Source organism: Cyrtonyx montezumae, unplaced genomic scaffold (assembly GCF_038088225.1).
Source record: "Cyrtonyx montezumae isolate F1298 unplaced genomic scaffold, pur_monq_1.0 scaffold_2, whole genome shotgun sequence".
In the NCBI taxonomy this organism is placed as follows: Eukaryota; Metazoa; Chordata; class Aves; order Galliformes; family Odontophoridae; genus Cyrtonyx; species Cyrtonyx montezumae.
This window is the reverse complement of record NW_027071936.1, coordinates 4,190,818-4,262,906: the sequence shown is the minus strand read 5'-3', so window position 1 is coordinate 4,262,906 and position 72,089 is coordinate 4,190,818. Positions and strand designations below refer to the sequence as shown.

The 72,089-nt window shown below is 38.8% G+C and overlaps 1 protein-coding gene across 4 annotated transcripts; it reads right to left on the bottom strand.

The window, feature by feature from the left end:
• Positions 1–34,512: 34,512 nt before the first annotated feature.
• Positions 34,513–44,867, bottom strand: MAP9 (microtubule associated protein 9). Of its 4 annotated transcripts, none has more exons than XM_065736256.1 (10): positions 44,831–44,867; positions 42,886–42,991; positions 42,031–42,269; positions 41,220–41,275; positions 40,542–40,707; positions 40,252–40,341; positions 39,424–39,588; positions 38,565–38,761; positions 37,311–37,443; positions 34,513–35,396 (listed from the first exon to the last, which is right to left on the bottom strand). In XM_065736256.1, exons 1-10 carry the CDS (start codon positions 44,855–44,857, stop codon positions 35,274–35,276), a joined length of 1,302 nt encoding a protein of 433 aa, XP_065592328.1. In that variant the 5' UTR covers positions 44,858–44,867; the 3' UTR covers positions 34,513–35,273. The 4 variants fall into 4 exon arrangements, with proteins under 4 accessions (XP_065592328.1, XP_065592329.1, XP_065592330.1 ...); XM_065736257.1 differs by having other exon boundaries at positions 38,616–38,761; XM_065736258.1 differs by having other exon boundaries at positions 38,619–38,761.
• Positions 44,868–72,089: the final 27,222 nt, after the last annotated feature.

The window sequence follows — 72,089 nt, the reverse complement described above, 5'->3', positions numbered from 1 at the left end:
CAAGGTGATAGGTCTCAAGTTCAGAAAGTATTAAGTAAGAGTTCAGGGTAGCTGTGATGTCACTGTACCATTTTCCCGTAGCCTCCTGTAATGTCTATTAATTTCCACTTCAACTTAGTAATGTGGAAATGCAGTCAAATTAAAACATTTTCCTTATAGCAATGAATATGATCTAGATAAATAGATTAACTCACATTAAAATTTGCTGAGAAGCACAGCAGTGCTGAAGGAGCAAAATATATCCCTCCTTTGAAGCGCTCTCGGCAGTACTAAATAGTTTCTTATATAGTGACCTTAATAAAGAGGACAGGAACAGCTGGAGCCTGAAGTGCAGACACAATGCAATTTTCCAAAAATGTTACCAGAGTGAGATATGAAAGATTCAGGAGAAGCACAGGTTTTGGGTTCCTTCTGCCTTCCAAATGCAAGAACATTCTATGATCTACAATGGCATCTTGAAAACATGAGTGAATAAAAGCCCCCAAATTCAGCACTGAATACATATCTGCATTCAAGCTTTAAGATGAGAGTAACAAAATAAAATGAAAACGCAAAGTTTAGTAAAAAAAAAAATAAAAATGAAATAAATATATAATACAGAAGTTGATTAAAGAAAAGTGCCAGTGCAGTATTTTATAGATGGCCTGCCAAATGTTTCAAAAAAATGCTAAGATGTCCTTTGAATTACACATGACTGACAAGCTGTGAAATCAAATGTGTTGAAAAAGGCATTAGCCCAGAGAGAAACAAAAACCAACCCTTGCTAAGGCAGAGACAGGAGGGTCTACTACCAACTCCGAAGTGGGGCAGGTAGACCCATGTGGGAGCTGGCTGCTGGCAGGAAGGGGAGCTGACAACAAACTTTAAACTGACATAGTAAACCAAATATTGGGTACTAGAGGCAGAGTGTCCCTTCTGCAGGCCACCCACTGAAGAAATAATGTATTGTATACAGTATATATGAAAAATGGGTTTAAGAACATCACTTATTAGTTTAAAGCAAAACTGAACACTAAAGAGAACTCTTCACAAATTGTATGAAGTATCAAAGAAAATGTCTGTGCTCTATTCATTCCTTATTGCCATCTGTCACCAGTTATCAAAGAGATGCTATTCTTGGAAGGATAAAAAAATGATAGAGAATAATTCTAATATGCTAAATGGTGTTTGTAAATTGCAGAGGTTAATTACTTTCCAGTCTCAAACTTGAAATTGCAAGCTGTAGGAATGCAATGAAGGCTTAACTTTTTCTGTGCAGAATATGTAAATTCCTCCAAAGCTATGCCTCTATTTTATGGATTTTACTGCACAAATATTCTGAAAAGGTGATTTATAAGAGGTATATTCTTACATCTTGAAAACTGCAATAAGTATACATTAGTGTTTGGATTCAAACAAGGTCAACATTTGTCATTAGTCATTTGTCACTAGGTCAAAGTTATGATGATGGCTGCTTTATGGAAAGAATCTGAAGTCACGATTCAGTTTGAAGTCTTTCAGAATTCAGAATAATGTTTGTGGGTATACATGCTGTGGTACAGTGGAAGGATTATGGGTGAAGAGAAAGATCTTAAGCATTACAGACCTTATTAGTACTAGAAAACATTCATAATTTTACAAAAAATGAAAGCATATCATTCAATTGCTAATGGTCTCTGAAAAGAAAACTCAGCAAAGGAATGAAAATGAGGTCAATTTAATTTGGTCTCTAAGCACAGAGTAGAAGGAGAAAGAAATCCCTGTAGCTTTTTAAGTACTGTAACTCAAAAGATCAAATCTAGAGCTTCCACAGTTTGCTCCCTATATTTGAAAAAAGAGTTGCAAGTGGAATAAAAATATATTTCAACAGAGATATACTTAGTTTTGAAATAAACACATATTCCAGGGTTAAAATAAAGCAGCTTAAAGGATTCAGGCAAACAACTTCAGTCCTTAATATCAATTGCCATTAGTTTTCCTGTTGTAGTTTGTCTTTAGTACAGCAGGGGTTGATGGCAAATAGAGAGGAGTTGTGTTTAGCTGTGATTGTAGCTTCCTGAACAGAAGGAATCGAAAAGTGGTCTCAGAAGAATCAACAGATATGACTGTAACAGTCAGGCAACTGATTTTCCACACTGGATACTATTCAGAATGTGATGTTAATAGCACAAGAACACACTTGTAATCTGTTCAGCAAATCAGTGAAAATAATTTCTGTAGACTTTTCCTTCCAGTATGGGAGCAAGAACGGAGTTCAGCCCTGAATCAGCGAAGACCCCTTCCCAACCACCTCCCAACAGCAGGTGCTTCAGAATGTCAATAAAATCTTGCTCTAATGCAAATGTTTAATTTTTGTAGAAAAACATGCTGGAAGCCCAGGCAGGATTCATCAGGATTCAACATTTGAACTGTTTTTTTTTTCCTTTTTAAATATCGTTTCTCAAAAGCTTTGCAGATCAGCTTCACACGTACAGAGAGTATCTCAGAGTTCTGTTGCTTTCAAAAGACATCTTTAAACTGGGATTTTCTTGTCTTACTGTTTTACTGCTTAGTGCTGCAGAAAATGCATACGCTGTCCCAAAAGCAAAAAGCAGGTCCCCAAATCCTATTACTACAGGCTCTGAGCATATTTGTGCTCTGACACGCATGGGAGTAACTGCACACTTCAGTTAAGAGAAAAATGTGTCATATACATCAGTGTGCTGCTACCTTCTGCCCAAAGAGAGAAGTGATCTGTCCTGGAACCAGTCAAGGATCAAAGCAGGCTGATGTATCTGTTTATCTTATCTCTGTGTGCAAGTAACACTGACAAGAGCAAACCTCCTTCAAGGCAGGGAAATCTTTCTGTTGCTGGGTGAGACAAAATATCGTGTCATTTCCTTACTTAGATGAGGAACAGAAGTCAAATGGGATTTCAACCACTGTGTTCACAGCTCTGCACATTTGTCAAATCACCCTGAAGTCTTTTGGAGGCAGGAGAGCCAGAGTGGCTGCGTAAATCTGAATAAACAGTACATCCAATGGAGGGTTTCTGGTGGCCCCAGCTATGTCTGCACTCTGTGAAGGTTCCCAAAGCTTCAGTTCAGCATGTTATATGTATTTCTTTATGTCTGTCCATTTGTCAAAGCCTTTTTCAACAACACAGTATTTTTCACAGAGAAACCCTTGGTGAAAAGCAGCAGCGCTTTCAGTTTCCTCACTCAAAAAACAGTGATGTGCTACAAGTAGAGGGGAGATGTAATTTCCATACACAACAAATTACGAAGAAACCTCTCATCAGAAAATACATTCTTTTGAATATCATATCTTACACTGCTTACTGGTCATGCTTCGACTACCTCAAAAATTTTACAAAAAATAAAAAATAGAGATGCTCTTTCAGAACTATCTCGTTGCCATCTTTCCCATAGTACTACTGTAGTAATTAGCAGAACTTGAACAACTTCTTTAGAAACTCTTTTTGGACCATTCTTGCCTTCAGAGAAAAGGGAGGCCATCTGGACTCGTTTCTTTGGTGTGGGCAGCATAGACATTTTCAAAGCACTTTTGGCAGCAACTCTGCTTCTGAGGGAAGTGGGCACTCAGTGCTTCCATGTAGCTTGGAAACTCTGTCTGGGTGGAATTAGGCTCTAGGAATACAGTTTTCACCCTCAGAAAAAGGAAAAACTCTAATTAAAATGAGGATGCAGAGCATTTAAAATCCTGTCACTCACAAAGAAGGTGCTTGGATGGCACAGTAAGTCTACTACATATCTGTAAAACATCCTTTAGAGTCTTAATGGTGAGGCCCAAGCACTTCCCTAGAAAGTCTGTGAAGTCTTTTCCCATTCTAATATCTAATTGCCTTTGGGGAAAAAAAATCACACTGCAGTAAAATATGCAATAAATGGAGTAAAAGGTAAGGGCAACATCCTGTCTATGATGAAAAATAAGCCTCATCAATTTCTCCTGATGCAAAATATTACCACCAAAAAAGGACTCAGCATTTTCATGACTAATTGGTTATGAATAAGACCTTCGATCTACAATACAGGACTGCTCAGTGCATAGTTTTAGGGGAGACTGGAGAGTGTTAAAAAGAAAAGCCTTTGATCCATAAGAAATAAGGAAGGTGAGTGAAGGAAGGCAACTTGAATTATAATTAGTGAAAACAATGGAAGAAAATGTGGGAAAAGGCAAAGTGGAGAGTGGAATTAAAGCAGTGCAGTAAGTGTTGATGCATGAAGAGTCAGCTCTGAGAGGCAGCTTTTTCTCATCCTGTGGAGGAGAACTGGGCCTTGGGATCTGCCTTTTTAGGCATGAGGCTGACTACACTCCTCATGCTTTTGTCTTGTTTTGGCAGAGGCTACCCAAGACACCAACACAACCCATCTGGGTATCTATAAGCCACAGAGATCCTTTGGAACGAAGCACAAATGTCACTGTAAAAAGAGAATCCCACTTGAAATGTGAAGATGGAGATAAGCAGTAACATGCATCATCAGCATGCTCATCAGCTGTGCAGGCTGCAGATAAAGTGGAAATCTTTCATCCCCAAGAGCAGCACCATGGCAGTAACATCAATGGGCTTGTCAGCAGCAGCAAGACCACAAGCCAAAGGCAGTGGACCAAGCATGTCTGTGGGAGGACAGGGAGAAGGGGAATGGGAGAAGGGGCACTGAATGGCACTCAGCTCAGCCAGCCTGCCAGCTTGGATAACTGCAGCCATAATGATCTCAACAAGATGGAGGTATGTAGGTTTATCAGAGAAGACGCACATGTAGGACGAGGAGAGCAAAAGCATGCTGCCCATAAACTCTCCTTTTTGATAGTGCATAGGTACCTCATCAAAGTGTGCCTGTGAATGACACTATAATTGCAGCAGAAAATGGGGGAAAAAATCTTTTTTCCTTTCTTTTTTATTTTTGTTTTGTTTGTTTGCTTCACGAATTTGATAGCATAAGCCCAGCAGAACAATCCACACGTAGCTGACAGGGACTTCTGTTCATGCCATTGTGGGTCAGTGTCAGTGTCACCCAATTATTGATCCAAACAAATTTCATTTATCCACATATATTTTTTCTCCACTCAAATTATTTCACTTCCATTGCTTGAAAATAAATAGATATGATACTGATACCTTATATCTGCTTTTCAGACACATATACCATTAAAGACTTATCCAAAATTAGTAAGATTCCAACTACTGAAGGAAATGCACAGCACGAACTCATACTGCCTTCACACAGCTAAAAACATATGCCTTCGCTGAACAGAAATAACTCTGAAGTCTATCAGCTTTATAATTTATATGTGATGCTAACATCTTCTGAAGCTATTCTCCTGAGGATTTTGTCTTCCTCTGATTATCTTCACACTGAGAAACCAACAGTTCCTGAATTATAGCACCCATAACACATCTGACAATTCCTCAACAATCTGACTTTTTTTTTTTTTGAATGAGTTTATTTAAAGTACTTGTACTTTATAGAAAGAGGTATTAGCATTGCAGTCCTATGCTCTAAATCACCCACATGTATTAGTGCTGCTAAATTGCCAGTTGCCTTCCTGGACTCCACCAAAACAGGAAATTGAACAAGAGATTAATGATTAAGTTAATGTAGGCAACTAAATGTAAGGGTCTCCTCAAAGGTTAAAGAGCTGCTCTTATGCTTTCATCTCTGTCTCAATGTCCAAATATACACAGTTTCCATACTAGCTAATTTACAGGGATTAATAACTGGAAGACTTTAAAATTCACTTCAATAGGACTAGGAAAACAGGTCAATAAATCAAGTCTTTTATCCATCCGCACAGGCTTGTTCTAAAGTCTGTTCCACATGTATGAATGATTAGCAGCAGGTGTAAAACAGCTCCCTGAAGGTTACTACTGGCAAGTCCTGTACACATGAGGATCTTCCTGACAACAGCTCATTAATTGCCACATATCTGAGACCTAAGCCCCTGATATCCAAATTAAGGGTACATTATATTTGTTCTCATTAAGAGACTTCAAATGATCTCAGGCAGTAGTTCAAATTGTTAACAGTTTTGCCAGCTATCCAGATGTTTTTTCCTTAAAAGATAGCTAAGGAAAAAAACAGGTGCTATTTCCCTTTTTTGCTTTAAACTTGTATACTTCTTTCAATATAAGTTCTCCTAGAGAATATTGAGGATTGGGTTGTTGCAGCATTTTGAGATCCTGTGGCTCAAAGGGCTAAATTGATATCACCAATGCAAGTTGTGTTCTGCTTTGCACACAAATGTCTGTACATCTTCTGGCACTATATTGGAAAAGTATATAATTATTAAGAAGATAACGTGCACCTCAAATACACTGAAAAATACAGGAAGTATGTCTGGTGAAAAAAGACAGAGGTGAAACAACATGGAAGGGAGGAAACTCCATCAGTATAATTCAGTGATTGCTTAGCCAGATCTGTTATTTAATTCAATAGTAAGCACGGGCTTGCTTCAATCAGTGACCAGTGTCCAAATCCTCCAGCTGTCACACTTGGAGCAAACCTTGGCAACCACTGTCTTTAGACACAGGAAGGCATTAGTAGCATACAGCAGAGGAGTATCTGAGCATCAGGGTGAACTGTACCATCTGAAACTGCTCTTACAGACAGTTTCACTTTATAGCCATTTCTAGAATAAGGAAAAAAAAAAGTTTTCTATGTAGGACTCTATACTGCTGGAACAAAGTATTAACAAGTTTTTCCTGTAAGCCAATCTTGTATTCTAGATCTATCAGGGAATTAAGGAAAAGCGCTGTACATTTATAACAAATGCAGATCACACATAGGAATCTTGAGACAAAAAGACAGTTAAGAGGCACATAAAGCAGCACACTGCATTGCAGTGCTGCTATTTGCTTTCATATAATCTGAATTGTTTATCAATATTCAGAAAGAGGTGGTGGTAAGAACAGACTTCAGCTGAGGAGCTCACACCTTTGCAAAGGTTATTTTAGCAATAATTATTGATACAGTACATAAATCAAACTGCTTCTTATCGTCAGATGCCAGAGTAGGTTATTAGTATTATCATAGCAATTATCATAGCATGTGTCAAGACGACTGCAGTAGTGAGCAAAAGGCTTTATGGAATGCTTCTAGCCTCCCTCCTATGCACGTGCTATGCCTTCCTAGGGATTCTAGATAATTCAGCTGCCAATAAGGATAATTGCCTGAAGCATCAGAGATGGGAAAAAAAACAGTAAAGTCTCATTTGCTAGGCATTTATTCAATATTTATGTCAAATAAGAGCTGCATCAGTAAGTGGCATAAATTCTACATTCCGTATTTCTATCTAAATTATACTAGCATTACCTTCCAATATGCCCATAAGAATAAAAACTGCTTTTATAAGTTTAGTTTATTGGTAATTGAGTAATTGAGTCCTTACTAGGAGCACTCCAGGTTTTAAGTCCTATTCAAATATTAAATCCAGAAAAAAAAAAAAAATCAGTCAGTTATCAAGCTTAACAAAATACAGACTGCAAAAATTCAACCCAGAATTTCTTCTATAAATACAAAACTGTACAAGGAGCCAGGAAGACAGAGAAACCTCCTACCATCAGTTATGGAGAAGTTGTTGATAAGAGTCAGCTTGAATCCTTCTCCTCTTTGAAGAGGGATATTACTTGTGCTGCGCAATATCTTATTTGTATCCATTTGTTTGGACAAGTAAGTAACCTGTCACATTCACTACAGTCTGCATGCAACTTTCTCTCCACTATCCTCTTTGTGGATAACCTGAAAGTACTGAAAAGGAAGATGATGTATAAAAATCTGACCTCTTATTTTCTGTTACTAAGAACACAGTATGACATATTTAAGAAAGCAGACTTGTTTGGGCTTCAACCCGATTGCAATAAGAAGTTTGTGGCATTTGTCATTCCAAATCCAGTGCTCCTTGAGAATTGAAAATAAATAATAATTCTAAAAACTCCAAGTATATTTTTCCTCCTACTTCAGCTATAAACAAAGTACTAGAGCAGAACCACGGTTTCCAAATAGCTTGATTATTGAGAACAGATATCTTGTCTCCAAGACAGCAGTGTCTGAGCATTTCTACTTGATGAAAAAGACTTAGTTATTAAGAAATAATAATCAGCATTGAGTACATACTGGCAATTAATGGCTAGCCCAAGATGTTCTTTGTTAATGCATTTCAGTTAGAGTATTGGCTGCTTTTACATAAGATTGGTGAGACAGGAAAAGACCTGTTCTCTTGCTTGAAAATGATCTGGAAGTCACTGTCCATCTAAGATGGCTTGTGCTACCACAGCAGGGATGGGTGGCCTATGGGAGTCCATTTCTGTCATTATCCAACATGTGAATGACCAGACAGCTTAACAGGCTAAATTCCAATCAGATCCATTGTTTGCACAACATCTTCTGAACCCCAGTTTCGACCTCACTGAATTCACCCTTCCACATCACTGTCCTTTCCTGTACTTCTTGTGGTTCTTCCATTAAGTACCATAACAGGTAATTTTCAAAAGAAAGTGGTGAATTTGCTAATAAGCCCCAAGTCCAGAATTCTATTTGCTTGAAATAAGGTACTTCTCATTCTTTGGGCTGACAAAAAAGATAAAGCACATTTTTGAAAGATTTTAGCTCTTGAAAAGCTGTAAGAGCAATTTGAAAGAGGAAGAACATAGTGAACATCATCTTGAGTTAAGCCTACATAGTTCAGAAAAATGAAGGATGACTGCATGAAATTCAGAATATTTTGGAGGTAAGTTTTTGCATAAATATGAAACTGTTGTTTAAAGTCAAGCATTGTGAATCCTGGCAGCATACCTTACAGCAACTCATTTTAAACAGTCAGGAAAGATAGTCAGAAGTTATGAAGTGACACCTCCAAAGCTTCCTATAAGGCTGTATACAACATTAATCAACTTTCTGCCACACGAAATGAGAAGTAAATTGATGTTCACTTCCTGGTCAGAAGATAGTTCAGAGTAGAGTGATGAGATACCAATAGAGAATAGAGCACATGAAATAGAAACATAGCCTTTAATGGCATGTGAATATGTTTGCAATTCCATGGGCTGTTCACATCTTTAACTTGGAAGGCTGTGAGCAAGGAACAGATTGCTGAAGTTTATACTGTTAGAATTTTGTAATGATTTGGAAACTCAGAAAAGGAAAAAACAAAACAAAACAAAATGCAGAACCATGGACAAAACTTCTGAACATTGGCAATCAAAAGATTTGTGGAAGTTATGGAGTTACTACAGCTACCAGCTTCCTCATTCAATGTAATTTAGAAGGTCAACATCATAAACACCTTCAGCAACAAGGCCACTTTACTGATGTCAGGTCTGATTTATAACATTAGGTTACCTGACATGCTGAGAGACCAGAAATATTTTCATACCCTGAAAAAACCTGCAGATTTCATAGATTCAGTAAGTGCTATTCAGTAAAAGTCACAGATATATTTGAAATGCTACAGGGGGATGCAACTTTTCATTTTCATGTTCTATTTCAGAAATCAGAAGCTTTTAATTTTCATCTCACTTTTAATGTCCTAGATACTCCATCACTGTCCAAAAATCTGTGATTTTCTAAGCTATATTTCTCCTAGAAGTGAATAGAACAGAATGCAGCAGTTCTTTTTAAGCCATGCTCTCCAGAAGATGAGAATTTCAGTACAAGAGAATAATAGTTGGAAGCAACAAACTGGAGCAACCTTTTTTCACTAGATATTGTGCCAAACCACAGAGAGAGAAGTTTGTTTTTTTGCATCACAGAAAGACACCTCCTTGTGTAAATTTGCAGCTTCAACCAGAACTCATTTAAAGGTAATTGCAGCCTGGCTGATCCCCAGCTCTGAGTTTCTCATATCTTCAGTACTTACTGATCAGGAACAAAACTTTACTTCTAAGTCAAAAAGCAATATATCTTCAAATGTGAAAAAAGATATTACCTATATGCTAGCAGAGAATTCAGCAGAATACCTAAGTCCTCAGGGAACAAATGCACATGCCTAAATCCATGATCCCTGCACTTTGTAACTACCAATCCCAGTGTGACTGTGATGCATAGGATGCATCTCTGAGCCTCACTCATTCCTCCCTGATACAAGCAGGAGGAATGGTTTTATATGTGGTCCTGTAGTTTTCACTCTTCTTCCTGTGTTCCTTGCACATGTATAGGCAATGCTGTGCCATCACTTCACATACATTTCAAAGGAGTGGAATGGAGGAATGGCTTTGTTCTTCTGCTATGGTACATTGACAAGATCCTGATCTTCCATATTTTAAGTACGGAGACGTGTGAGAGGAAAGTGTGAAAACTTTGTTTCTGACTGTAAATGAACTGCAATGTAATGCATTTGCTGTGTAGCATGACCTTTATTCTTCATGTTTTCTTGAAATTTATTTATTGCTACAGCACATATCCGAGATCTGTAAGCACTTCAATGAACCTCTTAATACTCCTGAGTTTCTATAAGCAACTGAAATCTTGTATTTCATTTTTAGTTTATGGAATCACTTCAGTGATCTCCTCTTCTTTGACTTTAATGTTTTCAGATATATTTCTTCGACTTGTCTTGCTAAAGGCTAAAGTAAAAGCCATTATGATCTACAGCATCTAATTTATGCTCCAACCAGTCAGCACCCTTGGGCAATACAAGATATCAGAGACAGCTGTTAACACTTAGTAGAAGTTCACATTAATCAAAATGTATACAGGTGTATATGCACTAGTTTTCATAATAGCTATTATGTCTCCATGTTTCCTTAGATGGAAAAAGACATTTAGGGAAAACACAAGAGTCCTTTGCATTCCTACCTGTGCATATCTAGTAAATACATTAGGCACGTTATCTAAGTACAAAATTTCTAAGCAACACAGATTATCCTGCACAAGACTTTCAAGGTAAAAAAAATCCCAAAATATTAACAGCTTTAATTTTATCTAGAAACAGCTTGAGACAACCCAGGGAACATCACTGTTGAGTAAATTAAAAAAAAAAAGTAAAATGTGCATTTCTTCACAGGGGATAGGTGACATGCTTCATCTCCGTCATTCTATGGTCTAACTGATAAACCATTGGCTTACCCAAAATAAATAAAAGTCAGTTATTTAAAGAAATGTCTCAGGCTTTCTAATGCAAAAAGTTCACCCAACATTTCTGGAATAGAAATTTTTACAGACCAACTTCTTCACCATTTTATGTTGAATTTTATATATATATATTTTTAACAGATACATTAAGATTAGGTTGAACTTTGCATTTTGTTGTTGTTATTTCTGTATTCTATCTTTTGCTTGGACATGAATGTCCAATTGTTTGTGAGTTAGATTATTGATTACTCCAGCAGATACTTCCTGGAAACAGATTTTTCTGTTCGATTTATAGTGCTAACTATGAATGAGCATATAGATTTTTTTTTTCATTCAGTGATCTAAGAAGTAAAGACTTCTAAAAAAAATAATTTAATATCAAGTCAAAAAATGACATCTTTAGAACTACTGACAAAGCAAAACAACTTACTGCATTGAACAACATTTCTCCTTAAACCTAAACAAGGTATTTAGTTTATTTGGGGACAGTGTAATACCAACAGTAAGCTGAAGTCTCAAGATGGAGACTGTGAGGATTATGGAACTGGTTGAATTCTTACATTTTTGACAGAAACTATTAGTAATGTTCTCCCATTAGTTGATGTAATGCAATGGAAAGCACAGCAAAGACAGCAGAGCAGCAAAGTCCTAGGCTACAGCAAGCAAGGATTTGCTCAAATGCCATGGACACAGAAATAAAAGAGAGAAACTTTTTACCTTCAGAAGGTCTTAAGTAGTCACGGATCTCCAGCAAGATACCCTTGTCTACACTACCAACTCTTAAATGAGGTCTGGGTCATACTACAAACAACAAATACATCTGAAGATAGAGCTATTTTGTAATGGAGTTGAGATGCACAGCTCTAAAGGCAGCAAAGCTAAATGAGTGAACAGTCTTATTTTAGCATTCATAAAACTATCTGCCAAGTTCATTGACTGTGCAGAAAAGTCTGGTATGAAAAGAACAAGATAAAATACGTAGGAAAAGGAAATATTTTATCAGAAACACTGATAAAATGAAGTTGAAGACATGTGGATGGGACTTCAGGGGCTCTTCTCTTGATTATAAATTAGAGTGGCACGTAGTGACAAGTCTGTCTTTTCTTTCCAGATGGAGAAGCTTGCCTATCATCCATCACAACCTCCACACCTAAAAAAAGATCAACTTAATTTTTTTTTCCATAATCTTGTGTGCATTTGTGAGTGGAACTCTCACAAAGTCACTCTATATTTCCATGCAGCTGTGACTATGTAACTATTAGTCCTCAGACTCCACTACATAGTCATTCATCAGGACTCCAGGCAATTCAATATTCATCAGTTTTTTGTGTGAGTAACCAAGGATTCTAGTCTAGATCAGGGTGCAGGTACTCTTTGCAGAGCCAGGACAACAATTAGATCGGAAATCATAGTGTGTCCTGTTGAAATTCACATATATATCAAATTAGACAGAGGCAGCAACAGGCATTAATCAGTGCTAATTTGCAGTGTCCTTTCATGGTTTACCCCTACATGGGTGATCATCAGCCATTACCAACTATCCACTGCTTCAGTGTGTATGTTACACTACACTATATATTACATGTACTCAGTAAACCTTATCAAGCATCTTCTCAGTTTACAAGAAATATCTTTATGTTATAGTAATAAAGTTATGCCTGGGGCCATCACAGCTGTGTTTGCCTGCAAGTATAAAACAGATTGCAGTGATAGAGCTCCAGCAATAGCACTGGACTGTTTCCGTGAATCTATGTAGACAGAAGTAGGGCACAGTGCAGCTCATCTGTGCACATATAGTTTACTAAACCAAAAACAGCCTCAGCGTTTCTCCAATGTCTGAATTTAGTCTCACTACAAAATATTTTTTGGGAAGTATTAAAGGCAAATAGCATCTGATTGAGGTTCAAGAACCATTCTTTGTCATCTTCAATCACTTCAACATATACAGTTTCCTGCTTTCTCACCTCTTAAGAGAGCTACAGAAGCCAAGTAATGATCGTACATTTCTGAAATATTGTGACTGTTCACTATTTGACCTCATAATTTCAAGTATTATAAACATGGTGACAAACAAAGTTGACTAGCCTGTACAGATGCATTGTTTGACATTATTTAAAGCATGGTGTGTGTAAGTACTTTATCTTCCATTGTTACAAATGGAATCCTAGAAGATTGAACAGGAAAGTGACTAGAGAATGGTGTTTAGATTCTTCTTTTTTTCCTGTTAGTTTACATAGTACACTGGACAGCAGCTTCTGTGCAGATTCCTCATGCTGAAAAAGGCAATTACTATGATAAAGCTTCAGTCACTAAGCTTTAGGCTCTGCATATAACTCCTGTTCTCTCTTTGACTGCCCAGCCCCTTAAAAAGTCCTAACAGCAAGTAGCCTGTGCTTACAGTAACTGGCTTACACTGCAGTCCTAGGTACTGAACTGAAGGATTTCCTGTAAATTGGTATGTACATGAAGTTAGAGTTCAACTGATTGTTCTCCAGACTCTCCCTTGGGCACTCCCTGTTAAAAACACGGCAAAAGAGGACTCCTCAAGCCAAAAACGTAACTGCTCCAAGACAAATAGTGCAACCAACCAGCTAACAATTATAAGAAAACTGAACAGAAAAAAAAAACAACAACTCAAGAAAAATCCTCAGAACTTGACCTCACCATACCGTGACCAGCTCTCTCAGGCTGCCCTACTGCCTGGTGGGTAACCTAAAACACTTTCAGCCCATTTTACTCTGCTTCATTCCCAGCCTGAATCATCTTAGGTGCATAAAAATTGCTTGTCTGAGCATATTCTGGTACTCTTCCAGGATCCAATTGTGTTGACAGCTGTATAACTCTTTGGTTGCTCTTTTTCTATTGTCTTTCCCAAAATAAGCTGTGTTTGGGAGATTTTGAACAGTTTCCTACACTTCACAGGCACCATTAGCAGTTATAGTTAACTAAAGCAGTTTTTCTATTACTTCAAGCTTACATTTCATCAAGATCAGACAAACTAAGACTATCTAGTGTAAACTATGACTAACCTACTCAAGATTTCACAACTTTTGCCCTTTTGCATACTTTAATGCAATGTTCTGCTACCTTTAGTTAATGAAATTTTCAGCCTCCCCTTCTTCCTCACAGTGCATACATTATACTAAATCCATATGCATAATCTAAGAACTAGTCTAGCAGATACACTGAATAACCTTCCCATGATAAGCACTGCTCCTTACTCCAGTCTTACTGATGTTCCCATCTCTGTTAAGCTTGCCACTCATTTGCACAGGTTAAACAGAAGACATCTGTACAGGAAGGTGTTCCAATCCAGTTTGGGAATAAGAGTTACAGTGAGTTCAATGTCTTTGGTGCCTACAATATATATATATATAAATATATATCTTTTAATAACAATATATTTTTTTTTAAAGAAGCACTGTCAGCTCTGACTGCTAGAATTATTTGAAACTAAAGAGTTTATTGTTTTGATGTACATATTCCAGGCTAAGAAAGCTGCAAAGCCTTAACAAGTTAAATATAGAGTTGTCACACATTGGAATTACTTGCACATCCTTGAATTCTTAGCTTTTTTTTTTTTCAGGTAATTCTATGTTTTCTGCATATGCCTCTCTGCCTGATGCCTTAATCATTCTATTGTTTGTGAATTCATTAATTTGACTGCATAGTTAGTTAAAGATATAGCTATGGCTGCTGTTTGTCAATATTTATTCACAAAAGGCTTCTGGTCTCATTATATGAAAGGACAAGATCATCAGAACCTGCTGCGTTGCATCCCTCTTCATGGCAGTTGACAGCTTCTCGGACAAATAATTTAGCACTGTGGCAACATAAGCAATGATTAACGAGATGAAGAAGTTGATCTGAAGAAAATTCATCTCTGTATCCCTCTTTCCTTTGGGGCAAATACATTTCTGCAGAAGGAAAGTAATAAGTACACAAGTAATTATGCTCCAATTGTCAGTCTTAGATGGATTTTTACTAACAACTTCCCACTGGTCAGCTTCACTATTTTTGTATCTACTAGGGCTGTCAACAACTTACCCACATTTTTTAATGTATGAAAATGTCGACAGAAGTTAGATATAAGTATATAGCTGAGACATTCTGCAGCAGAAGGTTCTGTCATACATACCAGAGCCATTTTACAGCTAACAAACACCTGTTTTCACAAATCCTCTCAACTTCCCTATTTAAATAGCTTCTCTTCTAAAAATCTAGATCCAAATTACAGGACACTGCAGTCTAACTCCACAGAAAATAAATCACTTCCATTTATTATCTGCTACAAATACATTGTCACACTCAGCCTCGAGGGAACTAGAGTCAAAAACAATGCAGTGCCTTCTTTAGCACAAAATTCAATTTATGGATTGCACATATCCTGTCACATTGTTTGCATTTTTTTGTTACTACCTCATCTAACACAGAAATGACGCAAAAACACATATCACATCTACCTTATTTGCCTAACTCTGGTTGAGTATTAGACAAAAGAATGTTCCAAACGTCCGACTGTTCCTCTGAAGCTCTGTTAGTCAGATCATCAGTCACTGTACATCTCTAGCAGTGAATGTAAAATTGGAATTTTAAATGTTTTTTCATGTACCAAAAGAAAACATTATGTTATCTGCTCCATGCAAAGCTCTAAAATCTCTTTTGGAAGAGTCAACAAATGTATTCTATTTAATTTCATGCCTCCTATGATCACACAGCTGTGTGATATGATACCACTGAAATAACTTCTCAAGAAATAGAGACACTCCACATTTTAAAACTCAGAAACCAGAAATCTTAAGGATTCAATTTGTTACAGGTGTTAGATATTACGCCAACACAGAGAACAGCTCTGAATACTGCAAGAAAAGCAGGACATGAGAAAAATGCAATTTCTAAACAGTTTGTGATGATCGTCTTTAAGAAAAGATCAAGCTACATGTGTCAGCTAAAGGCTTGTGTTTTATTTAATCTTAAATTGTCTCCCTAGTATCTTTCAACACTTTTTCCCTCCATTCTTCAGTATGCCTTACTGCTGTTATAAATCAAGCAAATAATTCAGAAGGTACATTATCCTCCTATTTTATTACATTTTACATTTCTCTGGCACATCACATACTAGTTGCTATTGAAAACAGGATACAGGACACTGGATTCAATCTACTACGATAGTTTCTAGTCTTGTTTAAATATTCTATGGCAATCCCTCGAAACTTACTTGAGCAACCAAGCAGTGCAACTGCACTCTTATCACAGAACATATGCTTACCTTCATTGACTGTCGTTATCAGCAGCCAGCAATGCCTCCCACTCATTATTCTTTTGCATTTCAGAAGGATGGTGTTAATTTTGTGTTTAAATAAAACTGCTAGACAACTGCAAAGAACTGGTGCAAACAAAAAATGAAGGCATAATACTTCAAAGCCAAACTATCAACTGAAGGAGAGCGTTTTACCTATATTAAGGTAACTACTTGTTTATAAACAGGTAATTATCAAAGCATTGAGCAAGCCCCATTTGCTTTCTTGAAAGAACATGGCTGTATTTACTTATGCCAAGAAAAAAAAACAACCACCAGCAACACAGAATTTCCTAAAACCATTTTGTTCAGTCAGGAGGAAGAGTTGATGTCAAAAGTGGTCAAATTATGAAAATCTTGGCTTAATAGTTGACAAAATGCGTGAGAAAGAGTTTAGGAGTCCAGATAGCCAACTCAAGATCCTCCTCAGATACAAGACAGCCAAACTCTAGATATTCCTCAGATAAAGTGCTACATAGGATAGGAATTCTGGCTAAGTACCAAATCTGTATCATGGTCTCTACAGATATACTGATAAATAGATACAGAGATTTCTTGCAAAAATATGATGTATAAACAGAGATACATGTTTTTCTTCCTGTAGGCCTAGAAACTGCATTGCTCTATGAGGCTTGCTGTAGAAGGCATTATTTTTACCCTCATCAGCTAACAGAAAGGTCATTTCCAGGAAGCAGGCGAATAGAACTGCTTCTGGTTTTGTGACCACTGTAACCCTTAAGCATGTGGGACTCAAGTGGTCACATGGTATTCAGGACCCAAAACAACCCCCACATGCCGGAGAAAGGAAGCACTTGAGACGCAGCTGAAAGTTGCAGCCCAGAAGTTGCTATGCTCAGAGGTCAGGGTGAAGGACACTGTTCTGTGTATTGGCTGTGATGGAGGTGTTGAGTCCAGAACCCACCATGCCTCTTGGCAAATATGTAAGCACCTATTCACGTGCATTCAGAAACATTACAGCGGCTATCTATGAAGAGTTTAGAATTGCAGGACTGAGATATGAGAAGTGATTACCCTCTGGTTTGCTCTCTTATGCTGTTTCACATTTTTGCCTCACTCAGACTAACTATGCACTACTACGCTTTTTTTCTGTAAGAGATAATGACTGGAAGACCATACCCATATCAAAGAAGATTCAGTTAAGATTCCAAAACTGTCTTTACGATACCTACAATCTGAATGTGCAGTCATAATAGAGAAATCAGCCAAGCTTGACGTATGACAAATTATTTTTACATTGTTACAGAAAAAAAAAAAAAGAATGGTGTGTATTTCAAGTAACTACTCTTGTTCACTCTAGTCTGTATCTAGATCACAAACACAGCTTTAAGTTTCTCATGACCACAGAGCTAAGCAAACCCTACTCACCAATGACATTACAGAAGATAATTTATTAGGATGGAGAAAGTTCGGTCTCTGCATAGTGTGAGTCACTAGTATCTAATGTCACTAATATCCAATGTTCAGCCTCATCATTAATGAAACATGATTTGAAATCAGTATTAGATTCATGATATCTGAAGGTAAACTAGTATCTCAGTCAGGGACACTCTACATGTATTGTGCTGAGCTAATTATTACCTACAGGTGACAAAATGCTGAGGATATATGTGATCATACCCCAAAACAACTCTCTTTCAAGCGCTTGGGACTAAGTTAATCATACCCATCCATTCAGAATCCCAAAACAACTCTCTTTCAAGCTCTTGGGACAAAGTTAATCATACCCATCCATTTAGAATCCATAGCCCGGAAGATCCAGGTTAGAAAAAATTGCATTGATGATGGGTGCTATCATCTACTTATTTCTATGTAAGAGATATAGGCATTCTAACAGATTTTAGTAATTATAGGTTTAGAATATCTAGAATCTCTCTCTAGACTATCAGTATGAGATGCTGTTTGGGAAAGCAAATGAGTCTGGCCTACCAATGACATGTAATGTAGTCTCATTATCTGCACAGTGAGCCATTTACCTACTCCCACACAATTCAGAGGCAAGTCAAATCATTGTGCAGATATCATTTAAATACTGAGAAGGGTACTAGGCCAGTATACCCTAATTCTCACAAATGACCTACAATTTCAAGTGTTTATTCAGAAGAGAAGTGTTTTGGAAGGTCAAAAAGGATCATTCATCAGAGGCTTGGAAATTGCTCCTCTGAGAGTTTTACATACAGTAAAAGGATACAGTGATTTTCAAAGACTCACATCAGATTTCATTATTTTTCTGATTTTCATTATTTTTTTATTCCACAGAAAAAAGCATTTCTTCTCTAAAGGATTGCTTAACTATGATACTGTTTCATAATGAATCTGCTATTCAGTAGAATTTTACACAATCATCCTAGGACTGTGAATAAGGATAATTGTTTATTTATCCTGATATTTAGAATTTGATTGCTCTTGTACTGCTACATTTTATCACAAAGCACAAAAAAATTCCCTCTCCCTCATCAAAATGAGGAAGAAGTTTGAACTCCACGAAGTTTTGAACACCCAGTAAATATCATATTATCATCCTGAACGTGAAGATATTTTTTTGTAGAGAATCCAGATTAATTCTAAGCAGGATAGAGATATTTCCTTAAAAATGACAAAGATGGGCTAGAACATTTCCCCTTTCCCTGTACATCATATGTGATGGCAAGGTACGTTCTCACAAGATACATTGGGGAGCATCACTGAAACTGACAGCCATGCCACCATTAGCTCAAGGTCCCTTGAAGAAAGATGTGGGGGGCAGCACTGTGACAACAGGAACACTTTCAGGTCTTCAACCTCCATTCCTCCTCTAACATCTCAATGACAGATCTGCAAAGCCCTGAGAAGAACATGAACATCTTGCCATGCTGCAGAGGGGCAGGAGGAAGGCACGTGAAGATAGAAGGCCAAGCACCACAGGGCACCATACCCCTTCACTATTCACAGCAGAAACTTAGACTCTGCTACAGCCTAGCAGAGGACAAGTTTTGCCCAAAGGCTTCCTTTGTGTAACTGATGGAATTGATTTTAACTTCATGATTCATTTACTGTGGCTCTCTTAGTAACTGAACGATGCACTGAAAATGACTGCAGTCTGCTCAGCAGCCAACTGCAGAGAGGTTGTGTCCTGGAAGGCTCCTACAAGAAAAAGCTTCTTGACTTGGAGCAGATGTTTTGAGATTGCCTCTACCCTAGGAAATGTTTCTGACTTGCTCAACAAAGACAAGTGCAATTGAAAGCCTTTGTAAAGACAAAATTCTAGACATGGCTCAGTTATAACATATACCTCTGCTTTCCTACAAATAGCTTGAAAAATGACTTGGGGGCTGAAACCTTCCTTGCTCATCAAAAAATGTTTATAAGCCCAAAAAAGTATTAGTGTAAGCATTAAATGTCCAGATACCCACTGCTTTAGTTGCTGATAAGTGGGGAAAATATAAATAATATGAACTGCTGACAATAAAAAACTCCAGAAAACATGCAATGAAAGGAACAACAAAACAAACAAATGGGTGTAGCAGAATCAGAACAAAAGCAACTGGGGTTCTTTGCTGAAGTCATTGTCATCCTGTACAGCCTAAGTTGTGATGAAGTTGTGAAGAATTAGCAGTGATGCAGAGCAAGGCTCTGCCCTGGGAGATATCACCTGTAGATATCTCACTGCTCTCAGTCTAAATCTGAACAGAGCAGTTTATACTATGAACAGAGCAGTTTATACTGGCAAAATTCCCTGTCTGAGAGCCAGAGTATAAATTATTTGCGGTGCGTCATCTCTGCCAAAATAACTCCACACGACGAAGGTCTGAGATAGAAGGTGCTCAAAAAACTTAAGCAGGTATTTGATCCAATATTCCATCATTAGCAACTGTGAGTAGTGTCTATCTGCCTAGCACTCGTAGTCTGTACCCTGCAGAAGCCCTCAGATGCAGCTGCTCACATGTCAGTGCTGATCAGCACTGTAGTATGTATCTGCAAGTGCCAGGACTGCAAATGACCTGACTGGAAAGCAACGAGCACTAATGCTTAGGTAAATTTAAAGAGCCCAGTTAACTGCTGATTTAAAACAGGATTCAAGAGTCTCTCCAGCTCCAGACACTGCCTAGTGAGAAAGAGCAAGGCAGAAAAATTGGGGAATGTGCCTTGCAGTCAGCACAAACTCATCATTACCATCTTTCAGTCTGAGGATCCTCAGCAGCCTTTCATTCTGTACAACAATTAGAAAGACAGCTTTGCTGTAAACATAGGTGCATGCAGTGCATGAAATATTCCTCACCAGTAAGGCTCCAGCACCTCCCATTCCACCTTTTTCTTCCACTCTTCAAAGAATTTTAATAATGTAGATGCTATTCTCAAGGGCAGAAAATTCAAAGCATGGCTAAATTGTAGAAAGAGCATCCCCACTTTCTTCCCCCATATTCTTACTCCCCACTATGCAGATTCTTTACTGTTTCTACTATTGCAGCTTGACTAGTGTTAATCAAAATAAGCTTTCCAAACCACTTACCATTTTCCTCCCCTTTTAATCCTGTTTTGTTTGACTGATTAGGAGCAAACAGAGCATGAGCTACAAAGCAAGAACTTCTGCTCTTTGTCAGATGACAACAGTGAAGCTCAAGCACAGGCCTGATGGTTTATAAATACCTCCCAGACTGTCCATCACTTCTGAATCTCCCGTTAGGGAGTTCTCTGTTAAGAGAACTGAGGGGAAGAGACATGTTTGGACAAAAGACTTGTTCTGGACCATTTAACCATCAAATTGAATGAGGAATTCAATTATTTGGTTACACTGCATAGAAATATGTGGGCAGCTCTTTGCTGTCAGAAAATTGGACACAATCATTCCTCTTACATTTTTTGCTGCATTTGCTGTAATGTCTGTGTGCAGGTGGGAGCTTCTTGTAGGAATGATCACACAAATGAATGAGACACCTGGACGCACCTGCGCACTGCAGATTGCAATATCCTTGCTTTCTTCCTATTAGGTCATCCAGATGATAACTATTGATTACCTTAGCTGGACATGTTTACAGGCAGGTATGTCTTGAAGTTTATGTGACACTCAGTGGAATAAAGCACCACTGTTACCTTATAGGCTACAATCAAGAACAAAGATAAGGCATCTAACCACTCCAAACATCACAAACTCACACACTGCTCCAGCTAACCAAAGCACCCACTTGCCTGCACTTCTACACGTACAGGAGTTGTGCTCTTGGCAGTGCATGCACTCCAGTTTTTGGTGTTTGTTTTAAAAATTCAATTTATGTTCATTTCCCCTCCTAGGGAATCATAAGAAAACATTCTGAACGGTGTTGTAACTGTTTTGTACATTATTTTAATAAGTGCAACACCTTTTGAAACATGTGTCACGGTGTTGTCCGTGACAGTGACCCAAGGGAAAACCGAGAAGGGAGAGGGGAGAGAAAAAGAAACTGCGTCAGTGGCCGCGCGGCCGCCCGAGCAGAGCCGCGCTCCGGGAGGGGGAGGGGGAAACGGCGGGAAGGGATGGGTCGACAAGAAAACAACGGCACGATTTGAGAAGGAACGGTAACTTTACTAAATCTAATAAAATTGAACAATTGAAAGAGAGAGAAAAAGTTTCAAACCAAAAGCTATGAGCTTACGCTAAGGAGGACCCGCAGGGGAAGCACACGTGCTGAAACCTCCACGGCAGCCCAGAGCAACGCGCCCAGACCGAGCGCCGCCTGCATCCGGTGCGGAGCTCCGCCCCTCCCCTCTGCTGCTCCCCCAGCATTAACTCCTTCACTGCTGCATGATGCTCTGATGTGGAATACCGGCATCAAAACCACAAAACCACAACATTCCACCCCTTATTCCACATCATCACATCATGCTTAACACACATCTATACATAACCAAACAGTAATAACATGAGTTACATAGAAACATATATATATATATATACATACATACACACGTAATTACAGACTGCATTCCCCCAGCATCAAATTCCCTTGTGGGACACACTGGACGTCCCCATTTTTATCCATTACCCACCAGGTGCACCCAGGTCCCTGCGCAAAAACGGTTCCACGGAGGGGTTTGCCCTTTCCAGAGGCTGGAAGGACCCACACCGCTTTTCCCAACATGCTCCTCACATGTACCACAGGGACCTTATCTCCCTCTATGGTCTGTAGGGAGCCGGACTGTGTAGGACCCTCTCGGTTGACTGATCCCCTAGTGTTGACCAGCCAGGTGGCTTCTGCCAGATGCTTCTCCCAGTGCTTGAATGTCCCACCACCCATTGCTCTCAACGTGGTTTTTAACAACCCGTTGTAGCACTCGATCTTACCAGCAGCTGGTGCATTGTAGGGGATATGGTAGATCCATTCAATGCCGTGTTCTTTGGCCCAGATATCCACAAGAGAATTTTTGAAATGAGTCCCATTATCGGACTCAATTCTCTCTGGAGTGCCATGTCTCCATAGGACTTGTCTCTCGAGCCCTAAGATGGTGTTTCGGGCGGTAGCATGGGGTACTGCGTATGTCTCAAGCCACCCAGTGGTCGCCTCCACCATGGTGAGCACGTAACGCTTACCATCGCGAGTTCGTGGCAAGGTGATATAATCAACCTGCCACGCCTCCCCATATTTATACTTTTCCCATCGCCCTTCCTGCCAGAGGGGTTTCATCCTCTTGGCCTGTTTAATTATGGCACATGTGTCACAGTCATGTGATAACCTGTGCAACGGCATCCATAGTTAAGTCCACCCCTCGGTCTCTAGCCCACTTATAGGTCGCATCCCTTCCTTGATGGCCAGAGGTCTCATGGGCCCACCGAGCTAAAAATAGCTCTCCTTTGTTCTGCCAGTCCAAATCGATCTGAGACACCTCAATTCTGGCAGCTCGATCTACCTGATGGTTATTTCTCTGCTCTTCAGTAGCTCGATTCTTGGGCACATGAGCATCTACATGGCGCACCTTTACACCCAACCTTTTTGTTCGGGCAGCAATGTCTTTCCACAGTTCAGCAGCCCAAATAGGTTTACCCTTCCGTTGCCAGTTGTCCTGTTCCCACTGCTGCCACCACCCCCATAAAGCATTTGCCACCATCCAAGAGTCAGTATAAAGATATAGCATGGGCCACCTCTCCCGTTCAGCCACATCTAAGGCCAGCTGGACGGCCTTTACCTCCGCAAATTGGCTTGACTCTCCTTCTCCTTCGGTGGCCTCTGCAACTCGTCGTGTGGGGCTCCACAGAGCAGCCTTCCATCTGCGATGCTTCCCAACAATACGACACGATCCATCAGTGAAGAGGGCATACGTCTTTTCATTCTCTAGTAGTTCGTTATATGGTGGGGCCTCTTTAGCACGTGGTATCTCCTCTGATGGGGATGTTCCAAATTTCTTGCCTTCAGGCCAGTCCATGATCACCTCCAGGAGTCCTGGACGGTTGAGGTTCCCCATCCGAGCTCGCTGTGTAATCAGTGCAATCCACTTACTCCAGGTGGCATCGGTAGCATGATGGGTGGGGGGAACCTTTCCTTTGAACATCCAATTCAGCACTGGCAGTCGAGGTGCCAGGAGGAGCTGTGTCTCAGTACCAATTACTTCAGAGGCAGCCCGAACCCCCTCGTATGCAGCCAAAATCTCCTTCTCAGTTGGAGTGTAGCACTCCTCTGAACCCCTGTACGCTCTGCTCCAAAATCCAAGGGGTCGGCCTCGGGTCTCCCCAGAGGCTCTCTGCCACAGACTCCAAGTGGGACCTTTCTCTCCAGCAGCAGTGTAGAGGATGTTTTTCACATCCTGTCCCAACCGAACTGGCCCCAGGGCCACAGCACGGGCTATCTCCTGCTTGATTTGCTCAAAGGCCTGCTGCTGTTCAGGACCCCATGCAAAATTATTCTTTTTCCGAGTCACTTGATAGAGGGGGCTTACTATGAGGCTGTAGTTTGGGATGTGCATCCTCCAAAAACCTACTACACCCAGAAAAAACTGTGTCTCTTTCTTGCTAGTGGGTGGTGACATACTGGTGATTTTGTCAATCACATCTCCTGGAATGTGACGACGTCCATCTTGCCATTTTACTCCTAGGAATTGAATTTCTTGGGCAGGTCCCTTCACTTTGTTCCGTTTAATAGCAAAACCAGCACCCAGAAGAATTTGGATTATTTGCTCTCCTTTTTTAAAAACTTCCTCTGCTGTATCACCCCACACAACAATGTCATCAATATACTGGAGGTGCTCAGGTGCCCCACCCTGTTCCAGTGTGGTTTGAATCAGCCCATGGCAGATGGTTGGGCTGTGTTTCCACCCCTGGGGCAAACGGTTCCAGGTGTACTGAACGCCCCTCCAGGTGAAAGCAAACTGTGGTCTGCACTCTGTGGCCAAAGGAATAGAAAAGAATGCATTGGCAATGTCTATAGTGGCATACCACTTGGCTGCTTTTGACTCCAGTTCATACTGCAGCTCCAACATATCTGGCACAGCAGCACTCAGTGGGGGTGTGACTTCATTCAGGCCACGGTAATCTACCGTCAGCCTCCATTCTCCACTGGCTTTACGCACCGGCCATATGGGGCTGTTAAAAGGTGAGTGAGTCTTGCTGATCACTCCCTGGCTCTCTAGCTGACGGATCAAGTTATGAATGGGGAGCAAGGAATCCCTGTTGGTGCGGTACTGCCGTCTGTGCACTGCTGCTCTTTCACTTTCAGTACCCCCACAACAGACGGATCTTCTGACAGGCCAGGTAAAACAGACAGCTGCTGAATGTTGTCTGCATCTACAGCAGCTATTCCAAAAGCCCATCGGTACCCCTTGGGATCCTTGAAATGTCCCCTTCTGAGATAGTCAATACCGAGTATGCATGGAGCCCCCTGTCCAGTCACTATGGGATGCTTCTGCCAGGTTTTACCGGTGAGGCTTATTTCTGCCTCCAACACAGACAGTTCCTGAGAACCCCCAGTCACTCCAGAAATATGAATCAATTCTGTCCCTTTATAACTCGAGGGCATCAGAGTGCACTGTGCACCAGTGTCCACCAGTGCCTTATATCTTTGTGGCTCTAATGTGCCAGGCCATCTAATCCACACAGTCCAATACACTCTGTTATCCCTTTCCCTCCCCTGGCTGAGGGCAGGGCCCCTCTATTGGTTACCTGCAGTGACGGGAGCAATTTCATTGGTGGCTGATCTCTGCTGTAGTTCTCTCACCCGTGCTCGCAGTACAGGAGTGGGTTTTTTATGCCACTTCCTCATGTCCTCTCCGTTTTCTCGTAAGAAGCTCCACATGGCCACACGTGACATGATGTTACTGCCGTCATTTGCTCGTGCAGAGGGGCGGTTGCCTTTGGTGGCCGAGACTTTCAACAGTTTGATAAATTGCTTCATCAGATTCTTTGCGTCATGCTCGTCTTCATCAGGTGTTTCCAATACTGACACAGGTTCATCCCTATTCATCAGTAATGACAGTTCCTCCAGTATAGTTTTCTGTGTCTCCTTAATCTCACCTACTTCTTCTGCTACTATAGCTGCAATGGAAGCACGTGATGGTGGAAACTGTTGTTCAAAGTTTTGGAGTGTAATAGTCAATTCATAAACTGGGAGTCTTCTGTCTTGACCCTCGAATCTATGGAACATTGCTACCAGTGTACTTGCGTACCTCTCTGGTGCTGTTTTTGAGAGCTTGTGATATACATCAGGTGTGCACCTTACTCTATCAGGATCACGGTCCTGGTGTGGATTGTTAGGGACGAAATTGGGATCATACAGCATCTCTACTACGGCTGTTTCTCTCAAAAATTGGATGCCTTTCTCCACGGTGTTCCATCTTTCCACCTTAGGCTCCAGATCATCTTTGTAAGGGTATCTATCCTTTACAGCCACTAGTACTCGTTCCCAGAGGGTAGCGACTCCATTCAGACATCTGCCAATTCCTCTGTCGATAGCTGGGTCTCGGGCAATGCTTGCCAGTTGGCGGGCTTCGCTGCCATCTAGGGACACGCTGCTGGCACCGCTGTCCCAACACCGCAGCAACCAGGTGACAATAGATTCACCCGAGCGCCGTACAAACTCCTTTCTTGAACCTTGTATTTCAGTCATCTTTAGGGGCCGACGAGTAGTGGTAACAGTGACTCCATCATCATCGCTGTCTTCTCCATGTCTCTCACTTTTCTTAGTGGCCTTTTTAGGTGGTGGTGGTGCTGAGGAGGGCCCCTCGCCTGGATCTTCCTTTTTTTTCTCTGCTTCTTCTTCTTTCCGTTCTAGGCGCGAGGACAGCCGTGTCCATTTCTGGCCTTCCACAGGGGCAACCGACACTGATACCGGTGCTTCCTGTGATTGGTCAGGTCTAACTTCGAGGTTTTCATTTTTGCTTTGGACCTTGGTTTGGAAACCATTTCTCTCCAGAATATCAATTATGGCTCGATAAGCACAAGCCAAACCCCAAACAATACATTCCTTCTCAGATCGTCCTGAGTCACATGACTCCTTACCTAAACACTCACTGAATTTCTCAGGATCCCACAGGTGCTCAAGATCAAAATTGCATAACACCGGGGGTCCCCACGCTTCTAATTTCTTTCCTAATTTTTTCCACCTTCCCTGCCATTCAACACTCTCTGGTTTTGAGGAACGCTCCCTCCACATGATGTAAATTACTATTGCAGAGAGTGCATTCAGAAAAACAGATAACACAGTTGCCGGGCTGACATCTTGAATATAGGTAAAGACCTGAAAAGAGTAATTGGAAACCGTTCCAAATGCCGCATAATCTGTCACGTTAGCCAGGGTGTTTAGGTAGGAGGCATGTAACCCCCTCAGCACACTAAAGTAGCTGTATATCCACATTACTCCGGTGCTGAACGCGAGGAGCTTAAAAAGACGCCAGCATGCTATTAGGTACATGAAAAACCTTAGTCCACTCTGCACCAGATTTACAATGGAGTGCCAATACTGCACTGCCCGCATTCTCCACCAATAATTGTCACGGTGTTGTCCGTGACAGTGACCCAAGGGAAAACCGAGAAGGGAGAGGGGAGAGAAAAAGAAACTGCGTCAGTGGCCGCGCGGCCGCCCGAGCAGAGCCGCGCTCCGGGAGGGGGAGGGGGAAACGGCGGGAAGGGATGGGTCGACAAGAAAACAACGGCACGATCTGAGAAGGAACGGTAACTTTACTAAATCTAATAAAATTGAACAATTGAAAGAGAGAGAAAAAGTTTCAAACCAAAAGCTATGAGCTTACGCTAAGGAGGACCCGCAGGGGAAGCACACGTGCTGAAACCTCCACGGCAGCCCAGAGCAACGCGCCCAGACCGAGCGCCGCCTGCATCCGGTGCGGAGCTCCGCCCCTCCCCTCTGCTGCTCCCCCAGCATTAACTCCTTCACTGCTGCATGATGCTCTGATGTGGAGTACCGGCATCAAAACCACAAAACCACAACAAACATGTTTGAAGTTTGCTCCTGATGCTGGTATTTCCCTGGTATATCTCTTGGAAAAATAGCTATTTTCATATTTTGGACACTATTGCTAGCCATGAGTCTACAAGTTACTGAAACTGAGGAACACAGCCTTGTGATTTAGAATCATAGAATCATTAAGGTTGGAAATGTTCCATATATCTAGTCCAACTGTCCCCCTACTGTCAATTATTCTGTACTAGCCCATGTCCACACCTCTATATTTCTTGAACACCTCCAGGGTCAGTGATTCCACCAGCTCCCTGGACAGCCCATTGCAGTACCTGACCACCTTTTTGGAGATGTTGTTTTTCCTAACGCCCAATCTGAATCTCCCCTGGCACAACTTGAGGCCATTCTCTCTCAAACTGAACAGACAAGTTTGAAACGGGTAAATCAGGCGCCCTGAGTTTGGCTCTTGTACGTTCAGTACCTCCAATTCCTCCAAATTAAAAATATTTTCAATAGTTTACTTACATGTTACCTTTGATTTTAACACAGTAACAAGTAAAATCATGGGGAAGGTCCCAAAAACATAACCTTAGGCCCTTCAGGCAAAAACATAACCAGGCCCCACCTGGCAAAGTAACTGCATGGGGAAATCTTCCCATGCCATTGGGACTGACTTGGGTTAACATCTGAAAATCAGCATGCTGCTGATCATGTAACTGGACTCATTCTCAGTCTTCCTATTGTTCAAACGCAGGCAGTAGTGTCTGTGCTAGGTGTGCATCACTTTCTTGCAACAAAGTGTTGCATATCATCCAGGCTGCTGGTGCCTGGGCTAGAGAAGGTAACACATCCAAAAGGATGAAGGACAGGGCCCAGTAGTTGGGACACACACAGGCTTAGAATCCGGCTCATTGTTAATGAATCTGGTACATTGACTCAGATGTATTGATTTGGTGCATTCATCCAGATACAAAGCTCTATCGTACAAAATATTAAATGATAACCAATTGCAATGCTACAATACAATGGAAAGTGCAGCAATGACAGCAGAGTAGCAAAGTCCTAGGCTGGAGCAAGCAAGGACTTGCTCAAATGCAACAGTCATGGACAGAGAAACAAAGGAAAGAAGCTGCTTACCTTCAGAAGGCCTCAGGTATGCAGGGATCTCCAGTGAGATGCCCTCACCTCCACTGCCAACCCTTAAATGAGGTCTGGGAAGGGGTGGCTCCTCACTGGCAGTGGAGTTGTGCTAAGTGCTCATCTTCACAAGAAATAAATTAACCTCACAATGAAACTATGCAAAGAGCAGGACAGTACAGCCAAAGAAATAAAACAAAAACCACTGATAGCAAGGAGGATAAAAACAACATCCTTTTCTTAACATCTTTTAACACTCCCCCATAGCCAGGTGTGTTGTGGAACTGAGATCCAGAGCACATCTCTAGAAGAGATCCTGACAATTCCCCTCTCCTCGCATTAGGATGCCCCTGCCTTTGAAGTTACCCACTGGAGTAAAAAGCAATCTCAAAAGAGAACACTTGTCTCTTTTTGTTTACTTGATACTGACATGCACAGCTTCCTTAGTCTCTGAAGATTTTCTAACCTTCTGGTTTTAAAGCTTTCTACTTAACAACGCTTCAGCAAGTGAGAACCCGACTTTCAAGTGGCAGTGCAGCTTAAAGGATTCTGTGCTCTAATTCAGTAGTTCCAAGTATTAGCTTGAATTTTAATGCTTTCTTTTAGCAGTTTCAACAGCTTTTTCCAGGTGACTTCATTACATACAATCTGTGCTTGCTGTTACGCACTCAAACAACCACACTCAAGAGAACATTTAAAGATCACAATCAAATCATGACTGCCTGATATCCTCATAGTTGCTGTGCTACGTCTATCAAACAACAGATGATATGAGCTTATATGATTATCAGAAGTACTCTTACAATAATGTCATTTTTGGAGACCAGGCATTAACATTCAGGACCAACATGTACAGCTTCTCCAGCAAGCACAGACACATCAAGGCTTCCCTGCAGCTTGTTGTTGTGTGGACAACTCCATCCAGCCTTTGCTTAACCGTGTTTAATCCATTTTCCATCATCCAGCTTTTTAACTATACCAAACTTTTTTCGTCTTAATACTTTCTTCATTTTTTTTAGATACTTCCTATAATTTCATTTAATTAAAGCATCCATTTTGCTTTTCCTGTTAGATTCTGTGCTTTCATGGCAAGCAAGTCCTGAGCCTGCTGCTCTTCCAGTGGGCCTTCGTTCCCTGTCAGCTCTGGGCTCTGGGTGGCTGCACCAGTCATATATAGGCTTAGGTGGCTCCCGCTCTTCTCTTAAAAGAGCATTTTCAACCAGATTTTTGTTTCTGGCATTTTACTGAGTGTATTGGCCAGGCCACATTAGTACAACAGATGAGTAATATCACAGCTCTAGATTGCTGTAGACACAGGAATAGTTATTTTAAAAATATACCTAGCGTACTTTCAGTATAGTACTAAAAGTTTGGTCTCCAGTTGTCCCTCTAAATCAAGCTGCTCTAGTCAACTAGAAAGAGTCATCCTCAGCCACTACTGAACTCAGCAGTGTACAATAGTGCTCATCCCAGGCAGTACGGAAATAAGAAACCTCTCCAAAATACACAATTCCAAATCTTTCCATCTTGGAAGATGTAAGTTGTGCTGTCAGTTTCAGTCACAGCAGATGCTCCCCATCCATTACTGCAGGGTGGATCTGTGCTGTTTTTTGAGGCAGCGGGAGGTAGTTATAAATATCTATAAATGCTTTTACAGTTCTCGGACAGAAAGATGCATGCTGTGCAGGGCCAGCACAGTGGTGCCATGCAGCTGCAGGATGCGGCCTAAGTCAGGGAGGTGCTATGTACTGACATCAATTCTACAAGTCAGGGCTAACAGCATCTTTCAGGTCCTCTCAGTTTATCTGCCAGGTAAAAAGCATCCAGATACCATTCTCCTCGGTACTAAAAGGCCAGATACCATTCTCCTCGTCAAGCACAGACTATGCTGTGGGGAGCAGTAAATTAAGGTGGTGAAACCTGAAGCCTTGGCCACGATCTCTGCACAATTAAAAACCTATGAGAAAAGCAGTAATGTCATCACGATGCAGGTTTGGGAACTGAAAGTGTTTTCTAACTTCTGATTTGACTGAAAACCAAATTTGTCCAATGTGGGAGATAATAATTCTTATGTGAGAGGATGAAATGTGCAACGCTATATGTGAACACCAAGTGTTCTGATTAATTCTGGTATGGCTGGACATGAATACAAGTGAAACTTTGGCAAAGTTCAGGTGCTTAGCAGCTGAAATCTTCGTGTTACAGAGCTGGAGTTCAGTAGTCTGTAGTCAGGGTGGACCTGTCCTTGAGTTGCTGAAATGTTAAGCGTGGCCATAACAACAATCCTTGCTTTTTAGCTGAAGTATTTTCAATACCGTTCAGGAGCAATCTAGGGCTCTTACAGGAGCAGTGAAGTTGTGTGCACTAATTCCTGTCCGCATGCTTTGCTGAAGATGAGCAATATTGTTGCTGCCTTAGATTACTGTACTGTGGTAAAAGATAATCCACTTTCTAAAGGGTGGATATTTAAAGCAATGGCAACAAAGCAGTGCCAGCTGTGACTGCAGCAGGTCCTGCCCATAGCAAATCCTGATCCAGCATGTGCAGGATTTACCCAACTTTTGGCAGATTGGGAAAGTTGCATTCAGCCTATAATGAAGAAAGAAACCCATACAAAACCCCACGGACCTGTCTTCTCCTTGCATCCTTGCTCAGGGAGAAGAGCAAGGACTCCACACACAGATTTAAATTTTCTCCACTCTTTCTCTTATGACTGCTCTAAGAAATAGAATTGATTACTGAAAGCAATTTTCTGCATAAGAAAAAGTGAAAGGAAGCATAAAGAGCACAGAGTAAAGGATATTTAATTTGCAAATCACCAGACAGGCTTTGTGAAGCATGATTGGTTGGTACATGAAGCCCTGAGCTATTATTCCTGCTGTTATCACCTACCATTGCCCTCGTAGCATTCGCACATAACCTCTCTCAAGTGATACTCAGTAAGCCAGAAAAGTGTTTGCCCTTGAAATTCAGGTGTCATTATCATGTCCCCTTGTACTGTATAAGCTACAAATACACAGAGCCATCTGCAAAAAGCATTTCTCTAACACAGTCTTCCTACATTTTATTGAGTCACACGAGGAATAGAAACTTTAGGCAGAATGACATCTTTCCTGTGGTGAAAGTTAACAGCTTGATACTGTACCATCTGTTTAAGGGAAAAAATAAGTATCAGGTCGATATTAGGGTTTAATGCTATAATTATACTTTACACTGTATGCCAGTACTGAATACAGTCGTACTTTGAACAGATTGATCTCTTTTGGAAGTGTTGTGTGGCAGCAAGAATGGATAGAATTATTTAGTATCTTAAGCGGGAAAGACAGGAAATCTGTTATGTTGGAAAAAGGAAGCCAAAGGATGCTCGACAATGTAGTCAGGAGAAAAGTGAAGGAAAAAAAACGAGCACATTGCCTCCTGCTGCTGAAAGAAGTCAGGGATTAAGGGCAGTAACTAACAAGTGTGAAATCAGACTGCCAGGAGCTGTGGATGCCACTGCACCATGGCTGCTGGTGTGGAAGCCCCACTGCCTGCCCATGGCCATCCTCTTCCTCCTGAAGGTTTTTAGCCTAAATGCCTCTCACCTGCTTTCTGGGTTGAGGAGTGTTGAGCAGAATTGGCAGTGCCCACAGTTCACAAGAGCTCTACTGGTCAGAAGCAGTTCTGCCCGCCAGGGTGGTAGACTGGGTGCTAAATCACTTCTGTACATCCTCAGCACAATTCAGTATAAGGAGTATGAAAAAGCTTGTACGAATTCAAATGAGGTAATTTATTATTATTATTTTTTCAAAATATCATTTATCCTCCCAAGTCCTTCAGATGTTTATTGAAGAAAATGAAACAGATTGAGAACAGTTTGAATAATTTTCCATCCTCTGGATTTCTTTTCCCAGGCGTTCCTTAAATATTTGCTGAAAACAGAATATACTGGGGGAGGGTTGTTCACCTGGTTAAAATGTGCAAGGGAAAATTTAAACCGACTGGGGTAATTACTGTTGTATGCTATCTCCAGGCACTGAAACAGTTAAAACAGTGCAACACCCTACTTCACTTGTTGAGAGGTAACGATGCTTGAAAACAATGTTAGCCTTGAATCATTTCCTATGGACTGGGCATCGCAGTTTATGAAAATGAATATATACTCATTTTGTATTTCTCTTCATGAAAAAATGATTAATCTGTAATGGGAGTATTCACTCGCTCTTTAGATGAAGAATTGATGGAAAAACTTTCCACTGTTTCAGTCAGAATTTACCTAGAAAGAAAAGCACTGCAGAAAAAGGCTGTTCAGAAATGAACAAGAAGTAGAAAAATGAAATACTTTGCAATATGAAAAGCTTTTACTGGCACTTCTCATCTGTTATAACTGTAGGTGCTAAAATTATGCATTATGTTGAAAGCACAGCTTAACCGAGTACAGCCTGATAATACCAACAGATTTGTTCATAGCCCAGGCTGAAACAATGAGGTAAGAATTTTGCCATTACTAATTATCCACTGAAGTCTAACCAATAAATCTTATTAGCATTTCAGAAATTGTATTTATGACCAGCAGTTCAGTAGGAATCTGAAGGTGGAATATAAGTAGCATTTGAAAGCGTTGGTCACTTAGGAGGCATTTAGGATTAGAGCTGAGCTTTCGCATTGGTTTACCGGGATGAAGAAGCTCAGGTTGTGGAAGCTGGTAACAGCTTTGGTTGCACTGAGATTGCAAAGCTTGCAACCTGGCAAGAAGCAAAGAAGACAAGTGGTAGAACTGCAGCTTTGGTCTTCAGAGCACGAGCTGTCTTTAATAAGGCACTGAAAAAGGTAGACAGCATTTTAGTTAAGACTCAAGCGAGTCAGTTCAACACAGAAATAACTGAGTGGAATATACCAGTTCTGGATATGCAAACTAGGTGTATGGGAACTGTTGAATCACAGCTTGAACCTATTTCTTCAGCTGATTTATATAAATGTCCCCCATGTCCCCTTGCAGAGATAGTTTCTGCATTTCATCATTGTCTACATTTTGTCTGGACTGCTCTTGTTGAATAAATGTTTCAGGTTTTGGCAGGTCCACATGTACCATGTAAAACCTTTTTTTCTTCTTCATTAGAACAGCAATCTATCCTTTTAGTGCAACAATTTAATGCCTGAACAAAACACCTGGGGGAAAAAATGAGCATGTGTCACCAGAGATCCTCTATGCCATTATTTATTTATTTATTATTATTTCATTATTTACTTAGCATCCCCCTAAGTATATTTTTGCACTGGTGTGGCAGCACACAGTGAGCATGAGTGAGCTGGAGGAGAGAGTGCTGTATCAGAAGCTGTCACCTTTTAGAGTACATATCCAAGGCTATCTGTCCCATTAACAATGATAAAAGCATAGGTTGTGTTTAGGGATATTGCCTAGTTCACTTACATGTATAAAAGCTTTCAGTAAACTGTTATATCCGTAGATCAGATGAAAACATTGACCTCGTTATACTAAAATACACTTTATTAATAAATAACCAAATAATTTTCCCACCATCAATGAAGAAGTTAGATAGGATTTTGCAAATAAACATTTTTATAAGTTAATGTACACACCTGTACATCTCAGCTCCACTTTTCCTACATCATGCTATAACATGTCTGAAAATTAGACATGTTTCCCTTGTCCTCCCTGTTTCACACAGCAGTTCTTCCAGGCTTAATCCCCCAGTCTCATCTTCCTCATGGCAGAAGCATTCCTGATCACAAACACCATTTTTATCTACCACATGTGGACCACCTCTCAGCTACTCACTCAAAACAGGTTCTGCAGGTGAAGGAAGAGAAGCAATTGAAACACACCATCAGGAGTGGATGTCCTTACATCTTGCAAACACAGGCAGGCCCCTGGCCTGTACTTTCCCTTTTCTTGAATACTGTGTTTATCACCTGTTCATCATCATTTAATTGTTTATAAATAGACCGAGTCTAAGACTTTCCTGAATGGACACAGAAGTGTTTTATGTTTTTTCCCTGATTCTGAACACATCTAGTTGCAACTGACCACTCATTTTGAGTAACAATTTTGTCATTACTAATGCTGAACAGTGATAGAGTTTAGTATTTTAAGCATAATCATTCCACCTAAGCTGCCCCTTACTGGGTGAAAAAAAAGCCCATCAGAGACCAGCTTCACATCTCTTCAATATATACTTTCACCAAAAGTAATGGAGTAACACAACACTTAGCAAAAACAAGTTAAATGCAGAATCACAAGAATTTGTCATGGAATAAGAAAACTGACGCATTTCAACTCCAGAGATGAAATACACTAAAAAGAAAGGACGCAACATCTATCATGGATTCAGAGAAAATCAGCTGTTACTGAAATAACAGACTAGCCTTGAGAAAACATAAGCTGATCATCTTTTTGCACAGAGGAAAATAGCCTGCTCAGTAATTCTTTGTATAGGTGACTTTGCCAGGTGGGATCCAGGGAAAAGACGTTTCATCCCTATGGACAGCCTGGAGGTTCTTCTGCTTCTTCTCGAGCTGTTCTCTCCTCTTTATCTTTTCCTGAGAACAGAACATGTCAAATAAAAGAACTCCAGTAATTGAAAAGTCAGAATTACAGACAGATCTTTCATGTATAAAATGAGAAGTTAAAACACAATAGAGATTTGCCATTTGGAGCTTAGCACATCCCTCTTAGGGATTCAGCCATGCACACTGCACAATGCAACACAGAGGCATTGTAACACTTGATGTTACTTGCAGTTGAAGTGACAGTCTCAGGGATGTGATGGTTTTGTGTGCTATCTAAACAAAAAATGCAACAGAAGGCCGAGGGGATTAGGTACTATGTTTGAATATAGTTTCATTTTAATAATTTCTCTTAAAAAATGTTTGTGCACACCATTTACTGGCCCAAAGCAGTTTTCCTCTGTGTGGGATGATGGTTGACATTACGAAGCAAAGCATCACTCAGTGCTCCCTGCTTGACAAATGCATCCTTTGAGCTTGGTCCTTGAGCTGCTGGCTTTCTGGCACACCAACAGTGCAAATCTAGGAACAGCAACTGGCATGCAACCCATGTGTAGCCAAGATACAGTGTGGATATGTAGGCTTTAAACCACGATCAATTTTACTAAATCAAACTTTGTTTCTTTCCTCCTTTTGTGACCTATCAGCCAGTATTTTGAGGCATCATAAAAGTGTCGTATTTTCAAATGTGTGAACTGTGTTGCTGTGGAAGTACTGCTCCTTGAAGAGAGCTGTAACTGGGACTCTTAGATAACACATGCTACTAGCCCTCTGAGGGACACCGAGCATCCTGCAAATTTCCAAGATCACACAATCACAGACTCTTAAGGGTTGGAAAAGATCTAGAGGTCATCTAGACCAACCTCCTGTTAAAACTAGAGCAGGCTGAACAGGAAATTGTCCTGTTTTTAATGTTACTGAAACATCAGCTCTATCAATAATGCTCATGATCTCCAGCCTTACTTCTCAACAACACAACTAGGTCAACAATTACCACTGCACAGAATATAACACACCTAGAATACTCTTCTAGATTCTTACTGACAGTAAAGAAGTCAAACACACAATGAGAGGCCACATTCGTGCTTATTTATGTATCTGAGAATTTCGGAGCTAGCCAAATAGTAGATGATCATCCCTTAAATAAGCCCAGGAAAAACTAAAAACACACAAAACCTACTTGACACTCTGTAAAATATTTTTTTAGGCTACTGAGGGTATAAATGAGCTACTGTAAGGATCTTAAGCCAGCTGAACTGCAAGATCCCACTGTTATGAATGGCAACAGACGCCCTGCATAGAGAATGTATGCCAGAAGTAACAAGGAAGAAAGACAACAGAAGAAATGCTTTCAAACTAAGAAAACATCAGAAGTCAACATGATGATCCAATTGTGTCATAGGGCATGTATGGAAAAAGCAGGTATTTCTTTAACCAGCAAGTATGGGACTAAAGTTTTCTGTTATAGGGAAAATATAAATGGCAGTTTTAGGGTTTCACCCTTTCTAGTCAATGAAAATAATCTCAAACTTCAATATGATAGCTTTTATCAATTTTAAGGCACAGAATTCTCCACTTCAAATGTTCTCTCAAATGTAAGTGCATACACTGTTGCAGCTCCTACTACTGCTAGGTTTTGCTGGCTTTGTGTTGTAGTGAGCTGGCCCTACAGAGGTGGCTGCTCCTGACACAGAATGGAAGAAAGTACTAAAAAATTCAAAACTCCAAGTTACATAGGTAGGGAGAATACATTTTCCATCTATGATAAAGCTCCAGCACACCACACTTGATTATTTTGTCCAAGAGGTTTTGGGGAATAGCTATGTAATACTGCCATCATCTGTCCTCTCCTGTAACACCCCCAAAAAACCAAGAATACTAAAATGCATAGTATTCACACATTCATTTCTTTGATTTTTATATAGTTGAAAAATATATATGTATTACCAGCCATCTTCCATATTCTTCTATGGCCATTTTATCTTTTTCATCCTTCTCTGCCTGTTGTATTTTTTTTTGTCTTCTCTCTAGGATTGCTTCTGCCTTCTTTTGTTTCATATATTCTTTCTTTTTATCATTCCTGTGAAGAGGACGAACAGGAGATCATTGTTCAACAACCTAAATGCAGTTATCTGTGACTGATTAACCAAACTGAGTTCAAACAGATATTTTATGGACTTAATAACAGATTAAGAATAAACACACGTAAAATCTTTGATGTCCATCTTCACATATTATGTCACCAACGTATAGGTAGCTTGCTCTGAAAGTAATGCCTCCTACTTATTCCCATGGAAACAACAAAGAGCACAATCACACTGTTTGACAGAGCTAAACTCTCAGCTACAGAATACTATTTAGTAAAATGGTCACCACCATTAGCTATTGGCACAGATGAGCTGATCGAGACGCTATTCATTCTGTGGTGTGACAGCTGGGCATGGCTGTCCATGTCTTCTACAATGCTGGTGCCACTGCTGAAACACACCACTCACTGTGCTCAATGACACACCTTTGCTTCATACACACTTCTGTGTCAGATGCCATTTTGTCAGACTGCCCCTCTACTGCCATCTGTCACACAGTAACAACATGTAACAAAATATCTGTGGGAATGCTCAAACTCCACTGCCATACCACCAACATCAGCTTCTGACTGTTGGCCACCATAATAAAGTAGGAGGCATTACTTTTGGAGCAGTCCTTATACATGAACTCTATTCTACCTGTTAGGATATTATCTTTTCTGTACTGATTTCTTCCTTATATGATATCATATAAAAATAGATTTAAAAATAAGGTAGGTAGTAGTAAGATACACTTTGTCTCTGAAAACCCTTGGCTTGTAAACCTAACAAAGAACTTTTCCAGCAGACATCTTATTTCCTTTCAAATACACCTACACTCATATATTGTACCCCAAAAGCTCAAAGAGAGATTTACCTCCCTTCCTATTGCTTGGTAATGAAGTATGATAGTATGAAGCCTCACATGATTAATAAATGAATCCTATTTCTCAGTTGCAGTATCTCTGCCTGAGCTGAGTCAGTTGTCTTTTGGGGAAGAAAGAATTTAAGTTATTAAAATGAAAGAAGCTGCAGACTGTTATCACAGCTGTACTTATTAGCTGGGAGTGAAAAGCCTGATCTCAACCATGCCACTGTTCCCTAGTCAATAGCATACCAAACACTCACAGAAGACCTGTTAAGCAAAGATTTGGAAATTGATACTCCAAAACCCAAAAGAAGGTACCACTTTTCAACTGCTGATATACTGTCTCTCTTCTTTTCTGCAGCTAATTCCTCTTCTTTTTTCTTTCTGATTCTTTCAGACTGTTCCTCCCGTTTGCTTTGCTCTCTCAAATGTTCTGTTTTTTTCTCTTTCCATTTTTCAAATGCCTGAAGAAAAAACAGATTAATTATCAATCCTACACCTCATCTCTATGTCAATGCTCTCTTCATTTACTCAGATTTATTATTTTTTGTATACTTTCAAATTTCAGAATATTTATTTGCTGCATTGCTCAGAAGGGGATCTTGCTGTATCTAAATCAGGTAAGTTATTTTCCCCAGTAAGCCTTAACTCTCTGGCAATGTATTTATATGGAGTTTGTTTTACATTCAGCTGACAGAATCTAAATATACAGAAATGCTTGTTTGCATACAAATGTTATATACCAAAAAAAACCCCAAAAAAACCCCAAACAACCACCACAGCTTAGGTTGGAAGGGATATTAAGGACTGCCTTGTTTCAACCCTCAGCTCCTAGCTCCAATCCCCAAAACAAAGCTGCTTCTACTCAAGCACCCATCCTAGATGTCTAAGAGGACTGTCTCTGAATCCTCATAGCATGGAAACCACCATCTCAGGGCTGCAGGGACCTCCTGAAGTAGCTGCATATTTTCAACAGAACAGAATCTCACAAGACTCTATTCAAAGAATAACCATATTCAGATTTTGGAATCCACTTTATTTCAGTCTCTTGCTGGATTAACCAACTTATCCTCAACAATTCCATAAACCACATCTGATACACATTTATGTACGTACTTCACATTACCTTCTGTGCTGCTTCTGCTTTCTCTGCATTTTGTTCTGCTGCTTTCTTTTCCTTAAGTTTCTCAAGCTTCTTTTTTTTATCATTCAAGTTCTTTGCTTCTCTTGCTTTCATTGCTTTCCAAGTTTTAAAAGATGCATTTGCTTCCTCTCTTTTAACAGCTTCTTTCTAGATAAAAAGATATCACATTTAAATATAAAATTTAGCTTGCTTTGAATTCATTCTCATATACAGATTAGATGAATCTAATAAACAAAGAAATGGAAATAGATTTGTAGAGAACACTCCAACTTAAGTATGAACTATACACCTTTTCTATGCTCAGTTTTAACATAATTTACTAAAATGATATAAGCTATTCCTGCAAAGTGTGGAAGAACATAAAATGCATATTAGATACTCAAAAAGCAAACCAGTTTAATACTGAAAAAACAGGTATCTAAGAACTGCATATTCAAAAGGTAGAAAAGTATGTCTTGAGATACTGAACAAACTGATTTTCCAAGGATTTGTTAAAACTTGACACTGGACAGGATGAGCATTCTGAGGTCTCTGTGAACAAACTTGAAAATTAATCCAAGATATAACATAATTGGTGTAAAGCAGGTACGTTTATATGTTTCTACAGGAAAGCATTAGTTTCATATTCCTTAGAACAATCATAATAACTAGGACATGTCACTTTCAGTTTCAACTCACTCTGTTCTAGAGAAAACAAGTAGCCTTATAGTAAGAGAGTGATGTAACCTGCAGAAAGCACAGGTCAACACACTTCAAAAAAAAAAAAAAAATCATTTGTCCACTTCTCTTAGAACAAGAGTGTAAACAAACCTTTTCAGCATCGCTCCTTAGCTCTTCAGCTTTTTTCTTTTCAGCTCTCTTTAATTCCAGTAGAAAAGCTCTTTTCTTTTCCACCCAGTTCTGTAAGAATCATCGGAAGACTAATATATTTTGAAGTGTTTTGAAGCTGTAACTAAGTTCTGTTAAAACAACTGAATATTATTAGAGGAGCATATGCAAGTAATATTAGAAATACTGACTTAATGAAAGTAAGTGTTGTTGGATCCCCGAACTAGACCTCTATACACATCGGGTTTGTTTTTGCTTTGTTTAAGATCTACCTGGAAAACAGCTGCTCGCAAACTATCTGCTTTGTCAAATTCTGCACTGTTCTTCTTTAAGTGCTTAAACTCCAACACCTTTAATGTTCCTAAATATTGAGGTGGAACAGTTGTAGCTGTTGGAACAGCTTTCACTTTTTCCTTTAAGTGTGAAGAAGACAGAAACCTACAAAAACATAGAGATATTAAAGATCCTTTTATTCATTGTAACTGACGACAAGTACTGTTCGTTTTAATTCACTTGATACCAGAAGTTACCATGACTGTAGCTGCACTTGTGTGGGGACAAGAAAGGAAGGAAGCCTGTTTTCTTTGGACAGCTAACTATTGACAAAACAAGCCATTACTCAACATGTTCAGACCAAGAACATTTACAAGCTCTTTATACTTCCACCTTTTATAACAACAAAAAAACCCCTTAAAACTTGTAAAGACACCGTGGCTTGGATTAATTGGTAAAGACATGAACACAAATTCATTATAAATGCTGGCAAAAGACTTGGAAGTCTAATCTGAGCAAGAATTATAATCATGTGCCTCATATTCTTTCCACAGATAGGCCAAGGTTGCTAGCAATTAAGAAAATGTTGATACAAAATGAGAGCAAAGTGATATTGTCACAGCACTTAAATATACTCAATGCCCCACAGACTGTGATATGTTGTGTAATTCTCTTACTTGCAAGATGAGGATTTTGAACTCTGTAGAACTGCTTTCACTGCTCCACTTTGTTTCTAAGGAAAGGAAAAATTGTAGTCTCTCAGGTAACAGAACTAGATTGTGATTACATGGATTTTGAAGGTTAACTTGTTAAATATGTTAATATGCCAAATCTATACAGAAGAAAGCCACTCAAATACAGCATAAGTACAGTACATGCTAAAATAAATCTAAAACAAACACCTTTCGTAATGTTTGGAACAGTATTTAGTATGTAGAAGTCTATAGTTTAGAGATACAAAGAAATAAAAACAACCTGCTACATCAACTGTTTTTAATATTCAGCTTTAGCAATTACATACATTTGCATATTTTGTTTCTTAGAATAAGGCATAAAGTGCTTTGCTGCTCATTTCAATTCAGAATAGAGATTTGAAATTTTTACTTCAGTAAGGTTACTCAACTCAGATTTGAAAACACATATTTCACTAACTTTATCAGTTTTAAACTAATAGTGTAAAAGGTATTCCCTATATCCTCTTTACAACTAAACATAATTCATATTTAGTTTATGTGGCTCTGGGCAGCCTGGTCTAGTGGTTGGTAACCCTGCCCATATCCAGGGGGTTGAAACTAGATGATCCTTGAGGTCCATTTCAACCCAGGCCATTCTGTGATTCTATGGTTATGTGAGCCTCAGGTCCAGAAGTTTTACAAGCAGAGTTTTACACACTAAAGGAACCAACATTTACATTCATTTACAGAACCTTTCACTGTATTTCTGGGACGTTTTTTCTGAAGAACAGTAAAAATGCACAGAAAAAAATACCTCGACAGAATCCTCTGAAGTGTTCTTTGTCTTCCCATGTTCAGATTGACTATCTACTGATACTTGTATTGCAGCAGTTACCACTGGCTCTTGCACAATTCTCTCCTTTTCATCTGAACTGTCATCTGTTGACTCCTCTAACTTTGTTTTCTCATGTACTGTGGTGGTCGTTGCTTCTACCACAGTTTTGCTATTATCCTCCAGTTTCAAGTCACTGATGTTGACATCTTCCCTCTCATCTAGTGGTAGTAAGATGATTAAGTGGACACATTCACGTAGATAACATATGAACAAGGATTCCAGAGCACAGAAACAACAATACTGAGAAACTAAAAACATTTCTTTATGGAACATATTACTAAATTTGATATTGGGCAATACATTTTCTGTATACATCCTTTTATGAACAATATGGACTAATGACAAGAGTACACAATTACATTGAAATGTATGATTTAATTGGCAACATGACAGCTTTAACAAATGTTAGAGAATATAAGAGTATAACAACAGCCAGATTTCCCACTCTATCTGCATTCAAACACGTTTCAAGCGCAGCAACTAAAAAGGAAGAGCCATTTCAATGAAATAAGAACACTTCCAACGTTTAGTGAACTGTCATATTTCTAAGATAAAGTTTCTAAATGCCTCAGACAATACTGGACTTAGACACATCTGCAAGAATAAGACCATGCCCTTCACAGAAGCAGAATACAAGGAGACACAAGGGCAAGAGAATGTTACTAAGAGTAGAAAGGAAATTTAGAAAACTGCCAATTTGAAGACTTGTATCAAAACCTTAGCTGCTACTAAGACATGATGACACTTACCTGGTTGTATATACTTAAGTCCTACCTTTTTCAGATGGTGCTTCTCCACACAGCAATGAACAGGATTCTCCCAGTCTCTCATCGTGGGGAGTAGAGAAAAATGGTGGTGAAGTACTTTCTAGACGTGGACCCTTAGATCAGAAAGTGGCAAATAAATGAGAAATTCCTAACAACTGAAAACTTTAACTTGAGCTCAAAATACAGTGACAGAATGTTTCTTCAGAACTCTCTAAGAGTTGGTATTTGGTAATGTATTATATTCAGAGAGATCAAATCAATCAATTGATTTCTTAAACGCTGCAAAATATCACAAAATCCTGTTTCTCATTAGAAAGAAAAAGAACGGTGTTCTCTTATCTGCCCTAACTGTGAAAATACTACTGGCGAAGATTTTTCTTTCCCCCACTCCTATTTTTCTTACAGAAGATTTTGATAACTAAATAAAAATTATTATCAAAAGCTTCCAATCAAAATAGTAAAATAAATAAACACATATATTCTCCGTTGGCACTCTTACTTCAGGACAAGAGCTTTTGGCAAACACTGTTTCCTGTGGTGAGGTTCTGGCTTTCAGAGGAGCTACAGACAATGGGGTCCAAAACAAAGACAGTACATTTCTAGGAGTTACTCTTCTTTCTGACCTATTAAGCTCAACAAATGACCAGTTTTTCCCAAGACACTTCCTGGTTCAGATGATGTTTTATAACAGCCACCTAGTGAAGGAACATTGATATTCTCAGATGAAAATGAGTATTATAGTTAAACTTATGTCTAATTAACTACATGTTAGTTTGGACTATTTTGTGAGGTTAGACTCAGTCATTTTCAGTTAAATAAGCTATTTAAATTGCAGTACATCTATCTTAACGGGGGGGAGGGGGCAAAATATGAACTGCTACATAAAGTTACTGACGTTCTTTGAGAAAGTTTAATGGAAGTTGTCAGGCTTCTAACATAATCAGTAAATAGACCATCTAGAAACTTTTTCCATTGAATCAAGGAATTGAATTGGATTGCTTGAGCAAACAGGTAACTTAAGGGAGAAACTCAGGGATCATAGAAATGCAGGTATTGCTGAAAAGAGCTGCTGTTTGCAACTCAGTACAAGGGTGGTCCCATGAGAATAAGGACAACACAATGGAGGGTCCAGAGAAGATAAGTGGAAATGCTGTTTGCAACTCAGTGGGCGAGTCTGTGAAGATAAGGAGGCAGATCTGATGGCAACATAATGTAATCCCTTAACATCTGGAAATTTACTTTTAGCTTTAATCCTATGACCACCAAAGGTATCACTCACTTAGGAATTTCTGTCCATATCTTTGGAATGTAATGAATATTAATGTGTTATGCCTTTAAATACCTATTCATTTCTGTCTTCGGTGTGCATGTTTGGTGGAGAGATCCCCCACGCACCCAGCACTGTAATAAAGGGAATACCTGCGTGACATACTGCATTGATGTGTCAAGTTACTATGCAGGACTTCTCAGCATCACCATTTACTGTTCTCTCTGTGCATTTGTTGAAACTGCATGAAAGAACTCATCTGCAGATAGCTAAAACTACTACTGTAAATACAGATTAGAGCATTTATGTTACAAGAAAACTGTTCTGTCATTTCACATAGTTCCCTTTATCTAGCAGGGAAGATACAAAGGGAAGACTGCGTCTCTCCCTACAGGGAAGAAGAAGAACACCCTGGGTAGAAGAGAGGGAAAGCTCTCAGGGCACCTCCTTCAGTGATGCTCTATTCCTTCCCTGTGCCAGCCACTGATCAACAGAACTACAGCAACAACTTTTCACATGGCGCTAAGTTATTTTTTCCCTTGCCCACCCTCAGCTTGGATTTCTCTTCCTCTTGATGCCGCGTGATTTGCGCCCCTTTTGACACGGCATTCCGCACCAGTTCCGCGAGCCACCTTCACGCGGAAGGCTCCCTCAGGGCGCGAACCCACCCCCGCAGCCCGCTCACCGCAGCCACGGCGCCATCCCGCGACATGGCGGCTACCTCCGCCCCTTCCGCTGCGCCCAATGCGAAAGAGGAAATGCGGGTGACTTTATTTATTTATTTACTTTCCCTCTGTGGCAAGGCGAAATTCTGCCCGTGTTGCGAAACGTCTGAGCTGCTCGTTTTGGTGAACTCCGGAAGGGGGCAGCAAAGTATTTTAAGATAAAAAAATGTGGTTTCTTTGTGGTGCGACCGCTTTACTCCAGTTTCTTCCGCTTTAGTGATGTCTGTGGCGCTTTTAGAAGGACGCTGCATTCATTTAGAATAGTTTTTGAGACTCGCACGCTCTATATAGAAGGAAGAAAATTTGTTATTACCTTATTTATAAGACGCTTTCCTCAGAACACGTGAACATCAGGGCTGCATCTCACAGTCTTACCTCAGACAAAATCCCACTGACACCCATTGAGGCGAGCAAGGTGTAAGCCTCTGACATAACTATAATGCTTTTTAAGGACTCACTTAAATATTCTCACAGCTTACTGAGATCAAAAAGCATGAGATATTATGGTCTGAAAATGGTCATGACATCCGTGTTGATTTTTTTTCTTGACTCATAACTGCTGAATGTATCACAAATATGAAGTTATCAAAAAGATGTACTCTGGAAGGTGAAGATGCACTTGGAGCATGGAGAACAACACTGGGTAAATTATTATTAAAATGATATTAATTCAGCTAAAATAAACGCAGGACTGTTTAATTCTGTTGCGCAAACAGTGGTCAATCTCTGCCTGCCCAGCTTACAAATAACCTGTTTAAAACAAACAAACAACAAGATGATACAGTGACAAGCACTGCAATGCAATTCTAATTGGCTAGGATGAGTTTTTCAGATGGTTAGCTCATATGCATATAAACAGCTTTCAGAAGTGGTTTATTTTAGAGGGCATAAGATTGGATTCAGGCTTTCCTTAGAGGAAATGGCACAGCAAGTGAAACATCTAACATCATATACCATAAGTCACTGTAAAGCAAATGATATAAAACTGGAGAAATAAAAGGGGTTCAGTTTACTTTGGTGTTCCTTCCCAAAGTCAAAAATTGTATTGAAAGGAGATTTATCACGACAAAATTCTCAGATTGATTTACACTCCTGTAGAAAGTGATTTTTGGTGGTGGTTGAGAGAGTCTTAGCTCATAAATGACTATTCCTGTTCCTGATATTAGTGGGAATTAGATCTTATTTTAATTCTCCAACAAACCTTACAGTAACTTTTGGTTATGAATGTACCTGGCTCTTGGATTTTGTGATTTAAAAGTGCGACAGTCATCTGTACAAATAACTTCAACTGCACAGCAAGTGGCATCTTCTGTTTATGGTTTACTCTCCTGGAAATTTTTAAGGCCAAACACTAAACATTGCCCTTCCCATTTTTCCTCTTGCTTTATATGACATCATCTGTTACAATGTGCCATATTTTGAAGAGCTGTGCCTGTCTTGCCAAAATACACCATCCTTTTTCTGATTGCCTGACAATAAAATCAGAAGTACAATCTACCTTATCTTTAACCTGCAGGGCTAGGTCTGCTGGTGAAGATCTGCAAGTCATCCAGCTCAGTCATGGCTGAGCTGGGTTTGACCTTTGCTTCCTCAGGGGTTAAGAGCAGAGTCACCATGTTGGGAAAACATTCAGTGCAGGTAGAGCTCAGGAAAACCTCTGAAGGTTCATAGGTGAGTTGTAAACTGAAACACATGCTATCTCAGGCTCTCTGAGGCCAGGGCTACCTGAGCTGGCTTTAAACAACTCCAGAGTAACTGCAAAAGCAGCCAGTGCAGCAGGGAAATGCACAACATAATTATTTTGTGTAATGTCATTCTTTCTCAGGGAACAGTCTACTCAAAACGTGACATTCCCAATCCCAGTGTAGAGTATTTGATAACTCACCTTAATTTACTTAACTCCTATTGGTAGTTCTTCGCAAGTATCCCTGGGCTATTCCACAGCTACCTGTGAAAGACTTGGGTTCCTTATAGAAATGCCATTTTGTACCTCTTGATCACTTCTGCAAAGAAGCACAGAAGCTTGGTCCCCACTACATAAATAGAAGCAATTGTATTTCAGTAGATTACAAAATACTTTGTGTTTAATTATACCTAGGACCAATTGGAAGAAGAGCAGTTTCAGATTGAAACATTAGCTTAAAATCTGGCTTGACCTCTTCTTTGTCATTCATTCCCATAGAAAGTTCAATGATATGAAAACAAAATATTTCGTTTTTTTTTACTGGAACTGCATTCAATGGCTTCCTACCTTGTTTCCAAAAGAGAAAAACTAAGTTTGTAATGCATTATTAATTCATAGAACATAGTAACATCCATAAAATGTGTTGTAGGTAGGAAGTCCACATTGCCATTTGTTCAAACTCATCCTCTCAATTTTTACATCTTGATCCTGACTTGTGAGTTGCTTGAGAAGATCCAGTCAAGATAAGAAAGTATGCCAGCTTTACTTAGTAGCTTTTTGCTCTCAGGCGTATTAACTTCAAACTTGAATTGGATAAATTTTATGTGTGTAAGAATAAACATAGAAGTTGAAGGAGCAGTCTGCAAAACTGGAGCAAAGGAGAGGTGGTTAAAACAAATAAATTCAGGTGATAAAAATTTATATAGTAGTATACAGAAGATGTACTCTTGACTTGCTAATTTAGGCCTGAGCATTTGACTTAGAAGCAGCAGGTGGAGATAGCAAGGGAAAAAAAAAAGGTTCCTTTATCTTGAAGTTATTTTAAGCTTAATTTTTTAGCTTATCTTTTGTGTGTGTGTGTGTGATAGCACTTGATGTGATTTTAAGGAAATGCAAACAGAACACAGAGAATGGAGAAATTAGAGACAGCTGTTTTATTGTTGAGCTTGGTCATGGTAACAGACAGTGAACTTTTCAAACAAAGCTCGGATGTGTTAGTGACAGTAGATTATACTTCCTGTTAAGGGGAGTCAGAAAATGTGGATCTTTTCACGTCAAGTGGGGTCAATTTGTGTGCAAATGACTCAAGCTACTGGTATCTTCTGTAAATTCTTCATTTAAAGTCTTGCAGATGTGCTCTGGTTAAATAAACATCTTTGATGGAAAGCTTACAGACTTTTAGCTTCACTAAACATCACTCACTTGAAGCATCTGTACATATTAATACAGATGGGAAAATCCAACAGCTGTAAAGTGCTGAGGAGCAACTCAGGCCTTTACTGTTATGGCACATTTTATCACAGGAGGAAGAAGACCTGTCATATTACACCTGCACATTTGAGAAGTGTCAGCACTTCAGCAGCTTCCATCCTCAAGCTCACTAGAGATGAGTACACAGGAACTTGGATTAAAGACTTGGTCAATGTCCTGCAGCCTTGTGGCCCCAAGGGATAAGAAGTCTGACATCATTAAAATTAATCAGAGAAAAGAGATGCAGTAAAAGACCAAATTAAATTGGTCTGTGGTCAGAAAGATCGACTGACTAATTCCCACTGACAATGATAATGTCTGTTCATGCTTTTTATGTCCATTGTCCTCCCTTGTTGCCTTTTAGCTTTCAGTGCTATTATGGTTCAGTAGGACAGGAAGATTTAAAGGAAAATAATGCTGCCAGGTTTGACTTTGCAACCATTCCTTGCATACAGTGCAAGTAGCTTGAGCAACTAAGGTTGTATAATTACTTCATTTGAGTAAGTGTAGTAAAACTAAGGCCCATTAAGAGCCCATATGACATTGCTTACTCTTCAAATTTGTAATTGATGCAAGGGAATGACTTTTTATCTTTGGAATGTTATGATTTGTCTGTCAGTATGCTTATATAAGTCTCACTGATTTTCAAGTAAATTATATGCCCCACCCCATCCCTGGAGACCTTCAAGGCAAGGCTGGATAAGGCCCTGGGCAACATAGTATAGCTGCGGTGTCCTTGTTCATTGCAGGGGAGTTGGATGAGATGGCCCTCAGAGGTCCCTTCCAACTCTAAGGATTCTGTGATTCTATGATCAGTTCTCCTTGCTACACTGCTGAGAGAAGGAATTATTCTCATTTTAAAGATGTAAGATAAGACTTAGAAGCCACGCCAGCAACCCAAAGGGATACAAAAATTCTAAGGTGCTGTAAATTTGGAAGGCTTATAAGACATCTGTTTTTCACTCTCTTATGCCCTTGGTGAAGAAAATTTGGACATCATAGATGACAACTTGTACCTATGAGAGGCAGAGCTGCACAAGAAGCAGAAGAATCTAAGGATCTAAAAATATTTCAGTGCTTGATAGGTTTCAGCACTTGCAAATAGCCTCCTTTTGTTGTTGTTTTTTTTTTTAAATTGTTTTGTATGCTCATTTAGTTTTATTATTAGTAGTAAAGGAGGTGTTGAATGGCATTTTTTCTGTGTATCCTACTGACATTTGCACCATTAAAAGAATTGTGAAGTAAGGGCACTCACACAGACTTTCCCCTTTGTAGGCCAGCCAGTGCAAACACTCTGGTCACATCTGGGGCTGCAGGCTGAGCCCTGTGGTGGTAACTCCAGAGACCTGCAAAATATAAGCTCCCAGTTTTGTGTAGTTCCTATGGAGACCATGCTACCTTATGATATTTTTCTCACAGATTAAGAATTATATTGACTTCCCCTATATTAATATTGTTGTGTACTTTTATGTCATTTCTACAAGGGTATGGAAAGAACATTTCATTCAGACATGTTGAAGGAAAGCGTTGATTATCCCTGGCAGTTGGAGTCAAATAGTCTAAGTCAGTAATCTGGAACATTAAATTAAACTCTGTATTTGCAAAAGAAGCTTAACAGTTCATCTTTTCTTGTTCTCCATGTTTCCTTCCTTCCGTCTGGTGACTTAGTTTATAGCCCCTGTAACTGACTTGAAATTGTGCAGCTGCTAAGATTATTTAGCTTCAGTTTAACATCAGATGTCCTCAGTACAAATCTGTACTTCAAGTGAGCTTTCTTCCCATTCACTATTTCTTTTTCAGTCGGATCCATCCTCTTTTTGTGGGATTATTTAATGACTGGTTGAGTCTGGAGAGCACAAGGGAATAGGGCAGAGAGATGCACCCTCGGTGCAGTCCCCAGCTGGGCCACAAGTGTAGAGCAGAGCACAGCAAAGGGCTGTGAGAAGGGAGCTCTTTGTGCTGGAGTATTTCTGACTGAACTCCACAGGAAAGGGGTGATGCCTCCTCTGAGTACAATTTCATGCACGCCTAGATGCAGTTTGGCTGGTGCAAATTGTGTTTTCAGACACACAGGCTGGCCCAGACTGTTCAGCGAAGTGGGAAGGAGAGCTGTTCAGCTCCAGTACTCCAGGCTTATGCTAACAGCTGTGCTGTTTCCCTTTCTGAAGTAAATTCGGTCAGTAGTAACACTGCTTGTTCTTCCCAGCAATGCCTTATGCTGTGAAGATCTGCTCAAAGTGCCTGAGGTACATGGATACCTCTCTGGGTACAAATCCAACACACTCAAGCATTACAGGCAAAGATTAATATTCTGAAATGGTATTCTAAAACTGAAGGCTGTAGCTGGATTACCATTTGCAACATAAGTTGAATCGACATTTTTTATTTCTTTCTTTGTTTCAGTACTCTCACCTTTAAAGTGGCAGTGCCTGATGATGAAGCTATGTTTTCCTGAGGTTAAAATTTACTATCTTAAACAAGTGGCTTGTGAACTACTTGCAACCTGTAAGTAAGCCTGTCTATACATATCTGTACATTCATACTGTAATATCTAACTGCCTGATGGCCCACCCATTTGCTTAATTGCTGGGCTCTCTGCGTTGCAAGCAGACACTGAGATACTTCAAGAGAAACACGCATGATTCTTTTCATCTCTTGCCCATGAATTATCCATAGGATAGCAACTGCACTTCACACCAACGGTGTGTGTGACATTGACAAGCTTCAGATGCAATATTAATAAGGAGCATCAACGAAACAGAAATTATTCTCCCAGCTGCTGAGAATCTATTCCTGTTAGTAGAGCTGTTCACTGAGAGAGCCATTTAATGACAAAATGCAGCTGGGAACTGCATTTTGAATTGTATCAAAACATGATTTTTCCTGTAGAAGAATAATAATGGAAAGCAGATCAAGATGAGTTGGTACTTGCATGTTAATCTCTTCATGCAAAGCTTCATAAAAATTATTTTTGCTGGTGATGTAAGAGAGCTATTTGTACTGCAGTCAATTACTAAAGGGATTGAGCAATGTTGCCTCTTTCTCTTTGGGTTTTGTACTGCTGGTTTTTTTTCAAATGCAGTTATTTACCTCATAGTTCAAATGAAACATGCTAGCAGTATCTCCAAATCATCTGGGGAAATGCTGTGCCACTCAGGCAGTGCCAGGAAGAAGCACACTTCACTTCTCACTGTCTTTTTCACAATGGCAGCAGTGACAGATGCAGACAGCTTATTGCACCACAGTAGCTATTACAGAATTAAATGGGATTTTCTCTCATGCTATATGCTTACTTTCTGTGTCTCATTTTTCCTCCAAAATCACCAAGGGATCTTCAGAATCCAGTGGGGATCTACTAAAAATAATATTTTCTCTCCTGATTTCTTTTTCTAATTTGTGCAGCCAGCCACTGGAAGAAGGCTATCTGGAGAGTCCTGGGCTTTTCATCTTTGTCGTCTAGTCTAATCAGCACCCAACTCATTCATAAAAATGGGAATTCCCTCAAAAAGAATTTCCCTCAAAAAGAGGGAAATTTTCCACTAATGCTGTGTCCATTATACATGCTTAAGTAAACTGTATTCAATGCAGTAAGGTCGAGTGGTTTTCATATATGCTAATGCATGCATTTGGGATATTTAAAGTGTTCAGTGGTGGCCTAATTCTACACTACCGGTTTTAGCAGTAGGACTGTAATGATCTGGAAAGGGGCAGAGCTTGGGCAGTGCTGAGGGTTTTTCTAATTCTTTTCTGCTGTTTTAATTTCAGTGGGGATATACTCTTCAGGAATAGAGTCCCAGACTTCTATTTATGGTTTAGTCCAGTGTAACGAGGGGCTCTCTCTGGGTCTGGATGTAGCACAGCAAAGCTGCTAAGTGAGCTCAGCCAGGTGCTTCCGAGTCAAATAGTGCAGTTATGCAGTTCAGTGCCTCCTCTGTTACCTTTGCTAGCTTTAATCTTGCCTAATACGGATAAAAAGACCAATGAAATCTGGGCTGCAGAGACTTCTCTATGCATTGTGCAAATCCTGTTGATAACTGCATATGTATTTAGCAGCTGACCTCTGCTATACTAGAAGCTAAGCTGGCTAGAGAGAGCCATCCTGTGTTTTAGTAAAATGGTAAAATGCAACATGCAGTTGGAGAAAAGTCCAACTCTAGAAAGGTACTTAGGTGTCTGGTTTACTTGTAAAACAATGAATTAAAGCTCCTAAGTATGGATGCAAGTAGGGCTGTTAGAGTGGTTGTTTTTTGTCTTCATTTTCTTTTTGAGTGGAGCTAAATTCATTAGTTTATAATTCTTCAGTGTCTTATAGGAAGAATTATCCCTCAAGGTTGTTATGCCACCCTACTTACTCCTAAGGGCTAATATCCCTTAGGATAGAAACAAATCTGAAGAAGGAAGTAGGAAGAGTTAGGATTGTGGGTGAGCCCCAGTTGTTCAAACTCGGGAGAGGAAAAGTGACTGGCCTCCATTTCATTTTCAAGCAGTGCCCTTCTCTCCCTATAGTAACTCTGCTTGTGACACTATATAGATTTTTATGTGTTCAAAATCGTTGAAGAATGATATCTACAATCAATCGATGTATTATGTAGTGTTGCAACAACAGCAAGTAAATGCTATCTCCATTTTAAAACAGGGAAAATGACTGTTAAGGCAGAGTCCTGCATTAAACATTTTCATTTATACTGTGTAGTATAGCATTTGGCCTCAAAAGCAGTCTTCTTAGAGGTTTGGATGTTTTTGAATCTTGGAGTGGTTTCCATTTCTTCCTGAAAGTACTAAGGGCTGGCAAACAGAAAAGAAAGTTTTACACCAGTTTTTTCTGGTGGATAAACCATGGAAGCTGGTGGCCAATATGACTGCTTCATCTGAATGTCCAAATAGTTTGCTGATTAACCTGGGATGTGAAGGTGACTGTTCCATTTCTTGGTTCTCGTGTGTGCAATAGGAATATAGATTTTTTCTGTTTCAGGCACAAGGAAGCTTTAATGATATCTTCTGGGAAAGTTTCTGTTTGGAAGTCTGTTTGCATGGTTTTTTTTTTCTGTCTTTGTTTCTTTCTCTCTCACACATTGCCAGGTACTTATGTATATATCAGAGAATCACAGAATCAAAGAATTGTAGGGGTTGGAAGGGACTTCCAGAGATCATCGTATTATTTTTATTTGTGACCCTTATGCATACAATGTACGTGATATAATAATATATGCCAGTCTCAGTATTTTGAGATCATATATCCAGTGCAGGAATCATATGCTATATATTTATAGGTTTTTCACAGATTCTGTGAGTCGGATTTTACACAGCATCATGTACTGAACAGTACTCTCTGTGAAGTTTGCTAAGAGTTTTATCACTGTGTTTGATGTGTGGAGATTTATCTAATGGCAGTGAATCTTTGTGAAGTGCACATTTCCTTTTGAATTATGTCTCATTATCCTAAAAGGAAGCAACTATACTTCCATTCAGTACCATTTTTTTCTAACAGAAGAGACTGAACTAACAGATGTATAGTTGTTAATCTGCAGATGTGAGAATTCAGAAGTGAAAAGCTTGATTTACTTGCTTGCTCAGTGCTCTGTTCTATATTTAGCTTTGGCGTGCTTTCACATGGGACAGAAAGCATGTCATGGTCCACAGGGAATTATCCAAGCGTGTCAAACTTGGGTATAGTACTTAAATCACTTTAAATCTCTTTGTTTTTCCATCTATACTCTTTATTACTTTGTAACTCACAAGGATTTGTAATAGTAGAATGTATTTTTGAAAGGTAGAAATTGGCACTTAGAAACCAGGTTTCAGATATCTGTATTCTTTCTCTTGTCATTTAATGGAGTGAGAAAAGATATGATGTGCTAAAGGCTCTTGTGGTGTCTGCAGTGTCTAAAGTTACACTGAGGCCATGATGAAATCCACCGTGTATTAAGTGGGACAGATGGAATATACACATTTTTAAGGGTTGAGATTTTGGCAGACATAAACACTGTCATATGCTAAGGAGAATCAAATTAAAATTGTGTAGATTCTGCTATTCTTAATTTTAAGACAAATGCCTCAGTAAACGATCTGCCAGAATCTAGGATGAAGTCTTCGACTAAAGTGTAATACCTTTCTTTTCTAGGTGAGAGACGGTAATCCAGTTTAAGAAAGGAATCAAATTTTATAACCTTGGTCCTGACATGAAAGAGACCATGTAGTATTATACAACTGCTATAAAATATATCCAGGACACCAGCAGTCATTCATTTGTTCATTAACTGTACCAACAGTATGTTTCCAAAGTTATCCCCAGAAAACAGAGAAACCAGTTACTGGAATAACCTCTAAGCACTGGCCAGTGTTCTGCCATTTTTCTGTGAGATTTAACAAAGGAAGTGGCAAGCTCTAAAAACAAAACAGAGGGGTCTTTTAATCAGTTTTCCAAATAACCTGTAATAAAGGAAGATACTGACAAGTACATCCTCTCTGCTGTCATTACTGCTAATAGGCTGTGGTCCACAGAGAAACCATGTTTATTCAAGTTGTAATTGCTTCGATGTTTTCTGTTTTAAATAGGGACTGTGGATCAGAACTGCAATCCTCTGAGAAGACAAGGAGCAGCTGATGCACAGGAACTGCACTTGCATTAAATAATAGAACCTTCTTACTATTTGGTTAAGTCCAGAAATGTGCTGTCTGAGTGGCTTTTGGCAAATTTGGACGTCTGCTCCTACAGCACAGGATGTCCAAGTGTATTACTAGCTCATGTGCCCGCTGGTGCTTAGTTATTCCATGCAGGATTTTAGGTGTTTCAGCCAGCTATATCCTTCCCAATATATTTTTCTTTTGCCTTTAGGCTTTGCTTTTCTACTGGGAACTGAACTTCAGAGAGAGCTTAAAGTCACGCCTTGGTAGAAATAAGCAAGAGACATTTAACTAGATGCTGTTGCTTTTCCAAATTCATGACAAGATTGTATCTTGTATTTTGTTTTTAAAAACAAAACTACATTACAGATTTCCTATTAATGCTAGAAAAACATGAAACACACGAAAAAACAGTCCTCATATCTTAAAGGCAAACATTTTTAGTAACTGGCTTTCCATCCAGTTGCTGTATGAATTAATCATGTACCATACATTTCTAACCTGTATCCCTCCAGAGCACTCTTTTTGAGAAATTCATACTGGGCTTGTCAGGAATAAATGTGTCACTCTTTAAAAACATACTTACAGGCAAAACAACCCTGGATGTGGACTGTGAGAAACTGAACTGCATGTACCATCCCTTTAAAAATCTGAATTTAATTCCAATCCATTCATACTGGCAAAATTGAATATTGGATCTTGGACTGATTTTCAGTTTTAGTCCTTACGGTGAGATCCTGTGTGTGTTAAGAAACAATGGGCTTCAGTTGTGATTTAAATACTCCTAAAAATTCTAGTATTTCACTACCTACACACTATTCATCGCTGTCTGTGTCATTTAATGTGATTGAGACAATTACGTTTTGAGAATAGCTATCAAATTATGTTAAAGATCCATCTACTTCAACATCCCATCTCATGCAGTCACCAAGTGCACTTTCTTAAGAAAAAGAACATGGCAAGCATATAATGGTATTTCCACAGAATGCTTTCTCACCCCATAGTTATTTGTAGCTCAGAAGGTTCCTGAGTTATGAGCAATGGCTTTCTATTTATATTTAATAGCCTGCAGTGGATTTTCTTTCTACTATTCCATAGAGTTCCTTTTGCTGTTTTTGCAGAGTCCATTTGTTCTAGCAGTGGAAGAACCCACAAGGTAGGGTTTAGGAAAGCAGGAGCACTTACTGACCACCCATAGAAACCAATGGGAAGTTTGGTCTTTAAAATTATTATTAAAACCACTGTGATCCAGACACGCTTCCCATTAATTTTCAGCTACCTTAGAAAGCAGTTCACTGTTGCAATTTTAAAAATGTATAGCTGAATTTCAACAGCAAACTGATTGCAAACAGAAGATAGAGAACCTTGGCAGGGCTGAAAACTCAGGACACAAAAATCAACACCATTGTTTTTCAAATGTATTTGAAACTTTTCTTGTGAAGAAATGTTATATTAATGTGATCGTGAACAGAACTGCAATATCAAATTACACATGAACATGGAAAACAGATTTTTTTTCTCTTACTAGACATAAATTCTATTTACTTTGGATACAATAAATTACATATTTCTCTTCCTCAGTTGTGAGCTACCCTAGCTTACTTACTTGAATCCAAGAATAATAGCATCCAAACCATTTCACATGGAATGCAAGGAGGTGAAGCTCTAATGGCTGTGAGGTCCTTACTGAGCATTTCTAATCCTTCATCAGAAGGAAATCACTAAATCACAGTGGAGACTCATGCGGTTATTTTATTTTTATCCTTTGGAAACACTTCCACTGTTAGCATTTTTTTTAATGCTGTGAGCAGCTATTTTGTGCAGTCTGAACACCAGATTTAAAGATGAACATCTAAGCTTTGTCCTCCCATTTATACTTCTGAAAAAACATTTGAAACTTTATGTGAACAACTTGTAATCTGGCCCCGAATTATCTTCTAAGAGCTAAATGCTATCCCTTACCAGCACAGTCCTTTAGGTTGCTATTGCATGTTCGCAATTAAGCAGTAACAATTAATAGTGTGTTGCTGTGCTATCCTCAGAACTGCCTGGTGAAAGTCCTCCTGCTGGACTGTACCTGTTATCACCCTACACCAGGGGGACAGCTGGGAGGAAAAAGGTGCTGCCAGGAGTTTGGACTATGACCTTCGGAGGTCCCTTCTAACCTCAATTATTGGATTATTCTACCTGTTGTGTCTTTGCATTAAGTGATTATGTTGGTTACAGTAAGGCTTTTTGTGATGCAGCATAGTGTGAGATCAAAGAGCCAGAAACAGTGATTATTACTCCAACAAAAGACAGCTCCTTTTTTCCACCAACTCTTCTGCTGTACTAAAAATTAACACTTTTTCTGTTAGCTGTTCACTTCGAAGGTGACCAGGCAGACGAGCAGAAAATTGGTGGAAGAAATGAACACTGACGTAAGAATGATAGTGGAATCTGTCCTCCTAGGTTTTTTAAATAGTAGTATTTATTTTTCATATATAAATAGATACAAGCTAATCCTATTTTCTACATCTGAATTCAGTATTTGTAAGTACTTGCTGAATAATTTTTTTCAGAAAAAATCAGACTGTAGATGGCTTAGAAAACTAAATATCTGCTTGCTATTTATAGCATATGAGTGGTCACTGAAATACGAAGGAGCAGCTTCTTCTCCCTTGAAGAGTGCATTTATATTTCTCTGATACTACATACCTGATTAGGTATAAACAGGAAATTGTGTACTTTCAGAATTACTTCTATGACAATATATATATAAATCTGAGAGTGTGTATAATGTTTTCAGAAATATTTCACCAGAAACAAATAATGCCATCCTCTGAAATAATGGCCAATTAATCCCTCTGATTGTATTAACATTTCTTCATTAGTTTCTGATTTATATAGCCAAACATTTCCAATGCCATTTCACAGAAAATAAGATCAACATTTCTGTGTGCATTTAAACACTGCCCCATAAGCCCAGCATCTGGAACTCTTTGTAATAAAACTATTTAATACTGACCTCCCAAGAGACACATGATTTATGTCATGGCTGCCATGGGTGTCATTACTATAATCTTCTTATTGGGCTTATGGATCACACAGAGTAAGTAACAGACAAATCCTAGTACGTCAGCTTCTTCAGACAACAACTTTATGAGAAACTCAAAACAATTAAGGACATTGTACTCTCTTGGGATAACATTAAAAAAAGACACTGGATGGAATTCTGGTAATATAATTGCAATCAGAGATGTTTAAAGCCCATTTAAATACCAGTTTCCAAGATCTGTTTATATCAGCAGTATCTATGTTAATCTGTTTTTTTTTTTTTACTGGTATCATGGACTCCTTTTGCTTTGTGCATTTTGCTACTTGCTGCAGAGTACAGTATGGAGACAATCAGGACCAAAGTGTAAAACCTCTCCCATCTGTTTTTCACTTCTAACGTTTTCACATGTAATTTGATTATGGTGATTGATATTGCCCAAATACTTGAACCAAGAGCTTCATGTGTTTTTCCAAAGCTTTCATTATTGGAGTCCTTCCTTCTTTTCTTTCTTCTTTCCATTTCTTTCTCTATTCATTCTCTATTTGTATCTCTATTTCTGTCTCTATTTTTTTTTTCTTCAGGCTAATATTTTTGATTTCCCTCTAAACACAGAAAATTTAGGTGTAGGAAATACTTTCTGAGTATAGAATGATGTGGAAGTGAATTGTGTGCCTTCTTCCCAGGTTGAGGGTGAATGAAATTCTCCAACTGTGAGTGAGGCAAGCATCAGTTTTGTGGAGGGAGAAAAGAATTTTGGGAAGGGGATTAGTGTTGAAGATGGTGATTTTTTTTCTCTTGATAAAACAAGAATTCAAGCATGGAAGTGGTCTTTGCTCTCACACTGTACATATGCCTCTTGAACATAAAACCCATTAAAGGCTCTGTTTTGTTCCTTAGTGGACAAATAACGTGCTGTGATGTTTCATTTTTGGATTCTCAGCTGCTGATGAACATGCTTGTTAGTAATCTTGAGAGTGGGTTGAAGGCCTGCAGGTATACAGATCATAGCCCTTGAAACCACAGAACCGTTTCTGCAGAGCTGATGGATCTATAGAACTATTTCTTCAGTCTTTTAGGTGTACAAGATATTAAATCCACTTATTTACTTACTTTAATAAATAAAACGTGCACTTGGCTTTGAATAGTTCTACAACAAATTAAGTAGTGTTATCAGATTTGGAATAGCTCCTGGTCTGTGACAGGCAGCATTAGTGTACAGGTGCTTGGGCTTTTTATTGGTATTGTTTTTTTGACAAAAGGTTATTACTGACATGTTGGGAAGAAAATAGAGAATAAAATCTATTTATTTCCAATAAAAAAAATTGAGAGCACAGGTGTGTAATGGCTGGTTTAATTGCAAAAGTATCAGTTTCACTGTGTTTGTATCAGCTTAAGTGAGAGTACCAGCTGGAAAAAATTGAATCAGCATGAATCATACATCCAAAAGGTCACCGATCTAAAAATATATATCCCAAGAAAAAGATAAAAATGATGTATGAAAACTAAAATGATCAAATAAAAATTAAAATCCTTCTAAGCATTCTAAACTGAAGACATTAGTTAACCTGAAAGTAACGTGGAAAGAGGAAAAAGCTACTCTGTGATGTCATTTTCATTACATGGAACAGAGCTAAGGAGATAAAAGAAGATCATGCAGAGCCCAGGGAAAGACTAAGCTTCTTTATCTCTCTGTGGGTGGGGAGAGCATATATACAGGTAGTATTTTGTATATGAGAAGATGGAAGCACTCCAAATGACTGGGTTTTAATGTGCCCTTCTGTCACTTAAGCATGCTGATGCATAACAGAAGAAATGCTCGTGGGTGCCAGGGTGATAAAGTCCCCCATTGTCAGCCTAAATCACAAAGCTAATGAGTAAAACCAGGTTTCTCTTAAAAAAAACCTTCCAAATATGAATTTTTAAAGGAAATAAAATGAAACTCTGCTGGATGTTGTATCTTCTTGTCATGGCCTCATGCAAAACAAGAGTGAAAAAAAATAAAGTGTGACTATGTGATGAGAATGAGAGTGCAGGTACTCTTGAAGTCAGAGCTCTGTTACTACAGCCTAGAGCTGTTTGATCCCAAAGTAGATTGTACAGTGACCTGTTGAAATTGTTTTGTTCATGTGATCATGCCAGAAGTTTTGAAAGGGGACTAATTGGACTTTCTTTGTCCTGTGGTAAAATTTCATTACAGTGTAACACAGTTAGAATCACAGAATCATAGAATTGCTCAGGTTGGAAAAGATCTTCAAGATCATCAGGTTCAACTGCAACCAGACCATGCTACCCTAACACTTAACAGCCCACTGCTAAATCATGTCCCTGAGCACCTTTCCCAAGGACTGACATTCCAGTTGCTAGCCAGAGAAAAGTTGTATCTGTAGCCACACAGAAAGGTGACGTGTATTGTCCCATATGACTTTTCCTAGAGAATATGTCTCATACTTAATTTTACCAGCAAACAGCCCCCTCATTCTCTTCTTAGCTATCCAATTACAGCAAAAAGGCCAGATGGGCTCAAGGGTAGCTGTTGTAAATAATATAATACCAGTAAATTCAAGGGAACAAGCATGGTTTGCACTCATAACAGGATCTGGCCCAGAATATTTAAAGAAAGCTTCAGTGTTTTCTGTCTCTAACTATCTTGGTTCTGCTTTCAGATCTCATATTCATACATCATATACCTATCCCTTCTTGGTTGTTTACAGCTCAGTAGTGTGGGGACACCTTCTTTGTAAAACCACATCTTAATCAAGAAGTTCCTAACAGTCTTGTGTTTCTCTTCTTTTCCAGAATGCCTGTTTCTGCTTTAAGTCTGGTGGCATCCTTCTTTTTCTGGTAAGTTTATTCCCTCTATTATTTTACTTGTGTTTATTTTTACATGTTTTCCTAAGAGAGATAAGAAGGCAAATAGAAGAAGAAGCTATTCCCATAAATGCTCTTCGAGGTGATAGAGATGAGGAAACTTTACCCTGATTTCTAAAGATGGATATATTCCAAGTTTATTTAATTTCCCTGGGCAGTTCTTTTTGCTGCCTCATCTCCCTGACTGTGGGCTATCTAAAACACTTGTAAATCAAGATTAGACTGGGTGGTGAATCACTGCATCAGCGAGCGAGATGCAAAATAGGAGCAGAAGGCCAAGCAGTGGATGATTGCATTAAAAGGGGCAGACAAATGTCGGAGTACACCAGGAAATGGAGAAGAGAAGCTATAGCAGAGCAGAGGCTGAACAGAGTAGTGCTGTTGTCAAGGCTCAGTGTAGCATATACTGCAGTGAGGTTGTGGTAGACATTTACACATTTGGTAAAGACTGAAAAGACACATTCAGATTAACAAGGGTTGTGTAATTTAGAATGAATGTTTACATTGTCAATTAATCCATAACAGTAGTTCGAACTGTGTTTTAAGAAATTGAGCCAATTATCCTAATCATGTAAAAACACGTGTTCTTATTGCTGTTTGTTGAAACAGCTATCCTTGGCAGGATTCCTCCCTCAAGTGTTTTTCTGAACATTCCCAAACAGACACATTTTTCTGTGGGTACTATCATGTAAAACAAACAGAACCGTTGATTTGCTAAGTGTTTCTAGTACTTTCTGCACTGTTTCTAAACCACGGGAGACCAGTGTTGACATGTTTGGTTTTTTGTTATATTTAGTTTTTGCAAAAGGTTAGTAAAGAAATACTTGAAATATTCTTGTTTTTAGAACACAAATTGTCTTCCTAATACAAAGCACAGTATGAGGAGGTCAGTCATGATCTACAGCATGGTAAATAAACATATTTGGTGTTTCTACTTTAGGACTGGGACTTTTGGCAATGATTATTCTAACAGTGTCTCAAACTTAGATTCCACAGAAAAACTTTTAACTGAATTTCTTACTAGTAAAATAGCTTTCTGTCATCAAAATGAAATAACCTTCACAAACAAGATAATTGTTTAGCCAGCAAGTGCAGGAAATGTCATTTTCAGTTGCATTTTTGAATGAAGAAGGACAGATAATTTGATGCTTCTCTGCAAAACTTAGTATTTCGAGCTGCCAAAAGTTTCCAGCCAGGTTTGGATGCCACAAGTGAAAGAGGACATCCTTGCTGATGCAAAGGAGGGTTCCCTGGCAGCACCCAGTAATGATGAACTCATCTAGGAGCAGGGAAAGGTATCCACCCTTCAGAAAACCAGGAAGGAAACAAAAAACTTCTAGATCTGGGCTGGGCAGTGCTGGACAGAATACATGGTAAGAGCCTATACTGGATGCATGAAAAGTTTAACCATAAGCAGCAGTCAGTGCTCATCTCCACCTAACTCTGGCATAACAGCCTGTGTTTCTCCAGTTATCCCAGGAATCCTCCCTCCTTCCTCAAAGGAGCCCTCACACAGGCTCTCAGGAGTACCTTCAGGTTTATTACAACCTGAATTGTGAAATAGCCCTGAAGAAAATTTGACTCCTCCTAAATTTTCACCATAGTGTTTTGTATTTTTTTCTCCCTCCACAAATGACATTTTATTCAATGTGCGTACTTGCTTTTCTCAAAGTCAGAGCCCCCTACTAACTGAGCTTGCTGAGGAGAAGAAAATCAGAAAATCAAGGCAGCTTACATCCCGAGTGTCAGTAAAATATAATAACAGGGATATGAGAGTGCATGATACTCAAGCTGAGCATATTGAGTTCAAGGAGATGCATGATGGGTTAATGCACAGCATGAATGAAGAAACACAAACTACAAAAGAAATGCTAGATAACTGCTGCAAACTGGAGGAGGTCTGAGAAGCGTATAACACAACTTCCATGAATAAGACCAACTGCTGGAATGAAATGTATACTGGCCTATGGGAAAAAAAATAGCATGTGCCAAAAAACCACGTTTTAGTGTGGCTAAATTTAAGAAAAAAAGTGTTAAGATTCCAAGGTTGTAAGCTCCAGCTGTTTGCACATTGCTTATCATAATTTGATACAACTTTGTTTTTAAATAATCATCTAGGTAATGAGTATGAAAATCATATTTATGAATATTTCCAAGTTCTAACATACCCTGTACTGTATTCATAACAGGCATTTAAAAGTTATGACAAGTCAAATAAAAGCCATTTATACAAACAACTACACAAAAGCAGCATGCTGTGTAATTCTAATTGAGTGTTGAAACAAACTTTAGCAGCTTTGCTGAGCTCTTCTGGTTGTGCCAGATTATTCAAAATCAGCAGTTGTTGAACTTCACTCCTCCATCCAGGTAGTTTTACTCCACAAATATGGAAACTATAGCAGACAGTAGCAACAATACTTATTACAACTCAGGCTAGCTGTGAGTCACTACCAGTATTCTTCCACCTGCTTGGTACGCATTAAACAGTTTCATTGTCCCTGTTCATAAAAAAACAGTCCTCTACTGCTATTCATGGTATGGCTTATTTAACCAAGGAACTGCATGGCCATCGAGGACCAACACTGGCTCTTTAAATCCAAAAATGCCAGTCCAGGATCTCTATTCTTATTGGTTTTGTTGGAAAATATTTTATATTTGTAAATGATGCTGAAGCATCACGCCTCTTCTCCACCTACTGAAGACTACACTGTTCATGAGGCATCTGCACTGCATGAGCGTGGGTGCTATAGTAGAAGACTCTGAAGTCCCAAATGGACGAGAAATAGTGAGCAGTAGTGAGCAATTTTTTTCAGCATAAAGCATAATGAGCATAAAATGAGTTACCTGCTCTAAGCAAACTCAGTAAAACAGTTTCACAGTCAATTTCCCTAAAAGCTGAAAACTTATTACCACTGCTTATTTTGGATACTAAAATTGTAGAGTTTCAAAAAACAACAAGATATATTGCTGGAAAGCCCTATTTTGGATATGAAAAAAGAAGGCTGTGTATCCATATGACTGTGAGCAGATTGTGCCATGTCTGGCACCTGAAGTGTCCCTGCTTAGCAACCTTACAGGAGTCAGCAGAAAGTGTGCGTATGATATCGTTCTGTGATAGAATCATTCTATGATTCTATGGTTTGCCAAAATGGGCTTTCAAGGGGAGGACACTTGGCACTAGCAAAGGCAACTCAGCAAGTATATATCTGTCCTTCCAACACAACATGTACAAGCTGTAATCAGTGCAGAGTCCTGCCAGAATAACTTTCTGGTGTAGACATGACCTCAGTCTCATACAGCAAGAAACCCAAACTAATGTTTATGCAGCAAAATTATGTGTGCCCATATTTATTGTCTCTCTTGTCAGCCATGATTGCTGTGAGGCTGAAAAACCAGTTAGATGTCGACTTGACTTTTCGTACAATCCTGAGAACTATGCATGCAAGTAAGTTATAATTAAGCTGTACAAGCTACAGTCATGTTTTCTTGTATATAATATTAGATTATTTTGGGGGAAGTTACCTTGACCTTTTTATTCCTATCTTCATTTGCCTTGTCAAGAACAGAGTAGTTTTTGTCTGACCTCTGCAACACTCTAGTCATTTAATAAAAAATTGTCATATGTTTATATTACTTTTATTATGTATTATAAAAATGTATGATACCATTTCATTATGCAGATTCTAATGAACCTTGCAATTTTTCAAGGATTAATATAATTATAAACATAATTTCCTCCTTTTTTGTTAGACAAGAACTGCATTTGTCTCAGTCAAATGCATTACTGTGTTACTGTTCTCAAAGAAAGTTTCTCCACTGAATATATACTGAAAAGCAGCCTCAAGTTAGGAATGTAGTTTCAGCTCTATATTAGGATGAGCATCTCATTATAATTATTTTGGCGTAACTTTGGAATGTGCAATACAGTAATGTACATGGAAATGGTACACTGAAAATCAATTTATGGAAACAGAGAGCTGGTATCAGTGATATAAATACATACCAGACAAATGATTTCATTTTTATTAAACAAGGCTGCAGATGAAGTCTAAATAGTAAAGACATGCATTTGAAAAACTGAGGGAGCGATTAAAGAAGACAGTGGGAGGTCTTCAATCTGCTGATGTATGATAAAACATTTAATCAGCAGCCCATCTCCTTCAGGATGTAGAACAGAAATTCCATTTAAACAAAAAAGAAAAGAAAAAAATCTCATGAGCAAGGCTATTTAGGGGATTTCATGCAAGATGATGACATTCCATTTTCCCACTAAATTGGATATGTTGGGTCTTATGATGATGTAAGATTTGACTTATGGGACTTGGTTTTCCTGACTGGAAAAGGCAATTGTACTGAAATTCAGAAGCCTCTGCTTCCATTAGTCTTTCAGTCTTCCTGCTTGATACCCGTAAATGATGTGGCTCTGTTGGCTCGCTAAAAGATGAATTAGTAGAACACTTCCCATTTATAGAAGCTTTGGCAACAGATAATATCCTTAGCATATACTGTTGCCTTGTGGGTAGGAAGTGTACATATCTGAACAAAAATATAAAAAAAATAAAATCAGAGCATTACAATAGGAAGAAAACTGTAGTGTTGTTGTTTTTTATTAACATGATACCTCTATATTTTTTTTCTGCAAAGCTAGAAATACCACACAATAAAATAGCATGTCTTTATCCAGCTTCTACTTTTGCTAAAATTGCTGCTATTTTTCACAGTTGCTCTAAGTTGATTTCTACTTTAAAGGGTTCCTCTTGCTGTCCTGTGCAATGGCATGTGGAATTACAGCCTCACAGACAACATTTAGCAAAGGAAGGTACCATGACTATAAATCTTAACAATCAAACTTCTGCACAGATGGGTATCTGACTTTGTATATCAGCTTTAAACCCAGGATCAACTGTTCTCTGAGAATCAATTTGTGACATGAATAGTAGATTCCAAAGGGTAGCCTGAGTAAAGCTCCCTAAGAAGTCATAAAAACAAACCCAAAATCTAGCAGTAATATGCCTGATTAAAATTAGTTTCTAATTTGTTTTAGAAATCTTTTAAATACACCAGTTATTCGCCAGGTATGCTTTTCTCTAAAAGGCTGTGTGAGGTTACAAACAAACCACTGTAATCACATGCGAAAAAAGAGACTTCTTTTTAGTTCTCACTTGCTTATTGTGGTCTATAGTATTTTATAGAAAAACAGAGAATAATGCCAGTAGGTAATCAATATTGGACACCACTAATCCCAGCACAGGAATGTCCTTTTGTTCCCTGGTATACTTGTACATGTTTTCAGTCTCTTAAATATTTTTACAGTGGTGAAACATTTAAGATGGCAGCTTATGGTACTTAAGTCCAGGACTTATATTAGCAGTGGGGTTGATTGGAAAACAACAATTTGATAATGAAGTTTTGAAATCTTGGAAGGTTCTCCATTTTGGAGTTCATGGAGGAAGAAGGGTAATTCCTGACTCAGTATCACCAAGAGATGGATATGCCAGGCAGCTGAGAAATGAGACAGTCTCAAACCATTCCTCTGCATGACACAAATAAATGATTTGAACTTTTTAGGAACATACTTAGCTAGTCTAAGGACTGCCACATGCTCTGGTCAAAATTTGAATATGATATGAGAAAGTGAAACTTTCGTCTGACCAATAGGTTCTCTTAAGACACTCTGATGCTGTTGCATGAGCAGTTGTGACTTTTTTGTTTATTATATTTTCAGATTAGCCATAGTATGGAAAATTTGAACTACCTAATGTGGACTCTCTTTGATACTCTTCCAAAAACAGAACTTTTAGTTTCAGAAAACCTTTAGCTTGTTTAAAGTCTGACTAATATCTCTTGGCTAAACTTTCTGATGCTTTTAGGTTTATAGCATTAGACAAAATGAATCAGATTATTTCTCACAGCTCTGTACCTCTTTATAAAAGTCAGTGTTTTGTTATTGAAAATGCTGGAAAAAAGATGCATGTGACATTTTATTCTATTGATCTGTTTGTAATGGTGCTGTCCCATATTGGACTCCAGTGCTTTAATTTCCTTAGTAGCCAGTTTTTAGTGCTCCTGTCAAGGTGGGAAAGAATGTTTTTGTATGTCCTCCCAAGTTTCTCTATTTTCATATTCTGTTTGTGTTTCATCATTTCCACCTTTGGACTTGGGCATTTTACGTCCAAGACAGACCATCACATATGCAGCTTGTTGGTTGATGGCTTTTTTTGCTTTGTCTCTTGTACATTAAACAATTTAGCACCATATCAACTATATTATTATCTGGCACACACTTACTGTAGAGAGATAAAGATGCTGAAAATAATGTCGAAGTTAAATATTCATTGACTTGAAGGTTAATTTGACTAGGAGTGCATGTGTGTAGGAGTAGTGAGCTTGCAAGCTCTATAGTAAGAAAGTTTTCAGATTATATAAGTGACAGGCTGATTTCAGAGTTATAACATTTCACCTTGGTGACCAACAATGGAAATGGAAATGAATACATGAAAAAACTGTTCTTGTTAATATATTGTTCTGTCTTTCTTCTACTAGTGACAATGGAGTTAATCCATATAGTTACATAATGCACTTGAGATCATCCTGAGGCTTCTACTGACTTGGTCCTTAGCACCTACTTAAGATGTTCCTAACCACATGGGCCAACAGGCTCAATTTTGAGACCTTTGACTTGCATAATAAAACTGAAATCTCTGGCAGTAAGAAAGCAGGATTCACAAATTCAGTGCAGGATAGAAAGCTGTTTTTGTAGGAAATCTAGAACAATATTCTGAATGTGAAATAGGAATGAAAGACTTCTTGGAGTTTTACAGTACAGGAAGACTCCAAACATGGAAATGAAAAGCAAAAGGAAATAACAGTAAGTCAGTACTATGTGTTTCTGAATGAATAAAAATAGGAAAAACTTACATGAGGAATAACTGAAAAGTCAGAGTACCAAAAGCACTAAGTCAATCTCTAGATTTTCATTTCAGCCATGTTGGATGCCCTTGTGAGTTAGACTGAGATACAGTTAGTAGTTTTCTCAGCCTGCTTTTGGGCTTGGAGATCATTCAGATTTTTTTTTATACGATGACTATTGCTGGTCTAAGGGTAAAGGAATTTTTTTCTATTCCTCTGAACATTCTTCGAGCATATTTACAAAAAGTGGACAGAAGGGAAAATAAGGATAGATATCACGCTGAAATATGTTGGTTAATTTCATTTTGCAGCTCTCTCTTGTCTATCGTTTTCCCTAGGATAGAATTTGATTTGTTTAAAAGGCCTTTTCATTTTATAGGCCACACAGTCTTCTGTTAATCTCTCAGGCTCATATTTCTACCACTGACACACCTAATGCATAGCACCCTCTTTCTTAGAAATCATTGCTTTCTTTAAAATACTGCTCTTACTATTTAGTGTTTAAGGTTTCAGCTCCAATTCTCAGAGATTAGCTAAGGTTGCTGAATCCATGCTCTATATGTAGCCTGGTTATATGGTGCTTGGATCAATTAATGACTGATGTTCTTTCCTACACAGTTCTCATGTATTTTTCATGTTGAATATTCCTATGGATATTTCTGAGGTTTCTTTATAAAAAAAGCATTTCAGCCTTTTGAAAATTATTTCTTACTCATTATATAAATTTAGCATTTTTAACATGCCCTCTAAAATATATATTTGAGTCAGTCTGCACAAAATCTTTTCTTATGTTTCTGCATGGGTGTTCAAAGGGAAGTCTGACTTTCCCACAGCCACAAGGTGACTGAATCTGTTTTCTTGTATATAAATATGTGCATAACTCTTTATACCTATGCATAAATTAAACACAAAAGGAATCCTTCCATTCTTACAAGTGACTCTTTCTAAAGAGTTCAGAAAGTACAAAGAAAGTAAAATTTACTTGAAGAATGTAAATTGAAGTGAAAACTAACATGATGAGCAAATGAACTGCACTTACACTGCCTTGGTTGTATGGCTCTTTAAGTATGATAATATGACTTTTTCTCATTCTTCTTAATTCTGGTTTTAAAACTCACTGCAGGATCAGGCCATTTGAATTTCAGGACCTCACCTCTCTAGTCCTGAAGAAAGAGTAAACAAAGCTGGGGAAAACAAAGAAATGAGAGCTATTCTCAAGGGGAAAAGAGGATAATCAGTGTTTTAAGAAAACAAAATAGACAAAAATGGAGACGGAATCTGTTTAAAATTCAAAGACACAAGGCTTGATGCAAGAAAGTGAATAGATAGCAACTGGTTTATGGTCCTGTAAAGGAGTGAAAAAAGAATTTTCTGAGGGAGTGAGCACTGATCAGCAAAACCTGTATCTCAGACAAGAAGGTTGTTGTATTACATAATTTTGTAGAAGAAGGGCCAAGAATGAGAGAACTTAGAATGTAGTAAAGTATGTCTAAATGGTTTATTTCTACCAGGAGGAAGTAAATATTCCCCACTCAGATACTCTTCTGCCTCCATTTGAAGGAGAAATAATAAAAATTTCCATGACCACATGAAAGTATATGGTTGTGGTTTTGAGCCCAAGCTAATAAATGGAGATGAGCTAGGGGCCTGAACATGGCATTACACTGAATCTGTTGCAGTGTTTCCTGTTGCAGAAGCAGGGTGGCTGGTGGCAAATATGCTGAGCTGCACTGCAAGAACTGCACGAGCACTGTTTATCACAGTGCAAATGGCACAGGCTGGAAAAGGCTGTTCTCACACCATGGGAAGTTCTGTCTAAAATTAACATACAAAGCTGATAGAATTCTACCACAATTATTCCTCGCACTTTAAAGTCATACTCAACCAAAGTACAGAATGTCTTCTAAAAGAGCAGCTCTAGAACTTGAAAAATGCTTAAAGCTAACCCAAATGTGGACAACATAAATGGGAGCTTCTGCAAAGTTCCATTCTTGCTTTTCTTGGAATGAGAATAATAAGTGAAACAAAGACATTAAATGATGCCCAAACAAACAAAAGAACAATAGATCATGCCTTTATGTTGGATAACATGAAAGATCTTTATATTTTTAGTATCTAGTCCTTTATGTTTTGCTTTTTTTTTTTTTTCTAATTTTCTCCAGCATAATTTGAAAACACAATGAGTTTCTCTCTTTGGTGCTTACTTTTAATCCCTGGGCCGTGCTATTTGAAAAGGTCAATTAGTTTCCTTCTGTCATTGTTGTTTACGGTGATAGGACTGAACAGTGAAAGATCTCCAGCCGGAATTTTCTATTGTCTATGTTACACTGAATGAAAAGTTAAAAAATTGTTAGCTCTATCTCTTCAGTAGCAAATTATCTCACTATCAATTTCAAACAGATTCTTTATCTCCAGTACATCAATTTAGAGAAGACCATTGGTGTTGCATTGAAAGCTTATATTTTTTATTTTTTCTCCAAGTGGCAGGAGTGGACAGAAATCTGATCTTTATCTCTGAAATGCAGATGACAACTTAATAATTCCACCTGGCATAAAGACTGGTCCTAAACACAGTGTGTACCAATGAACATAACCTCCCAAATTCCTTATGATAGGGAAACTGGTTCAATCAATCCCAGGAATTCCAATACTACTACTGATGAAATTGGAGTCTTCTGTATCTTTAATGAAAACACACTTCCAATCTGTGAGTTTCAAAAACTCTTTACATGTCTGAAATGAACACTCTTTAGACTTTTAGGTTGAGATTCCAAGTTACATGCAGAAAATACTGTAACACAAAGCTGAATAATCCTAAACATATATATGTATGTACATATCACAAATTGTCTCCTCTTAACTATCTTAAAGAAAAGCAAAAACAAGTTTGCAAAGTTCTTAAGTAAATATTCTGTGTTTGAGTGTGGCACTGAAAAATGGATCCAGCCATGATTTCCCAGACACAAACCTACAAAGTGATACCTAAATCTGAAGAGTTCTTCCTGAATGCTTAACAATTTATGCTGTGCAAAAACTTTGACTGGCATTCAGCAATTGCACTCAGTGTTTTTTAATTATGTGCGCTTTTCTACTGAAATTTGAGTTCAGATTGCCATGTTAATTGGCCAAGAATATGATGAAACTTAACAAGAAAGTATCTCCTTGATGTTCAGAAAGCTTAGAATACAGTCTGCATTCTCCATTTGCTCTGAAGAGACCTTCGTATAAATTTTCAAAGCTTAGGAAGGTGAGTTTTCAAAGTAATGTATACTTAATGACATTTAAGAAAGTGGTGGCACCTGATGGGGATTGAGGATACAAAAGAAGTAGATGGAAAAGTTTTCAGTGTCAGTGAGAGTAAAGGGCATTTTTGGATGAGGCTGAGTTAGAGAAATTCTGTGTGTCAGAGGAGGGAGAATTGAAGCAGAGCATGTTCTTTTCTGGCAAAAATCTATAATTTTTCAGCCTGGTTAACGAAATATGCCTTCTAAGAAGTAATTAATATCTTTTATTAACATCATGTCTCAGAACGAGACAGTAATTTTCTTTGAATCTCTCTGCCAGAAGATAAATTAGCATGGTTGAACTGGGAAGCGTGAAAGCCATAATTCACATGCTTTATTCAGGTAATTATTTAAATTATAGAAAAGCCAAAAGGGAGGGACTAACATTTTAATATACCACAGAACAATCGTGTATCAGTAAAGTATGCAAAACCCAAAAAGAAATCTCCGAGAATTAACAATTTGGAATTCTTCTTTCCCTGAAGATAAAAAGCACTATATATAATCTGTAGGCTACTAGTGACGCAAATTGATAAATGCTGGAAAAAAAGTGCTGCAAAATTTCAGCCCTTCTAATCTTTTCTATTTTCTTGTCAAGTTTAAGACAGTTTTTAAAAGAGATGATTAAAAGGCATCATTGAAATTAATTTAAAAATCCATTTTGATTTAGAATGAAGAGAGAAACTTTCAAACAATCTAAAGAAAGGGTTATCTACAAAAAACACATTTCATCAGAAATTATGAAGTTGTATTTCAAAAAAGTCAAAATTAAATTGAGCATGGGATTTCAGAGTGTTTGGCTTGCTGTATCTCATTAGGTTGAGTTATTTATTTTGAACTTTTAATTTATTGAAATGCTATTGAAACTGCTGGAGTAAATGAAGGTTAGATTCCCTGTGCGTAAACTACTTTCTTTACTATGGTAGTGTCATGAATTCAAGTTCTTCAGGGCTGTGGCCAATTTAAAGTAGGTTGAACAGCATGGTGAATTCCTCTCAGTTCCATTTACTCCACATGGATAGTATTTTAATTCTACTCCTGCCAGCGTACAGGAGGAATCAGGTTCAGGCACAGATAAGAGGGGGAGAAGGCTTTTATGAAAGCCTTCCTAATCCCTGCAAGCATGATGAGATTACCATTATCTTTATCTTTTTTTTACATGGCTAATCATTTCACAGTTGTCAGAGCAGCATTCAGTTGATTTTAAAATCCATTTGCAACTTTTTTATTTTCTATAATAATAGCAATTTTATATAATAATTGCAATTTATGTTAAGGTCTACCTAATACATTATGAATGAACCTAATACATTATGCTTTCATATGTACGCTGAGTTTGAAAA

What these genes read in the sequence shown, in the direction of transcription:
- MAP9 (XM_065736256.1), bottom strand. Translation starts at nt 44,857, where the DNA reads ATGTCGCGGGATGGCGCCGTGGCTGCG. An exon ending in GGGATGGCGCCGTGGCTGCG is followed by an intron (nt 42,992 to 44,830) that starts GTGAGCGGGCTG and finishes TTCTGATCTAAG; the next exon opens with GGTCCACGTCTAGAAAGTAC. An exon ending in CTTCAGAGGATTCTGTCGAG is followed by an intron (nt 41,276 to 42,030) that starts GTATTTTTTTCT and finishes TCCTTTCCTTAG; the next exon opens with AAACAAAGTGGAGCAGTGAA.